At 47.7% G+C, this 67897-nt stretch overlaps 9 protein-coding genes, 3 long non-coding RNA genes and 1 pseudogene across 21 annotated transcripts in view; 5 read left to right on the forward strand and 8 right to left on the reverse strand.

Annotated features, from left to right (window-relative positions):
• Window positions 1-612: 612 nt before the first annotated feature.
• On the reverse strand, window positions 613-3436 carry LOC109764784 (uncharacterized). Of its 3 annotated transcripts, XR_012188200.1 has the most exons (4): window positions 3161-3436; window positions 2294-2954; window positions 2143-2213; window positions 613-1296 (listed from the first exon to the last, which is right to left on the reverse strand). XR_012188200.1 is itself a non-coding variant. In XM_020323562.4 (2 exons), the coding sequence occupies exons 1-2, from the start codon at window positions 3434-3436 to the stop codon at window positions 1261-1263; spliced, it is 312 nt and encodes a 103-aa protein (XP_020179151.1). In that variant the 3' UTR covers window positions 613-1260. The 3 variants fall into 3 exon arrangements, 1 of the variants encoding a protein (XP_020179151.1); XR_012188199.1 differs by having other exon boundaries at window positions 613-2213; XM_020323562.4 differs by lacking the exons at window positions 2143-2213; window positions 2294-2954.
• On the reverse strand, window positions 613-6836 carry LOC109764786 (F-box/LRR-repeat protein 14). The gene is made up of 2 exons (XM_020323566.4): window positions 6670-6836; window positions 613-6190 (listed from the first exon to the last, which is right to left on the reverse strand). Exon 2 carries the CDS (start codon window positions 6140-6142, stop codon window positions 4679-4681), a length of 1464 nt encoding a protein of 487 aa, XP_020179155.1. The 5' UTR covers window positions 6143-6190; window positions 6670-6836; the 3' UTR covers window positions 613-4678.
• A 2288-nt stretch (window positions 6837-9124) lies between these two features.
• Window positions 9125-11874, reverse strand: LOC109764787 (F-box/LRR-repeat protein 14). 2 transcript variants are annotated; one of them, XM_020323567.4, is made up of 2 exons: window positions 11733-11874; window positions 9125-11110 (listed from the first exon to the last, which is right to left on the reverse strand). In XM_020323567.4, the coding sequence occupies exon 2, from the start codon at window positions 11060-11062 to the stop codon at window positions 9611-9613; it is 1452 nt and encodes a 483-aa protein (XP_020179156.1). In that variant the 5' UTR covers window positions 11063-11110; window positions 11733-11874; the 3' UTR covers window positions 9125-9610. The 2 variants fall into 2 exon arrangements, with proteins under 2 accessions (XP_020179156.1, XP_020179157.3); XM_020323568.4 differs by having other exon boundaries at window positions 9125-11115.
• Window positions 11875-14363: 2489 nt separating this feature from the next.
• LOC109764788 (uncharacterized) lies at window positions 14364-18067 on the reverse strand. 2 transcript variants are annotated; one of them, XM_040392993.3, is made up of 3 exons: window positions 16313-18067; window positions 14980-16203; window positions 14364-14893 (listed from the first exon to the last, which is right to left on the reverse strand). In XM_040392993.3, exons 1-3 carry the CDS (start codon window positions 17422-17424, stop codon window positions 14689-14691), a joined length of 2541 nt encoding a protein of 846 aa, XP_040248927.1. In that variant the 5' UTR covers window positions 17425-18067; the 3' UTR covers window positions 14364-14688. The 2 variants fall into 2 exon arrangements, with proteins under 2 accessions (XP_040248927.1, XP_020179158.1); XM_020323569.4 differs by having other exon boundaries at window positions 14364-16203; window positions 16313-18064.
• A 7548-nt stretch (window positions 18068-25615) lies between these two features.
• LOC120966646 (uncharacterized) lies at window positions 25616-30543 on the forward strand. The gene is made up of 2 exons (XR_005760818.3): window positions 25616-26764; window positions 30047-30543. It is a non-coding gene; the product is annotated as an uncharacterized lncRNA (long non-coding RNA).
• Window positions 27006-30052, reverse strand: LOC109764789 (uncharacterized). Its single transcript, XM_020323570.4, has 2 exons — window positions 28775-30052; window positions 27006-28651 (listed from the first exon to the last, which is right to left on the reverse strand). The coding sequence occupies exons 1-2, from the start codon at window positions 29986-29988 to the stop codon at window positions 27193-27195; spliced, it is 2673 nt and encodes an 890-aa protein (XP_020179159.1). The 5' UTR covers window positions 29989-30052; the 3' UTR covers window positions 27006-27192.
• Window positions 30544-34090: 3547 nt separating the features above from the next.
• On the forward strand, window positions 34091-38306 carry LOC141026301 (uncharacterized). Its single transcript, XR_012188201.1, has 3 exons — window positions 34091-34545; window positions 35225-35437; window positions 35630-38306. It is a non-coding gene; the product is annotated as an uncharacterized lncRNA (long non-coding RNA).
• Window positions 34745-37961, reverse strand: LOC109764790 (uncharacterized). Its single transcript, XM_020323571.4, has 2 exons — window positions 36653-37961; window positions 34745-36500 (listed from the first exon to the last, which is right to left on the reverse strand). The coding sequence occupies exons 1-2, from the start codon at window positions 37906-37908 to the stop codon at window positions 34985-34987; spliced, it is 2772 nt and encodes a 923-aa protein (XP_020179160.1). The 5' UTR covers window positions 37909-37961; the 3' UTR covers window positions 34745-34984.
• A 1586-nt stretch (window positions 38307-39892) lies between the features above and the next one.
• On the reverse strand, window positions 39893-43283 carry LOC109764776 (uncharacterized). The gene is made up of 2 exons (XM_020323558.4): window positions 41810-43283; window positions 39893-41689 (listed from the first exon to the last, which is right to left on the reverse strand). The coding sequence occupies exons 1-2, from the start codon at window positions 42877-42879 to the stop codon at window positions 40177-40179; spliced, it is 2583 nt and encodes an 860-aa protein (XP_020179147.1). The 5' UTR covers window positions 42880-43283; the 3' UTR covers window positions 39893-40176.
• Window positions 43284-46269: 2986 nt separating this feature from the next.
• Window positions 46270-48401, forward strand: LOC109764796 (uncharacterized). The gene is made up of 4 exons (XR_005758931.3): window positions 46270-46555; window positions 46662-46882; window positions 47733-48038; window positions 48147-48401. It is a non-coding gene; the product is annotated as an uncharacterized lncRNA (long non-coding RNA).
• A 2268-nt stretch (window positions 48402-50669) lies between these two features.
• Window positions 50670-57151, reverse strand: LOC109764791 (uncharacterized). Of its 6 annotated transcripts, none has more exons than XM_040392997.3 (4): window positions 56717-57151; window positions 51883-52068; window positions 51157-51735; window positions 50670-51051 (listed from the first exon to the last, which is right to left on the reverse strand). In XM_040392997.3, the coding sequence occupies exons 3-4, from the start codon at window positions 51603-51605 to the stop codon at window positions 50937-50939; spliced, it is 564 nt and encodes a 187-aa protein (XP_040248931.1). In that variant the 5' UTR covers window positions 51606-51735; window positions 51883-52068; window positions 56717-57151; the 3' UTR covers window positions 50670-50936. The 6 variants fall into 6 exon arrangements, with proteins under 6 accessions (XP_040248931.1, XP_020179161.1, XP_073358630.1 ...); XM_073502529.1 differs by having other exon boundaries at window positions 50763-51051; window positions 51863-52012; window positions 56717-57134; XM_040392998.3 differs by having other exon boundaries at window positions 50763-51051; window positions 51863-52068; window positions 56717-57134.
• LOC109764777 (uncharacterized) lies at window positions 53937-56290 on the forward strand (annotated as a pseudogene).
• A 10490-nt stretch (window positions 57152-67641) lies between the features above and the next one.
• The window catches only part of LOC109764792 (uncharacterized), a 3376-nt gene continuing 3120 nt past the window's right edge, over window positions 67642-67897 (forward strand). Inside the window, exon 1 of the mRNA XM_020323574.4 lies at window positions 67642-67897. This exon is cut by the window's right edge and continues 1154 nt beyond it. The gene's annotated coding sequence lies outside the window, so the exon portion shown is untranslated.

A 67897-nucleotide genomic window follows, 5' to 3' on the forward strand; every position in this document is an offset into this window, starting at 1 on the left:
CATAAAAGACCACATGGAACATTATTTACTTAAAAAATTATAGTAAGAGCAAGTACATTGCTACAAAACAATAAATAATGTACCGAGCCAAAAGATTTCTTCTCCATATTCACCTTGCAGGAGGACTTCTTGTACTTTATATATTCCTCACTCTATCCCATAATGCGATAATAGAAAATCCTTCCGCCCACGCATTTTGCAATTGCAATGACACTCCAAATCAGTCTGTCTTCTGCAGCTCTTCGCTATTGCAACCATTAGTAATTTTACCACCATATCAAATGTTGCATCATGCTACAGAATGCTTGTCTATTTTTGAACTTTAACAATTAATAGTTTGAATAAACACTTAGAAAAAAATAACTCAATTTGTCACACTCCACGACCCATGACCTGAGTAGTAACCACAATCCACAGCCAATGACCATCGAAATAAGCTTTATGTAGCAAGAGTTCTAGGTGCAATAAGTCGAATAAATCATATTTCTTACCAGCTTGCTAGTAAAGCATGTGCAAATCCTAATTTTGAACTGTATAATTAGTAAACATTTGCACTAACTGGCACTTCCATACACAAACAAATGCAATCAGATTGGCTTGAGAAGTCTGCTATGGAAGAAGCACAAACAAATACTTGTATCATGGAACACAAATATGTTGTCTTTTAAGGCATAATAAACTGCTAATTGCACATCATCTACTGTTTTCGTAATTGCTGCTCGCGTATACACCTAGGAGGTGTTCGGTGCAAGGAACTTAACGCAAACGCAAACACAATCGAGTTATACAGTTACTGTAAAGGGAATGGAGAAAAAACAGAATTTGTTTGGTTACTCTAATGAACTGTAATAATGTAATCGGCCGTATGACCAGGCCCACCGTCCATCCCCATCGGCGACATCAGCGCCTTTGACGCCGCCGACCAGAGCTCCCAGGCCAGCACGTCAACCAACTCGTCTCCAAGCTCCTCACCATCCCCTCGCTCGGCCTCGGCGTCCAAGCCCCTACCCTCGAGCGTCGTCTCTGCCTCGCCACCGCAGACGAGAATTCTGACCTCAAGCAGCGGGATGATGTTCTGCTGAAGCCCGCAGCTGGAGCTGGCGGTGGGCGTGGTGGCGCGCACAGGCGTCAGCACGTTCTTGTTCATCCCCACCGTTGTGCCCGGTCTACAGGTCCTCACCCACGTCGGCCACTGGGTCACTGCACGCAACGAGCCAGGCCCCAGGCATGCAACACACTCATGATCGTCAGGACCTGACACTATACCAGCGTGCTACAGTCTCCATTAGCTACAGCCTGCATTTTTTGTCAGAACCACGTCCAACATTGAAATAAAACAACAATCTCATGAGTCCAAGAATAGTATACCGAATCCAGAAGAAATAAAAATCATTTCATAATTAGTAGACAATTCCAATGAAAACAAGTAAATTTCACAATTGCAGATCCTCTCCCACTCCTCACTTTTGTTCACAAAAGAAATTCAGAATATACAGCACCAATCCAAGAATTTGAGTCTAAAAGAATTGGTTCGTCCAACATCATTGGCCAAGTTGCCAGCTTGCTGCTGAGATATTGACTTTCTCAAAATGAAGGAATCCTCCAGAAGTAATTAAAACAGCGTGATCTTTCAACTTTAGAAGGCCAAGGCTGAAACCAACGTCCCTCTGAAAACCGACTTTTATTTCTATGAAAAGAAACACAATAAAAAAACAACCTATTTCCTCTCAAAATCTGTTAAATGCATCACTTGTATGTGTGAAAACCCCATATAATTAGTGAGTGATAAAACACATGCACTCCTGTGAATAAAACAAAACTAACTTACTTCAGCCTATAGATTGGCCTACTCTATTTTACTGGACAATCATATACCCTATATTATTATTTTTGCGGGGAATGATAAATCTAGTACGATATTAAACAGTGCCCATACAAAAGTGTGTAAAACAATTAGCTGAACATGGGTCACCGGTATTAATACAGTAGGGCGTGCCTCAGTTTCTTCACACGTTCATATGCAGGACATAGGAGTACATGCTGTATTGTTGCTACATTTCCCAAAACAGAAGCAAGTGAAAGCTAGCTACAGACATACTCTTCTTAGGATTTTATTTAGATAATGGTGCAGAGCAGGCGTACCAGTAAAAAATGAAATCCTTCTAATGCCTAGCAGAGCAGCGTAACAGTCAAAAAGAAAATCCTTCTAATGCCTGGGATCAAAATAAACCAAAGAATAAGAACAGGGTTATCATGCCCTATTAATCTGCACCTTTGAAAATCATTCACCTACTTTTTCCCAAGGAGATCCAGAATCCAGGGAATCAAGCAGCATATATGTGACACGATACTTTCTCCTCAACACCGAAATGCCATCGATGTTGGCTAGAGGAGGAGAGGATGACGGCGCGCTGAAGAAGGCATCTAAATGGCCCAACATCCTTCATCTGTGCACAGCGTGAGGAATCTCGGTGGAAAATCAAAGAATAAGCTTATATTAGATCACATCCATGCTTTTTGAAGTAAGGGTCCACATGATCAAGGGCTTGATGTTTTGCTTTATTTTGAGAATTTCTAGGTTAACAGTCCTAAGGAGACAACGATTCACAACTCAGGCTAGCATATAGGAATGAGGGTGATTGGCTTGACACCCACAGATGGGGTATATGTGGAGATGAATCTATGATACTTCTAGTGCAATTAAATCCAGGGCTATGATATCTATTTTCGAGTAACTTGGACTATGAGGAGGAAAAGCACAGCCTTGGGCATCAGGCATATCATTATACTCACGAAAAATAAAAAGCTAATTGGTATGATAAAAATATTCAAATCTGTAGGATAATCCAAATCAGGATTCAAACGTGCAAGAGAACATATATTGCCTGGCAATTTTCTGCATTTTCCTATCCCCTATTCTCCTGCCTGGTCTATAGCCAATCTCTTCATGCCTCCTGCAGTTTGGGCAGAGAAAACTGCGATGTGAGACCACAGAAAGCGCTAATACTGCGATTTGATAGATCAGGCTAAGTAAGTGCGAGGAACGACGGGCGTGAAATACATCCTAGCGAACTGATTAATGGCCGGCGGCGACGATGACGGCGATCTGAACCCCAGCTTCGTGCAGACGGTGTGGATGTCCTCAGGGAGCAGCGCGTACCTGAAGGGGGTGGTCGTGGAGCGTGTCGATGGAGAAGAGTGAGTAGCATGTGGCGCCGCCGCCGGCGAGGATGTGCAGCGCGTACCCTGCGGCGTACTTGCAGCGGACGGCATCCAAGGAGATGCGGGAGGTGGCCGGAGAAGACGGCGGGGAGAGACGGGAAAGGGGGCAGAGGAGACGAGGTCGTGGTGGTGGTGGCTGCGGCGGCAGAAGGCACCCGAAGCATTGGGGGCGGACGGCGCCGGCAGCGGCCAGCGCATGAGATCGGAACTCCATTGCTGGTTGGAGGAAAGTCGCACGGGATGGATCTGGATTGGTCTGGAATAGAGAGATGAAGGGGTTTTCTGGAAAGAATATGAAGAGAGTGGCGGGGGTCTTTGTGCAAAAGTGCCAGAGCTCGTATCAGATGCGTTAGATGCGGATCGAACGGTCGAGATTGATAGACGGCAGACACACCATCATCACCAACTCAGCTTTTTATAGGAGTAGAGATGTAGCTGCTTGAATTTGCTTCTCTTGTTATTGAGTAATTCCCAATGTGTTTGCTTGATGGTGGCTATCTGTGAAGATATCATTGCATCAGGTAAACACAGTAACCTGTTGATCTTATACAAATGAAGAAGAAGAAAACACGACACCGATTTGGTGTGCGTGATCTGAAACATCATCATCTAACTTTCCTTTTGTACGGATTGCAGGCTATAAGCATCAGCATCTTTCCGATTCCAGTGTTACAAATGTCATGCATCAGCATGTATCTGTCTGATGTCTCGCAGATCTTCTCTACCAAAGGGTTCTCTGCTGTGAATGAAATCCTGCAGATGAGAACCCAAAGGGCAATTATCCCCACGCACCAAGTTTAATCTCATGCGGGGCGCTGCCGCCATTGTAGCCAGCAGCTCACATGATGCCCTTACAACCTTAAACGAGAGAACTAGATTACATCAAGTGATAGGCTGAGATGCAATACCATATCTGTTTTCTCTGCCATTTTGCGCAGAACTATTACCATGTATGTTCAGTCTAAGAAAAAAAGCATGTGTTCCTTGTTCGTAATCTCTTTGCTTTGTTTCATATGTGCACATGTGTTGTGTCGATAAGTAATGAAATTTCCTGTCTAATGCAGAAACCACTGTAAAGAAATGGTTAGCAGATGCAATCTTCAGGTTTAATGCACTCAATGACGCCTGAAACTTAAATGTTGCACAAGCAGGCAAAAGGTATAAGAATAATAGGTTGATGTTTGGAGCAGTCAGTGAAAGGAAGTAGACTTTACAGATATGAGGACTGCAAAGAGATTACAAATCGAAGCTACTGTCATAACATACGCAAGAATTATGGCAAATTCCTAAAACAGAGCTCGCATTACCAAAACAAGTCTAGAACATCCAAAGCCAACTAAAACTTATTGCATGGAAATGGCAGGTGGACCTGTCCTCCGAATTTACTTTCATAGTTTTGCGGTTTCAAGCTTCTGCTGATATATAGCAAACACAAATTAATAGCCAAAGATTGGATTCAGGGCGACCGGCGTCTTTTCCTGTTCATGTCCCTGTCCGTGTTCATTCCTTTTAGACTGCCGTGGCTTTCAGTCTCTGCAGAGTAGTGAACTGATTTGGCAGCCCCTTGCACACCCTCCTGAGAGATCTGGCAGCAGCCTATAACGGTCAGTGACTCCAACTTCTGTGAACGTGCCAGCTCAGCCATCCCATTGTCTGTCACTTTCTTGCATTTGCGGAGGGTGAGATTGCTGAAGCAAGGAGCCAGTATAATGAAACTCATACCAGCATCGGTTATAGACCTGCAATCCACGAGCTCAAGCTTCTCCAGGAACTGTGAGGATGAGAGGCACTTCAACCCCTCGTCATACAAAATGCTGGCACCATTTAGCAAAAGAGTGCGGACTGGACAAGATTGGACGAGCGACACAATACCCTCTTGTGTGAAACCTATTTCTGTTGGATACATGGGTTCGCAAAATGTGAATGTGAGCTCTACAACCTGAAGCATAGGGCAGCTGAGAGCTAGAGCCTTAAGGCTAACATCAGTCAATGGCGTCCTAAACTCATAATCTTCACACCGCAGAGGCATGAACCGAAGTGAGATGGTTTTAAGGTTGCTGCACCTCTGGAATAGCGCAATCGTCTCATTCTCTTTTAGACCAATCACATACTCTAGGTAAAGCGTCTCCAATGCTTTGCACTTCCCCAGGAGAAAACGAAGTCCAGTTTCTGGCTCGGTTATAATATGAGCTAACCTAAGATCCTTCAAGCTATCACAGCAGATGTCATACCTATATGGGTAGCCAGACACGTAGGAGGGGTCAGACGCCCCTGACATCCAGTAGTTTCCATTAATCTCAAACACAAATTTTTGGAGATTCTCCCAGCCTGGGCCAAACTTTAAGAGGTCATACTGGCTGATTCCATCGCAATCCTTTACAACAAGTTCTACCAATGATCCATATCTCCCAAGGTACTCCAGCCACTCCCTGCTGTCTACTGCCATACAGTCAACAAGGTGAAGAACCGAAAGATGCCTGCAACCAACCGCCACACGAAAAATCCCAGTAGAAGTTACTGCTGGTGCACAGTTCAGCCTGAGCGACCTCAATTTTTTGCAATCAGCTAGATAACCAAGACCAGAGTCACCAATGTAAGAGCAGAAGCTTAAAGAAAGATCGGACAGTGAGGGGCAGTGAGATGATAGAACACAGAGGCCTTGGTTGTTCAACTGGTTCCCGTTACTGGGCCACCATCCGGAATAGTTTATCTCTACTTTCGCCAAATTGGGGAACCGGGAGAACAACGATACCAAGGCTTCTGTAGAAGGGTTGAGTCCACAGCCAACACGGATAGCATCCCTGTGCTCCGCCTCAACGGTGCAGAGCTGCTTCGACACGAGGGAAAGAGAATTAAGATCACTTGTCTTGGTAATCCTCTTGACGATCTCTGCAAGCAGTGGCTCTGGGAGATCCTCCATTCACTATCTCAGCTGCACAACTTGGGCAGTCTCAAGACCCGGCAGGCGCTGCAGTAAAGATTCTATTATCAGAATGGAACATAACAAGATAACCAAATAATAGCTGTCCTCAAGAACTAATGTAAAAGGAAACATCAGTGAAACATTGAACATTTTTATATCTGTTGAAAGATTTATGTGCTAATCTTGGAACAGTCACTTAATTACATTTTTTAGGGGAACAGTCACTTAATTACATGCTTATCTTGGAGCAATCACCTAATGTAAAAGCCCTAATCACAGTGTACAAATATACCAATTAAACATCCACCTGCTGAACTGAACTCGGATCTGGAAGGACAAATTCTAGGCACTAAAGAACATGTTTTACTAGAATTAAACCAGGACATTTCCTCTGGAATTTCAGTTATTACATAGTGGGCCAAGTGCATCAACAGATCTAGGTACATGGTGCAAGAATCGACATCGCCGCGGCTGGCTCAACCAATGTTGCTTGAGAAGGGAAGGGAACGGACCCAAATCCGTACCTCGGAGGAGCCGACGAACCAGGAAGGGCGGCGCCAGCCGGAAGGGGGGAAGCTGGGCGGGAACGACGGTGACCAAGGGGGGAGGATTGGGCGGCGAGGTCGACGGCAAAACCCTCGCGGCGAGAGCGTCGGCTGGCTTCGGGAGCTCGGATGGATTTGTTTTTTTCAGCAGTAGGAGCTCGAATGGATTAGTAGTACTCGTACGCAGCAGCAACGAAGGTGGCTTGGGCTTCGGCCCGACTTGATGATGCGGCCCATATTCGACCCAAACTAACTGAATCTCGTGTTCTTAAAAGACAAACTATTTTTCCCCTCCCCCTAAAAAAAAGACAAACTGTTTTCCCCCAATTTTTTTTATTTTTGGACTAAAAAAACTAACCTACTCTAATGAACAAGGAAAGAGAAGCATCACATGTAGTACGTGTGATCGGAATGTGTGCCTAAGTGAATTTGTTGTTGCCTTATTTTAACTTTTAAGAATCGACAAAGCTCAAGTGGAAGAATCGACATCGCGACGGCTGGCTCAACCAATGTTGCTCGAGAAGGAAAGGTAATAGACCCAAACCCGTACCTCGGAGGAGCTAACGAACCAGGAGAGGAGGCGCCGCCCCGAAGGTTGGGCGTCAACGACGATGACCAAGGGTTGGAAGGAATGGTTGGGGAAACCTCCGCGTCGAGGTCAAGTGGTCGACAACAAAACCCTCGCCTTCCTTGCGGCGTGAGTAATTCGTAGCAGCAACAACGCTAGCTTGAGCTTGACCTGACTTGATGATGAGGCCCATATTCAATTGGGGAGTTAGTAATCGGAATGTGTGCCGGTAAGTCAATTTGTTGGGAGCCTGTATGTCCCGCATCTAACAAAATAGATGGACGACTAGCCTCAGATGACACTATTGCAGGTCAGACCATTTTGGTTTTTCCATTTAATTTCACCTTTTTATGTTTTGAAATATTATATATATATATATATATATATATATATATATATATATTATAAAAATGAATTACTTAGATTTTTATAAAATCACCGCACATTAAAAGAATTTTGTGTGATTTTAAAAACTCTTCATACCATAGAAAAAATGTTTTGTCGTTTAAAATTTTTCACTTGTTTAAAAATTTGTAATGAAAATGTTTTAAAATGGAATAATTTTTTAAAATACATACCATTCAAAATGTGTTCATGACATTCAAAAAATGTTGTCACGTTAAAAAATATGTTTCATGAAATAAAAAAACATGAAATGAAAAAAAAATCTCGCAATTTTAGAAAATATTCATAACATATAAAAATGTTCCTTCCATTTAAGAAAGAAATGTTCTAACACGTCACAGATTTTTGAATTGAAAAATGTTCAACAGGTGTTCCAAAATGATCACTTTGTAGTGTTCATGACATTCAAAAAATGTTGGCACATGTAGAAATGTGTTTCACAAAATTTAAAAAAACATGAAATGAAAAAAATATGCTCACAATTTTAGAAAAATGTCCATAACATATAAAAATGGTCCTTCCATTTAGGAAAGAAATGTTCTAACACTTAACAAATGTTTGCACGTTTCCAAAATTGTTCATGAAATTGTTGAAAAAGTTTCAACGGGTTTCAAAATGATCACTTTGTACATTTATTTAAAAAACTGGTCAATGTGCATTTTACAAATGTTTAACACGTATTCAGATAAATATTCAACATGTATTTAAAAAATGTTCAATGTGTATCAAAAAATGTTCAACCTATATACAAAAATGTTCAACATGTATTCAATATAAAAAGTCGGCATGTATTTAAGAAAAAAATATTCATACATTTCAGTATACCTTTCCCTGCACGGCCATTCACACCTAGCCGGCAGCTCACTGGTTCTGTTTAACGCCTGATGTGTCAGGTTCGGAGTTAACTGACCATCTCACACCTGTTCGCTAGTGATTTTTGGACAGGAAAATTGTGACTCTAGCTAGGGGTTTTTCGGCTTTCAGACACGCATAAGAGGGCCAGCCGGAACATGGCCTCTAGGGTTTTAACCCAGTACAAGACCGGATGCATCTAGCAACCTGAAGTCTTGGCTCTTGTAGCCACTACATCACTAATAAAGCAGAAAGCTAGCTGTAAAGGAAATTCAAATAGCGACCCGTTGAGCAGTTTCAGCCATCCGATGACAGATCGATGTCGACAGCAGCATCGTCTTGGCTGAGATGCAACAATGTACTGTATATGTTTTCTCTGCCATTTTACATAGATCTTGCCTTCTTTAGTGTAACGACGGAATATTACCATGAATGTTCAGTGTAGTAAAAGGGCATTTGTTTCATGTGTGCACATGTGTTGAGTTGATAAGTTCAGAAAATTCCTATCTGTAGCATAAACTGCTTTAAAACAACGGTTAGTAGATCTCATCTCCAGGTTTAATGTGCTCAATTACGCCTGAACCTTAAATATTGCACAAGCAGCCAAAAGAAGCTGATAATTATTTTGGAATTTAGAACACCGAGAATATAAAAATAAAAGGGTACCATGTTTGGAGATCTCAAACAGATGAAGGACACCTTTCAGATAGCTACAATAAAAGGATTAAAAAACTCTTCCTTGGTGGATGTGATGAACAATGCATCATACCAGGATTGAGCTGAGGTGTACTTAGAAAAACAACATGATATGCTCAGGCGCTGCACATGGAGAATCAATGGAGAAGATGCCGCACAACGAACACACGAAAGACCAGAACCAGCACAAATGACTGTCAAGCCATAATACACGCGAATTCTGGCAAATTTCTAAAACGAATCTCACACTGCCAAAACAAGTCTAGAACATCTGAAGCCAATTGGAACTTGCCAGAAGGAAATGGCAGGTGCAACTGTCCTCCGAGTTACTTTCATACTGTTGTGGTTTCGAAGTTCTGCCCACATATAGCAACACAAATTAACAGCCAAAGACTGAATTCAGGGTGACTGGCGTATTTTCCTGTACACGTTCATTCCTTTTAGGCTGTTGTGGCTTTCAGTCTCCGATGAGTAGCAAACTGATTTGGCAGCACCCTGCACACCCTCCTGAGAGATCCGGCGGCAGCCTATAACGGTCAGTGACTCCAACTTCTGTGAACGTGCCAATGCAGCCAACCCATCATCTGTCACGCTACTACATTTCCGGAGTGTGAGGTGACTCAAACAAGGAGCCTGAGCAATGAGGTACATCCCAGCATCAGATACAGAGCAGCAATCCACGAGATCGAGCTTCTCCAGGAACTGTGTGGATGACAGGCCCTTCATCCCCTCATCATCAAATATGCTGGCACCATTTAGCACAAGAGCACGAATCGGACATGATTGGATAAGCGTCAGAATACCCTTCTGTGTGAAGCCTATTTCAGTAGGATAAGAGGGTTCACAAAATGTGAAAGTGAGCTCAACAACCTGAAGCATAGGGCAGCTTAGAGCTAGGGCCTCTAGGCTGTCATCAGTCAATGCCGTCCTAAACCAATGATCTTCACAGCGCAGAGGCATGAGCCGAAGTGAGATGGTTTTAAGGTTGCAGCACCTCTGGAATAGTGAAATCACTTCATCCTCATTTAGACCAATAACATACTCCAGGTAAAGTGTCTCCAATGCTTTGCACTTCCCCAGGAGAAAACGGAGTCCAATTTCCGGCTTAGTTACAATATGAGCCAACCTAAGATCCTTCAAATTATCACAACAAATGTCATAGCTAGATGGGTAGCCAACCACGTATGAGGGATCAGGGCGCTCACTCAGCCAGTAAGTTCCATTAATCTCAAACTCAAACCTTTGGAGCTTCCTCCATCCTGGACCAAACTTTAGGAGGTCATACTGACTGATTCCATCACAATCCTTTAGAACAAGTTCCCCTAATGATCCATACCTCCCAAGGTACTCCAGCCACTCCACGCTCTCTATTGCTATACAGTCAACAAGGTGGAGAACAGAGAGATAGCAGCAACTAACGGCCACCCGGAAAATCCCAGTTGAAGTTATTGCTGGTGCAAAGCTCAGCTCGAGGGACCTCAACTTTCTGCAGTAAGCTAGATAACTAAGACCAGCATCATCAATGTGTGCACAGAAGCTTAAGGTGAGATCAGACAGCAAGGGGCAATGATGCGATAGAACAAGGATTCCTTGGTTGTTCACCTGGTCCCCATGACTGGGCGTCCAACCAGAGTAATTGATCTCCACTTTCCATAAATTGGAGAACCGGGAGAACAGTGATGTCAAGGCTTCCGTTGTAGGGTCAACGCCACAGCCAACACGGATAGTACCCCTATGCTCCGCCTCGACAGCGCACAACTGCTTTGACACGAGGCAAAGAGAATTGAGATCACTCGACACGGTAATCCTCTTGATGATATCTGCAAGCAGTGGCTCCGGGAGATCCTCCATCGAGTACCGCAGCTGCACAACTTGGGCAACCTCAAGGCTCGGCAGGCACTGGACTAAAAAAAATTATGATCAGGGTACAAGATAAGCAGATAACATCTGTAACGAAATAATATAGAAGGAAACAGTGATGAAACTTTGAAGGTTTTTATACATTTCGAAGGTTTTATGTGCTTATCTTCACAATAAACGGTAAATTAGTGCAGCAGCATCCTATTTGCATCCATTCCGTAGAACAAAGAAGTGATATAAAGAATTTCAAATTAAAATAACACCCTAACTGTATAAATTTCTGCTGGGTGGGGGGATAATCTATAAATATACCAATTTGAACAATAAGCCCACATGATATCTGAACATTCCCCTTCTGAACTGAACTCGTATATGGAAATACAGCCCAACAAATCAGACGAATGTAACAATTTCTGCACACTCCAGAGCAGGTTTTACTGACTAGACCAAGCTATTTCCTCTAGCATTTCACAGAGGTTCCAGCCTTCCAGGTCCATAGACAACAGCGGCCTAATTCCCTTAGTCGACCCAGGTGCAAAACCCAGGCCATGCGGACATTACAGAGCCGAATCGACCAAGTTCAGATGGAAGAATCGACATCGCATCGGCTGGCTCGACCAAGGTCGCTCGAGAAGGGAAAGGAATGGACCCAAATCCGTACCTCGGGCTCGGAGGATCCGACTACCCAGGAAGGGCGGCGGCGGCCGGGGATGGGAGAGCTGGGAGGAAACGGCGGTGATTGAGGGGGTGGATTGGGCGGAGAAACCACCGCGGCGAGGTCGACGGCGAAACCCTCGCCTCCTTCGTGGCTTCGCAGTAATGCGCAGCAGCAGCAAAGCTGGTTTGGGCTTTGGGCCTGACTCGATGATGCGGCCCATATTTGACCGAAGGGCCGGGGCCCACTACCGACCAGGCCTAATGTTAATAATTAACCTCGTTTATGCACAAATTGCCTCTTCTCGAGAAAAATATATGAATAAATGACCTTATAAAAAGTTCATGATAAATGTTATGAATTTATTGACTTAAAGAACACAGTATAATTATTATTATTATTTGCCGGAAATAAATATATTTTTTGTGTCGAGCATGATCACTTTTAAGATCTCAACACTCATGATAAAAAATAATGATATCAAGATTCTTTTTTTTTTGCGAATAATAGGAAATCTGATAGGAGCACCACATGTTGAGTTTATACATTAGATGTGTCTCCTAGGTAGCAGATTAGCCGCACATTGTTGAAAGATTTGACTGCTTCACCCATTAGATCCCTTGAAAGAAATTGAGCGGTGTATGATTTTGATGACTCTTTGGAGGATTTGGCATAACAGGTATGTTGGCTACAAGTGTGTAGTTTTTCATGAATTTTGGTGGCTTCTTCTCATGAGTGTCATTTTTTTTGAAAAAAATACACATGTACATAGGGATGTTGGCTACAAGTGTGTAGTTTTCATGATGAAATGCGTTATGATGTGAGCTACGCAAATAGAAATAGTTTTTTCACACTTGTATTGTACATCCCAATGTAGTACATGTGTTTTTTAAAGAATATTTTGAAACTTTAAATTTTGATGTTACGATGAATCTAGTGAAACCCGTTTGGTGTTATAGATGTTGGTATATTTTTACATAGACTTGGTCAAATGTGCGGAAGTTTGACTTACAACAAATCTAGAAGTTCAAAAAATTTGAAACGAAGGGAGTGTATGGTACATCTAATCTTCCACAATTCCCTTCCTTAAAAAAAACAATTCTCTGAAGTTTTTTTTGAGGGTAAATATTGCCGCATTTATTTAAAATTCAAACACCGGAATGTCATCCGCGATTACAGAAAGAACGAAGTCTGGAGGGCCCCCAACCACACCTTACACAGTTCATCACCAACACCAACTCTAGCTAATTTATGCGCGGCAATATTAGCAGAACGACGAACCCAAGAGATTTTGTACTCGATGAAGGACCCAAGAAGAACTTTAACCTCCTCAATCCAAGGACCATTAGCAGATAGATTCCTCGCTGATTGTTGCAACATATTCACCACTGCTTGAGCATCCAGTTTCAAGTGAACCCTTGCAGTGACGTAGCCAGCCCAATAAGCCAGGGTGGTCCATCAAAAAGAAATATTTACATAAGTTTATTTATTTTCAAAGAAATATTTTTTTACTACATTATATACAAGCTATAGGAAATTCCAGGGTGGTCCATGGACCACCCTGGCCACCCCCTAGCTACGCCACTGAAACCCTTGTTGCGTTAATATCTGCAGCCAGATGCAAAGCACGTCTGCAAGCCAAGACCTCTGTAGCTTCCGGATTCACATGTTTAGGAAGTAATGACAGGTTGCTGCCAGAAAAGCACCATTGTGGTCTCTAAGCACTGCTCCTCCTCCTCCTTTCACAATTCTCTGAAGTTTGCCAACGCGCCTGTAGCTCACTTTTCTGAACTAGGAAATCAGACCCCTCAAAAAAGAAAGAAAAACTATGAAGTCAGATTTTTTCTTTTTTGAACTTAGGAATCAGGAAGTTTGTTGCTCTAGCCGGTTTGCACGGTTTGTTTTTTGAAAACCCCAACTACCGCCCGTCCACCCCTCACGATACAGAGCCGCGCGGGAGCCAGGAGCCAAGGCGCCGCTCCTTCTCTCCGGCGATCGTCGGCGACGCCTCGCCCCGCCCCGACCTGTACCTGGGAAGCGCGGCGCTGCGCGTGGCCATTCTCCCTCCTGCGGAAGATCGCGCGGAGCGACCTCTTAAACCACCTGGATACGCGCAGCACCTGCATTCACGCCTCGAGCAACTGCTTCCGATGGACGCGGCTGACGCTCGTGGAATCCTCTCCGACCAAAAATCGTGCCAACCTCTGACGCCAGCGCACGTCTCTATGGATCCACGGCAACGAGGGCACTCACGACGGCGGCCTGCTCGGCTCGGTTGCCTCCATCTGCACGCGGGGATCGGGCGCCCTGCAGGTGTTCGGTGAATTGCCCCGCTGGGGAGATCGAGTTGCTGGCGTCCGATGGTCGGGCCCCGCGTTCAAGGTATGCTTCCTCTCGATCAGTGATTACTAATTGTCAGGATTGCACAATACTTGAGATTGTACCTAGTGACACAGTATGTTTCAGTAGTAACAAAATGCTCAGTATCCGGAATGCAAATGTTAGTTGCAATTCATGCACTTCCCATTCAAGTTCTTATGAGTCAGAGTGCATATAGGATCTGGAAAACGTCACCTACCACGCATGTTCATTGGATTAAGACACACGCCCGCACGCCCAGTGAGTCGAGAGACAATGCCAGCATGCTCCAATTGGGATGCAGCTTATTCATCAGATTACATCAACTAGACCAGGAACCTAAAAACAGGGCGAGCTAGCTAGAGCAGGGAGAGAGCAGGGAGATTGGACAGAGCTAAGCTGATTACAGATCTAGAGCCAGGGAGAAATAGGTAGATGACCAATCGCGCTGAATTTGGGATTACTTTGTGGACTGCCCTCACGTTTGTGGAGCTACACCACTGATCACACTGATAATGAATCACACTGTGCTGGAGGATTCTGGTTGCCGCTCTGTTGCGTCATGGCAACATGCTGTAAGCTTGCAGATGTGCCTCGGGTCTTCTTACCTTGACAAACGGTACATGATAGTATCATATGGATTGCAAAGTAGCTCAGCACGGCAATGATGAGCACGACCACAATCACAGACGTCTTCCACCCCCTGTTGGAGCCGGCTGCATAGGCCACCAGGAGAGCAAACAGATCCAGTCTGATCGTCCGGTTCATCACCTTCAGCGACCATTCCTTCCATTCTTCTTCCCTCTCGTCTGGCAGCCAATGCGGCAGCAACATGATGATGACAACGATGGAAGCCACAAAGGAAATGGAGTTGCTGTAGAAGAAAACAAGGTACCGGGGCCTCATGTTGTTGTGCATCACCGGGTCACCCGCCTCGTACCCGTTCCCACTGCTCTGCCACGCTCCGCTGGGTGGTTCCAGGCCGGCCTGGTAGGCTACGCTCGCCACCAAGATACCTAGCAGCATCAGGTATTTGCGCCTCGCGTGGTTCTTCTTTTTTTCCTTCTTTGCTTTTTCTTCTTCTTCTTCTTCCTTCTTTACCTTTTCTTCTTCTTTCTTCTTTGCTTTTTCTTCTTGTTCCTTCTTTGCCTTTTCTTCTTCTTTCTCCTGTTCAATGGGTATGGATGGCTCAGCAGCTGCCGAGATGCCATTTTTGTTTTCTCCTCCGTCGTCCCCCTGTCCAGTCAGTTCCCTCAACAAAAATACTAGCAGCAGTCCGGCTGCAACGAGGAGGACCACGACCACCAACACGAAAATGTAGATGGATGTCTTGATGTGTTGCGTGCTTCCGGCGGCATACGCCCCCATCAAACAAAGCAAACCCACCGCCGTACAAACAGATAGCGCATTGCTTCGTATTGCTGGCCTGTACAAATTGGGGTTCACCAGGAGGATGATGAGGGCGATGGACAACATGAAGCTCACCGAGTTGCAATAGAAGAAGGCATGGTAGCGGCGTGGGTAGTTGTACAAGAGGACCGGGTCACCGGCATGGTGGCCGAGCTTGTCGTCCTGGAGCAGGAAGCCACCAGGAGGGGTAAGGCCGGCTTGGTAGGTGATGGTCACGGTCAAGATCGCGAAGAGGAGCAACCGTTTGCGCTTCTTCTCCAGCAACTGATCTTCTTGGTCGTTGTTGTTCTGGTCCAGTGTGAAGAAGACAACATGGATCACCACATAGATCAAGACAGCCCCTGCCAAAGCCATGGCGTAAATGGAGGTGTTCACGTTTCGGCAGCTCCCAGCGGCATATGCACCGATGAGGCCAAACAGGTCAAGTATCATGGCTGCCTCCAGCACATGGTGCTTGACTAGCTTCTCCATCTGGACCAAGACGATGGCCACCAATGAGGCCACAAACGCAACCGAGTTGCAGTAGTAGAAGGCCTTGTACCTCCTAGCGTTTGTCGCGAGGAGGATGGGGTCACCAGCCATGTGCCCGTCACCGTTGTCCTGCCAAACGCCACCCGGCGGGTCCAACCCCGCTGTGTAGGTGATGGTGGCGGCAAGAGTGGCGAGCAGTAGAACAAGAGAGCGAGCCTTGTCCAGAGCCTCCCTACCACTGCATTAATACATTGCAGAGAAAGAAGAAACATAGTTCAGTTTAGTTGCAGAGAAATAAAGAAGAAAGCAGTGTAACTGCAGTCGTATGTGTTGTTTTTCATCAGTACCTGTCACCAGTCTGCTGATTTTCATCAGTTTGTAGGGCTGAATTGGAGTAATACCAAGTGTAGAAGCCGTGGAGCAGGATGTATGCCAGAACAGCACCAACCAGGCTGACCACGTAGGCGGTGGTGTCGGTCTTCCTGCAGCTGCCAGCGGCGTATACGCCAATGAGGCCGACAAGCGCTACGAAGATGCACACGTAGAGCACGTGAAACCGAGCCGTCTTGTCGCGGAGCTTCTTGCCGTCGATGATGAGCAGCACGGCGATTAGCAGGGACGCCACGAACGCCGTGGTGTTAAAGAGTAAAAACACCGTCAGGCGCGTGCTGTGGTGGTCCCTGAGAATCACGTCGCCTGGGCGGTGGCTGCCCCCGGTGCTGTCCCAGAAGCCACCAGGCGTGCTCAGTCCGGCGACGTATGTGATGCTCACGGCGAACGTCGCGAGAAGCATCAGGACCTTGCAGAGCCTTTCTTCGGTTTTCAGCCTCTTCCGGGACTCCTTTTCTTCGACCTTGCGGTCAGATTCAGGGTCAGCGGCGGGAATTACGCTGGCGGCGGGTACGGTGCCGTTGTTGGTTTCAGAGTTGGGCATGCCGACGCTGGAGCTAGAGCCGGAGTTCTTCTCTGGAAAACACCGGTCCAGCAACTTGAGAACCACGATGTAGGCGAAGACAGCGGCCACCAGAACCGCGGTGTAGACGATGGAAGTCCTATCCCGGCAGGTTCCGGCGGCGTAGGCACCCACGAGGCTGAGCAGGTCCAGCACCATGAAGGCCCGCAGCGGCTTGATGACCTGAACGGCGTCCTTCTTCTCCTTCTCCTTCTCCTTGTCGTGCCGAACGGCGAGGATGAGGATGAGCATGATGACCACGAGTGAGGCGGCGAAGGCGGTGGCGTTGCAGTAGAAGAAGGCGAGGTAGCGGCGGTAGTGGATGTCGCGGATGATGGGGTCGCCAGCGAGTCGTTGGCCGTCGTTGTGGGGGTCCTCCTGCCAGACGCCCCCCGGCGGGTTGAAGCCCGCGGCGTACGTCACGTTGACCACCAGGGTGGCCAGCAGCAGGAGGTACTTCCGCAGGGTGTACTCCCATGGCTGCTTGCTCTGCTCCGGCTGAGCCATTGACGGCTGCACTCTCAGAGCAGGTGTGCTTCCTCTTAAATTATTGTGATGCTGTAGAATGGAGAATGGCAGCCATAGAAGAGTCAGCAAGGTAAGCTGCGTGGTTATAAAACGACTTGCCTGGCGCGTCGTTGTCAGGAGGGAGGAAGGTGCTCTGCATATTCAAAGTTCGATAGACGGAAGTCAGTCGTCGGAGAATGGAAGCAGCAATCAACTCTTGTTTGGTCACATAAACTAGGAAAGCAATTCTAGTTTAAAAAAGAAAAGCATTTGGAAACATCGTGAGGGGCACACATTTTTGGATGTATATGTGTGTTTTTTCGGCCGTGGCATGTTTTTCTTTGTTCTTTACTGCCAAATTATAGAGCTGGGCCAAGCCTCACTATAAAAAAAGTACAAGTAGCTGCTAATAGACACATGGATGAATTGTAGTGGGAGAGTAGTAGCTGTTAGGGAAAGCAAAACAGAGAATTAACAAATTATTAGTGTTTGATTCTTGCGTTTTCACCACTTTATTTGGTAAACAGTGCCAAATCGTTTTACAACTTTGAATTGTTCTTTTGAAGACTTGTTGTGGAAACTAAATGAATCAATCCAACCAACTGCATTCCATCAATGATCATAAAGGGGAATAGACGTGATGAAAAGATGCATCCGATCATGGGGGCGTGGAAAGCGTTAGGACCGTGGCGCTTTACAAGGAAGGATTATCCTTTAATTATAAGATTAAACAAATCCTAAACACCCCCTAATCATTAACTGTCCTTGCGACCGATCATACTTGAATCATCTTTAAAAACCTTGTGGGAGAAATTAAGGAGGAATATACGGTATTGCCATGAAAAACTTCTAAAAATCCAGTGGGAAAATAAGGAGAAAATGCATACGTCGTCCATGCTTGCACTGATATTGTCTCGTAAAAACTTTACATGAGAAATCATTAGAAAAAACTCACAAAAGAAAAGAGTGCAATATTGATGATCTTAACAGGTTAGAGGATCCCCCCCTCCCCCCCTGAATTTTGGAAGTCACAAAGTCACATCATACCAATTTCATTTACATATTTATGAAACAAAGAACTTGGTAAAGACTTGGGTAAATAAATCAGTGTCTTCGTTAGCAAACTATTTATTTCCCCATTCTTTTGCAATTCATGGGGAGAAAACAGCTTAGGAGCAATATGCTTTGTGATATAGCTTTTAATATAAAGTGTGTGCATTTGTAAAATATAAGTAGGATTATCTTCATAGATAATAGCTGGCGATTGCAGCGTGAACCAATCCCATTTGAACCTTGGACACAGTTCATCATTGTGCGAAGCTGTACACATTCCCGAGTTGGTTTGTATAAAGCAATTATCTCAGAGTGATTGGTGGAGGTAGCCACTAAGGTTTGCTTTGTTGACTTTCAAGAGAAGGTTGTACCTCCATGTAAGAAGACACAACCAGTTTGCGATCTAGCATTATGGGGATCTGATAAGTATCCAACATCGTATTAACATACCATGGCTCTCTCTTGTTTTTTTCAATAGAAGAAACCAATATCATTGGTGCTCGGAACATATATGAGAAATATTCTTCACATGGGAAATATTTGTCACCAAATGCTTAGGAGTTGTACACTTCCTTGCATGATGAGTAGTACAACCGCACTTGTAGCAAATTTGAGAGGTGCTACCCTGATCATTTTCCTTAAAATGATCCTTGCCCTTTTGAACTCCATTGTTATTCCGGTTCTCATTATGTATCCACTTTTCTTTAGGCTTCCTATGGTTCTTTTTAGAACCATGAAACTTTTGAGTATTCTGAGAATTGAAATGCGCTTCAGTCAATGGCAACGTTCCCATTGGACAAGATAGATTATTCCTGTCAAGAATTTGACTGTGCTTTTCCGCGTGAAGAAGTGCATATACCAACTCAAAATGCTTGTATTTCCGATGATGATGTTGTTCAACAAGTATCCTCATATCAGGATGAAAAGCGGAGATCGTCTTTTCATGAGATCTGCATCCGAAACTACACTGTTGCGGAATATCAACTTATAGTTGATTTGATGCACAATAGAACTGTATGCTATAACATACCTAAATCCCCAAAGCGGACAAGTGCTCGATCTCTTTGCGCTTTGGACAACATCACCGACCTCTATTGATCCTAGCGCTCCTTTAACAAGTTCTAGAGTGATAGAGGACTTTCGTCCATCACGTCTTCTTCTTTCAGAGCAGGATCAAGGTAGTGTCAAATGAAGTGCAAAGCAGCATACTTTGCCATATATGTGATAGCAGGAGCTCCCCGAGCAGGCGTGGTTATAGTGCAGATCAGATAAAAAAATTGGTCGCCATGTTAATCTAGACATCCATGGGCCAGGTCAAATAGTTTCTGTCATCAATGGCAAACTCAACAAATTCCTTGAGGATATGTCAACCATACCCTGCATGAAGATATCATGTGCATTAATTTACCCTCATGTAAATTAATTGTGTGTAAAATAAGATGCTTGATTCAAATATAAAGGTCTAGAAAAAGCCTAAACGTCCCAAAAAGTGACTTTCTGCACACACAAAAAGATAATCAGCATAAGATGACATAGATTTTTGTTTTGTAGAACACATAGAGGTCGTTTGTAATCACCACCAAGTGGCCTAGACCTTATTCTTATGGCTATCTTAGAGCATCTCCAATAGACAGTCCAAATGTAAAAATACCTAACTTTTGGACCGTCTGGGGCACAAAACGCTGCTCCAACAGACGGTCCATATATAAAAAAAAATTAGACCATGGCCTCCCGGTGATGTAAAATACAACACCTCGCGGTGCAAATTTACATCACGAGATACAACTGGTCCAACTTCGGCGACCGCCCGCCAACGCCCAACCACCCTTCATTTCATTTCACAGTCGCGCCCGTCCGCCCGCCCGAACACCAATCGGCCGGAATCCGCCGCCGCCGCCGCCCAAATCCCCGTCGCCGTCGCCGCCACCGCCCCAAATCGCCAGCGCCGCCCTCCGCCGCCCTCGCCCCCGTCGCCTCCCTCGCCAGAAGCCGTCTCGCAGCCGCCCGGGTGCCGCCAAATCGGCAGGCAGCCGCAGTGGGAATCGGCGCCTCCGGCGGTCTGGCTGCCCATGTAGGCCTCCGCCGGGTCCTTAGGCCGCCGCCCACCGCTGCTTGCTGGCCCGCCCCGTTGCCACCGCCTCCCGCCCCCCCCCCCCCCCCCCCGCCGCCCCGCACTGACCCTGTCCAGCCGAGCTGCCGTCGCTGCTGGCCCGTGCAGCGTGCCTGTGCTGCTGCTCGTGGTGTTCGCCTCGGCTGCTGGCCGGCAAAGGAGCACATACAGGGGAGGTCGGGCTCCGGCCATGGCGACCACGGACGAGCACGGAAGCGGTGGCAAAGGACACCGATCGAAGGGGAAAAATAGGGGGAGTGAGAGAGGAGCTCATCACAGGGAGGATGGTGCGCTCGGGGAGGTCGGGGAGAGCTTGATGGCGACGGATTTGACGAAGGTGGCCGACCTCCTGAGGTTGAAGAAGACGATCAAGGCGATTTTACATCTTCGTTTTGGACCATTTGTTGGAGTTGCTCTTTTACATCTCTGATTTGGACCATATGTTGGAGTTGAGCATTTTTTGAAGCTCCAAAACGCATTTTTTGGCGGTCCATATTTTACATCTTCGGTTTTGGACCGCCAAAATTTGGACCATCTATTGGAGATGCTCTTAATGCCATAATTTGCGTGCATTCATTTTTGCATTAATCACATGTAGGTAATCACTTCTAAGTAGTGTAGACCTTACTTTTATGTTACTTCGCACAATCTTGTGTCAATTTTAAACATTTTTGAAGATAATCACTACATGGTGATGTAGACCTCGCACTTGTGAACAAAGTTATACATTGTGATAAATGCAATCCATAAGTTGCGTGTAATTTTTTTAAAGTAGTCATATCATGTTTTCAAGCATAATCAACATATAGCAACTAAAATTGCATCCATACATATGTTGATATAAAATGTGCAGACATCACACAGTGATATGCTATAAAAACTGAAAAACCTAGAATCTAATTAGAAAAGAAATACGAAAATAGCAATAGTCTAAAACAGGTAGCCTAGTACCGTGGCTCAGGCAACCCTTATTTTTGTTTTGATCAAAAAAAATCGGATGCTCGTACAGAGCATGGGCTAGTGCCCAACCGGCCTTTTGTCCAAGTGTGGCTAACTTTAGCCCAACCGCACGATCGGATAACGGAGGTGGCGAGATAATTTTTTCACCCCCATCGACTAACCGCTCCCAATCCCGGTTCGAGGGACGATAGTGGCCACCTCTCGGCCATCTGCCGTCGTCGCCCCAACAACGAGGGACAAAGAGCACTGGCTCGCCCTACTCCTCCTCCGAAGAACCACCAGGGAGCGCGTCCCGCGTGAGACTCCATCAAAGTGCCCATTCATGAGTCCAAGACTCGCTAGCCTCCACTCCCCTGGCTAACGACCGTCGCCAACCGCCTACACGACGTGTGACACGATTAAGCAGTCGTGGTGTGGCAACTACGATGGGGTAGCCGAGCTGCTTGCTCCATTGTTGAAGGCGTCCCACGCACAACAGCCCGGGGCTAACACTTGATCAGTCTGGTGTCCACCTCCTCATGTGCTGAAGTTGGAGACGGCATGTCCGGGATTTCGATGGTCCTAGTGCCATGGGCTCAGCCTCCTCCTCGGCGCCGTAGGCTTGTGGTGGAGATGGTAGTGGAGTTGGACACGGGCCCTAGTCGTGCAGTCGGTGCCATCGCAGTAAAGGAGCTACGAGTTTTGGCTCGATGTCGGCGACGTCGATGTCCATCGTGTCATCTGGGCTCCATCACTTCGTCCCTATGAAGCATTGGAGCGGCTGGTCCTGCCAGAATCCATGTTGGAAGTGGTGTTGCCACCAGCATGGCCGTATCGGGTTGAGCATCAGAAGGTCTGACATGGTGGTGAGCGCTCATTCCTCGGGCACCATGTCCTCAATGAAGGCTGCAGGGACGCTTTACAAATGACGAAAACCATGTTGATGGCCTCTGAACGGACGAAGGTCGCCTGCATTGCGGTGGTGGTGATGAAGCTTGCCAATACAACGATGGTGACGTGCAATCAGGCAATGTCGATGACCATCTTCCCGAAGTAGATGAAGGAAGAATCTAGTAATCATCTGGGCATCGTTGCCTATCTTTACTATCTTCCCTTTGTTGTTGTTTTTCCAGCAAGTTCGATGGTGAGTTCTGCCAATTTCTCTTTCTTAGTTCGAGACAAAGTGCTGATAATGTGTTGTTGTGAAAACTGTATGAAACAATCCAATCAGTTGTATTACATCGATGATCATAGAATATATACAAGGGGAACACATGCGATGAAGAGATTCGTCGGTTCGTGGGACGTGGAGAGCGTCGGGACGCTTGCCATATGATAAACCGCATGAGGCACTTTACGAAGGATTATCCTTTAATTACAAAATTAAATAATTATATTCTATGATCATTGATGGAAAACAGTTGGTTTGATTGATTCATTCACTCAGTTTTCACCACAACACGTTAACAACACTTTGTCTCAAACCGAGAGACGCTGGAAAAACAACAACAAAGGGAAGAAAGAAAAGGCAGGCAACAATGCCTAGAGGATTAATGGCATTCTTCCTTCATTTGCTTCTGGGAGATGGTCGTTGAAGTCGCCTAATTGAACGTTGTTGTCGTGGTATTGGCGGGCTTCATTGCCACCACGGCAATGCACACGATCTTTGTCATTCGGAGGTTGTCGGCATGGTTTCCATCATTTCAGAGAGCGTCGTTGTATCTTTCATTGAGGATATGGTGTCCGAGGAATCAACGGGCGCCACCATGCCAAACTCTCCGGTGCTCAGCCTGGACCGACCATCCTAGTGGCAGCACCACTGCCGGCCAGGATTCTGGCAGGGCCAACCGCTCCAATGCTTCACACAGATTAAGTGATGGAGCCTATGAACGAGACGATGGACGTCAACATCAAATCGGAACTCGCAACTCCTCCTTCATTGTGACCGTGCCCGCTGCACAGTTGGGGTATGTGCCCAACTTCGTCGTCGTTTCCACCACCAGACTATGATGCTGAGGAGGCCAAGCCCGCAGCACCAGTACCACCGAGATCCTTGGACATGTCATCTCTAACTCCCGAGCATGAGGAGGTGGACTCCGCGACTACTTCGTCAAGCGTCGACCCTGGATGGCGCCTCCCTATGTCGGCTATTGCGTGTGGGGATGTCTTCAACAATGGAGAAACAGCTTTGCCGCCCCATTGCAGTCGCCATGTCGTGACCGCTTCATCGTGCTGGCAAGGGCTGGTGCTGCTCGCCGACCGGGGGAGTCAGAACCCAGGAGGTCGATCTTGGATTCGAGGCTCCATGGTGATTCTTCTTTAGAGGACGAGGACGGCAACACCGTGGCTCTCTATCCCTTGTCATTGAGGTCACGACGGTGGATGTCTGAGAGGTGGTTGTTGCCGCCGCTTGGATCAGGATTGGGGACGGTTAATCGATGGGGACAGAAACCGTCATGTCGCCCCCCTCACCTGATCGTGCAGTTCGACTGGTGAAAAGCCACCCATGTTCAGCCAAAAGGGCGGTTGGGCACTTGCTGATGCTCTATACGAGCAGCAAAAAAGAATCATAAAGAGAAAAAAAGGAGGCATGAGCCACGGTAGTAGGCTGCCAAGTTTTGGCCTATTGCCATTTTTTTCCATATTTCTTTCCTGCTTAGCTTCTAGTTTTTTCAGTTTTTGTACACATGTGTTGTTAGTAATTTGTACCATATTACTATGTGATGTCTGCACATTTTATGTCAACATATGTTACGCAATTTATATTGCTACGTGTTGATTATGCTTGAAAAATGATACGACTACTTTCAGGAAAAAAATGCACACAACTTATGGATTGCATTTATCGCAACGTATAATTTTGTTCACAATTGTGAGGTCTGCACCACCATATAGTAATTACCTTCAAAGTGTTTTAGTTAACACAAGATTGTGTGAAGTACCATAAAAATAAGGTCTACACTACTTAGGATTGATTGCCTACATGTGATTAAAGAAAAAATGAAGGCACAAAGACTTTAGCATGAAAATAACCATAATAATAAGGTATATGCCACTAGGTGGTGATTACCTTTATGTGTTCTACAAAATAAAGATTTACGCCATGTTATGGTGATTCTCTTTTTGTAGAAAGACATATTTTGGGTCGTGTAGGATTTCCTACACTTCTATATTTGAATCAAGCATCTTATTTTACACACAATTAATTTACATGAGAGTAAATTAATGTGCATGATACCTTCATGCAGGGTATGGCTGACATATCCAAGAAGAAATTTGTTGAGCTTGCCATTGATGGCAGAAACTACCTAGTCAGGAATCTGATTAGCAATACAAACACAACTGCTCAGAGAGCTCCTTCTATCACAGATATGGCAAAGTATGCTGCTTTGCACTTCATTTGACGCCACCTTGATCGTGCTCTGAGAGTGTACATAATGGGGAAAAGCCATGTATCACTCTGAAACTCCTTAAATGAGCGTTATGATCAACAAAGGTCAGCAATGTTGCCTAAAGCTCAAAAAGAATGGGAAAATAAATATTTTGCAAACAAAGTCATGTTATAGTCTTGCTGATTTATTTATCAATCGCTTACCAGGTTCTTAGTTTCATAAATATGTAAATGGAACTAGTGTGAGGCGACTTGGTGACTTGCAAAATTCGAGGTGGGGGGGGGGGGGGGGGGGGGGAGATCATTAGATTTTTAGTATTGCACTCTTTTCCTTTGTGAGTTTTTCCTAATAATTTCTCACGTAAGGTTTTTTATGAGGCAATATCAATACAAGCATGAACTGCATACGTCATTTTCTCTTTATTTTCACATTGGGCTTGTGTGAGTTTTCATGGCATTTTCTCCTTATTTTCACATTGGATTTGTAAGAGTTTTTCATGGCATGATGTATATATATTTCTCCTCAATTTTCCCCAGGGGTTTTTGTAAGGAGACGATCGTCGCAAGGAGAAGCTCAGATGATTAGGTTTCTTGTGGTGGAACCAACCCACTAGGTTCAAGTCCTAAACTTAGCATTGGTGGTTGCATTTTTTGAATTTAACAGCAATGTGTGTTCGGTGGAAGGAGATGTTCCCGTCGACTACCAAGGCTGCGGCGACTTCGTCAATGTCAAGATGTTGTGCCGGTTCAGTCTCTCGAAGTTGCTCATAGAGCTAGGGTGTGCGTGTGTGCGTTCATGAGGGTCGTCATCTTTGTCAAAAAGGTACTCCATCCGTCCCATATTAATTGATGTTAAAATGAGTGTATCCAGTATTAAAATCCGTCTAGATACATCCATTTCAGTTTTAATTAATATAGGACAGAGAGGCGAACCAACATGTGGTTGAGTTAGGAGGACAGTGGTATTCTCAGCCCATCAGGGTTCAAGTTCTAAACTTGATATTGGTGCTTGCATTATTTCTGGCGATGTTCGTTCAGTGGGAAGAAATGATCCTGTCGATTGCGAGGCGTCTGTGGTGAGTTCGTAAGATCTCAAGATGCTATGTCGGCTCAGTCTACCAGAGGTGCTCATACGGGTATGCTGTGCATGTGTGTGTTAATAGGAATGAGTGTATGCGTGTATATATAATTATATATGAGCGTTTGCGGCTGTACTGTGTTAAAAAAATACAAATTGTATGTACATGATATTTTTTAAACTATGTATGTACATGATTTGATTTGACGGCAGAAACAAGTTTTTTTTTACTATCTATAGAAAACCAACCGGCCGCGTGTACCCGCACCGTATCGATCCGGTTAAGCCAACCCGAGTCTGCTCGCTTGGCCCATCCTACCGCTCGGCCACACGAGACAAAGCCGCGCAGGAGGCCTTAGGCGCTGTTCCTTTCCCGGCGATCGCCGGCGACGGCCCGTCCCGACCTGACCCGGGCAGCGCGGCTGTGTGTCCTTGGCGTGGAAGATCGTAGGGACAGAGCGGCCGAGCGGGGCTGGTTCGGAGCTGGATTCGCGCGCTCGTCTGAACTCAGCGCCTGCATTCGCGCACCATCCACTCGTCGGCTCCAACAACTGCTTCCGATCGAGGCGACCCACGCCCGTGGAATCCTCTCCAGCCAAAATGGCGCCAGGCTCGGATGCTCCACAGTAACCACGCTACTCGCGACGGCGGCCTGCTCAGCTCAGCTCAGTTGCCTGCATCTGCATTCGGGGTCGGGCGCCCTGCAGGTGTTCGGTGAATTGCCACGCTAGGGAGATTGCGCCGTTAAGAGTTGGGTAACGGATCCAGGGTATGTTTCCTCTCGACCTGACCAGTGATTACTATTAGGATTACACCATACTTCTAAAGCATGTTTCAGTTGCAACAAATGATTCACTTTCCTGAATACAAATGCAATTGCAGTTCATGCACTTCCCATTCAAGTTCTTATGAGATAGAAAGTACACATACAGTCAGGAAAATGTCACCTACCATACATATCCATTGGGTTAAGATACAGAAAGACCGGCCCAGTGAGTCGACAAACAATGTTAGCATGCTCCAATTGGGATTCAGGTTAATCCGATTATCCGATTACATCAACTAGACTAGGAATCTAAAAACAGAGAAGCTTTTCGATCGTAGGGACAGAGCTAGCTAGAGTAGGGCGTGCTGATTAGAGATCTACACTACAGAGCTCAGACGAGGGCCATAGTAGAGCTACACTACATAGTAGAACTACACTACAGAGCTGCTTTGGCGCCTCTCACGGCGACAAACGGTACATGCCAGCACCGTATGGATTGCAAAGTAGCCCAGCACAGCAAAGATGAGTGCGACGACATAAAGGGATGTCTTCAACCCCCTGTTGGAGCCGGCTGCATAGGCCACTAGGAGAGCAAACAGATCCAGTCGGATCATCCAGTTCATCACCCTCAGCGACCATTTCTCCCATTCTCCTTCTTTCTTCTTTGGCAGCCATTGCGGTAGCAACATGATGATGACAACGATGGAAGCCACAAAGGAAATGGAGTTGCTGTAGAAGAAGGCGAGGTACCGGGGCCTCCTGTTGTCGTGCATCACCGGGTTGCCCGCCTCGTGCCCGTTGTCGTTGTTCTGCCACGCCCCGCCAGGCGGTTCCAGGCCGGCCTGGTAGGCTACGCTCGCCACCAAGATGCCTAACAGCATCAGGTACTTGCGCCTCGCATGCTTCTTCGCTTCTTCTTCATCCTCATTCTTTTCTTCTGCCTCCTTCTTCCTTTCTTCTTCGTTCTGTTCCCTGGGTTGCGCAACTACCGCATTGCTGAGCTTTCTCTTCAGCAAAAATACCAGCAGCAGCCCGGCTGCAACGAGCAGGACCACAGCCACCAACACGAAGATGTAGATGGATGTCTTGCGGTGTTGCGTGCTTCCGGCGGCGTAGGCCCCCATCAAACAAAACAAGCCCACGGCCGTGCAAACGGATAGTGCATTGCTTCGTATGGCTGGCCTGTACAGATTGGGGTTCACCAGGAGGATGATGAGGGCGATGGACAGCATGAAGCTCACTGAGTTGCAGTAGAAGAAGGCATGGTAGCGGACTGGGTAGTTGTGCAAGAGGATCGGGTCACCGGCATGGTGCCCGAGCGTGTCGTCCTGGAGAAGAAACCCGCCAGGAGGGGTGAGGCCGGCTTGATAGGTGATGGTTGCAGCCAAGATCGTAAACAGGAGCAACCGTTTGCGTCTCTTCTCCAGCAACTCATCTTCTTGCTCGTCGGCTTTCTTGTCCTTGTGGTCCAGCTCCAGCGTGAAAAAGACAATATGGATCACCACATAGATCAGGGCTGCGCCTGCCAAAGCCATGACGTAAATGGAGGAACTCACGTCCCGACAGCTCCCGGCGGCATATGCACCGATGAGGCCAAACAGGTCGAGTATCATGGCTGCCTCCAGCACGTGGTGCTTGATCAGCCTCTCTGTCTGGACAAGGACGATGACCAGCAAGGAGGCCACGAACGCGACCGAGTTGCAGTAGTAGAAGGCCCTGTATCTCCTAATGTTCGTTGTGATTAGAATCGGGTCGCCGGCCATGTACCCATCGCCCTTGTCCTGCCAAACGCCACCTGGCGGGTCCAACCCCGCTGTGTAGGTGATGGTGGCGGCAAGAGTGGCGAGCAGTAGAACAAGAGAGCGAGCCTTGTCCAGACCCTTTCTAGCACTGCGGCGAAAGAAGAAACAGAGTTCAGTTCAGTCGCGAAGAAAGAAGAAACACAGTTCAGTTCAGTTGCGGAGAATGAAGAAACAGAGTTCAGTTCAGTTGCAGAGTAACTGCAAACAGTACCTGATATTATCATTAGTCTGCTGAAGTGCATCCGTTTGTTGCGCTGGACTGGAACGAGAAGACTTTAAAGTGTAGAAAGCATAGAGTACGATGTATGCCATTGCCAGAATGCCGCCGGCCAGGGAGACCACGTAGATGGTGGTTTTTGTCTCCCTGCAGCTGCCAGCGGTGTAAGCGCCGACGAGGCTGACCAGCGCAACAACGATGAACCCGTAGAGCACGAGCGACCGAGCCTTCTTCTCGCGGAGCTTCTTGCCGTCGATGATGAGCAGCATGATGATGAGCAGGGACGCGACGAACGCCGTGGTGTTGCAGAGCAGGAACACCGTCAGGCGCGGGCGGTGGCGGTCCTTGAGGATTGCATCGCCCGGGCGGTAGCTGGTCCCGGTGCTGTCCCAGAAGCCGCCTGGCGTGCTCAGCCCGGCGACGTACGTGATGCTCACCGCGAACGTCGCCAGGAGCATCAGGACCTTGCGGAGCCGTTCGTCGGCTTTCAGCTTCTTCAGGGCCTCACGTTTGCGGTCCTCTTCTTCTCTGATATTCGGGTCAGAGTCACGGACGGGGGAGGGGATCGTGACGGTGTCGGAGTCGGGATTAGGACTGGACATCACGCCGCCGGAGTTGGAGTTGCTGTTGGGGGCGGAGGACATTGTGCCGCTGCAGCCGGGGCCGGATTTGTTGTCTGGGCACCACCAGTCCATCATCTTAAGAACGGCGACGTAGAGGAAGACGGCGGCCACCATCACCGCGGAGTAGACGATGGATATCTTGTCCTGGCAGGTGCCGGCGCCGTACGCGCCCATGAGGCTGAGCAGGTCCAGCACCATGACCAGCCGCAGCGGCACGACGACCCAGCGGCTGTCCTTCCCCTTCTTGTCGTGGCGGACGGCGAGGATGAGGATGAGGACGATGACCACAAGCGACGCGGCGAAGGCGGTGGCGTTGCAGTAGAAAAAGGCGAGGTAGCGGCGGTAGTGGGTTCCGCGGATGATGGGGTCGCCGGCGGGCTGGCCGTCTTGGGCGGTCTGCCAGACGCCTCCCGGCGGGCTGAAGCCCGCGGCGTACGTGACGGTGACCACCAGGGCGGCCAGCAGCAGGAGGTACTTCCGCAGGCTGTACTCCCACGGCTGCACCGGCGGCTTTGCCGGCTGGCCGGGCTGATCCGTTGGCGCTGCCGGCTGCACCTGCACGGCGGAGACGCCACCACACTCCATTCTCTCACTCAACGGCTGTGGTACGCTTCCTGTTCTTACTCTAATTATTGTGATGCAGACTGCCGACTGGCGAATGGTTTCGTGGTGATTATATAACAACGACTTGACTCGGCGCGTGGGCGTCGTCGGGACGAAGGTGCCTAGCCTGAGCCTCTGCGGACCGACGTACGTCAGCGGTCATCGGAGATCGAAAGTGAAGCAAGGAACCAAGTCTTCCCCGGTCAATAAACTAAGCTATTCTAGCCTTGCTTTTTAAGATGAAGCCGATCGGAAACATCGTGAGGAGCACGCGTCTTCGTGTAGATCATCGTTGGACTTGGAGACATGCTGTTCGGCCCGGTCATGATTCTCTTCTGTTGTCTTTACCACTACGACAGCCTTCCTTCCGTCCTAGGTGTTACTTGGATATTTTCTCCGTACGTGTGTTCTTTGGATCCTCCATCTCCTTTCTCCTTATTATAGGTATATATATATATATATATACAAACCAGGTCTTTTTTTTCTTAATCATTGTGATGCAGAATGGCGAATGCCATGGCAGCGACAGGTGAAAAATCTAGAGTGGTGCGATTGTATACTACTCCTCCGTCCGGAAATACTTGTTCTTGAAATGGTTGTATCTAGACTTATTTTAGTTATAGATACATTTATTTACAACCATTCTGAGGACAAGTATTTTCGAACGGAGGGAGTACGAAGTACAGTACTACCTCCGTCTCGGTGAACAAGTCATTCGCGTAGTTCTAGGTCATCGATTTGAGAAATTAAATATGTGTTATATGTCATGAAAAATATATCACTAGATTTTTAAACGGATGTAGTTTTTAAATATTTTTTTATCACATATAATACATATTAAGATAGTTAAATTGTCGACCTAGAACTACGCGAATGATTTATTCACCCAGACGGAGGTAGTATACGAAAAAGACTTGGCTCGGCGCGAGTCGTCGGGACAAGCTGCCGAAGCCTATGGGGGCTGCATGTTCTATCATCAAAGTCTGACAGAGTCGTCGAGGAAGGGAAGAAGCAACAAGCCAACGAGCAAGTCTTCCTCCGGTCAACGAGCAAGTCTTCCTCCGGTCAACTAGGGGCGCCGCAGTTGAATGCTCCAGGTTTTATATCCAGGAAAAAAAAACCATTTGCATTCGACAGAGCCGGCTCTGACGTGGTGTGTGGTCATGGTGAGTACGTCAGTGCAATTCGTCATGAAATTGCGTCGGACTGAGCATCCTATGCACACAATCTTCCTCGACCACTCGATCAATCTAAAAGAACACGGTTTGGCCCACTTGTCATACTATCATGTGGCACTAGGACATAAGGGCATTTCTAACCGGTCCCTTGTAACCGGTTAGAAAAGAACACGGTGTGCGCAGACTCACCTGCACACAGTCAGAAAATAATTCGGATGCATGGTAGATAATTTATTGCGTGAGGTTTCTGAGTTGCTTTATGCAAAAAAGACCAATCGGATCAGAATATTACATGAACAATAAACTTTTTTATAAACCCTAAATTTCTTTTTTCTTGCCAAGAGTTGCTCAGATGTCAAAATGATCTGAAAATTGGAGCGGGCCTCACGCATCAAAATCTCTACCATGGAAAACAACTTGGAATTTTTAAAATATTTATAGTATTTTTTTGTTGCTTTTTTTCTTCAGCGCAGGTGCGGATGAGACTGGGCTCAGAAATGGATATTTGCACAGTCTGGCCCTGTTGTAATCTTTTGAGGGGTAAAACCAGGTTTTATTCATCAAACACCACAGAGTATGGAATAAAGTTTGGTTCATGGGACTAGCCAAACAAGGCATGATGTCCCAAACCTAACAAAAGTGAGAACCTGGCTAGACTATGTGCTTCAATATTGATAGCACGACTTTCAAAAGAAAATTTTCAATTAAATAAGGACGCTTGTAACTTAATCTCGCTAATTATGGCTCCATTGCTTCCTCGGCTCCCGCTATGAATGTCTCGTACCACCTGTTTGGCGTCAGTAGCAATGGTAAAACGATGGAGTTGAAGACCTTCTGCGAGAGCCAATCCCTCCATGCATGCAATAGTCTCCAAGACAACTACATCGTCCACCCCGCCAATTAGACCTGCTACCTAGAAAAATTCCATTCATGTCTCTGCATAGTAGCAGCCGTTCCTCCAACCCCCCTTCGCACACCAGCATCCACATGTATCTTGGCATAGGCAATAGGCGGGGGGCTTCGTGGCCCTGTTGTTGTACTTCACATGCCACGAGGCCCACTACGTTGACATCCACAGAAATGGTCACTTCTTGTCCGGCCCAACAAAATCAAAGCATGCGTGCTGCGCAGTCTAGTGGGTCAAGTGAGTGAGCATTCTTCTACTAAAAAAACAAGAGTGGCAATTAAATCCCACACACTGATCGGCATCCTTCTCCTCCGCCACTTACATTCCGATTCTTCTTAACCTCTCCATCCCGGTTGTTTTCTCATTGTTGCGCCAATGAGGATTCATTCCTGGACAATATTGGCACATGAGAGAGGTCGGAGTCTGAGCATCGTCGGCCACTGGCGATGAGGAGGGGAAATATGTGCTCGCATTGAGGAGTGGTGTTGATGTCCTTTTGGTGTGGCGGCACAGTTGGGGACTTGCGTGCGGTGGAGCAGGTGGGACAAACTGGCGGCCACTAAGGTGAGTTTTTTTACCTCTCAGCACAGGGGATGGTTTAACAGATCATGTCAGCTAGTAGTTCATATAACGCACCACAAACACATGGCATCTCTAACATGGATCATCAAAATACTCGCAAATGTTTTGGACCGGACAGTCCAAGCACTTTTGGGCGAACAACTCCCTAACTATAGAGAGGGAACGAGAATGCAGGAAATGATAATCTGTGAGGGGATTGAATGCAGGAGTTTAGAGCCTAAGTCACACCATTTCATCTCTAAACAGGCTTTTGCCCTGCTTTATATATAAAGCACCACAACCAAGTTAGCTAGCCCTCTTACAAAGTAGAATCCGAGATAACCAGACAACACAAACGCATGCCACTATGATGCCAACAGAAAACATAGAACGGCTAGATTACAACACCACGAGATGCCCTAGGACACCTAAGCTCCATGACAAAGGCCTCAGGAGGGGATACAGCGGCCCAACTAGCCCAGTAGGACGGCGACGTCAGGCCGTGTTTATCACTTGGAAATAGATGTTATATTTTATCACTTGGAAAAGATAAAAAAATCAATAACCTTTCTTAAAAAAGCGGCCCAACTGGCCAAGTGCAACGGCGACATCTGGCGCCTTCGTGGGCTCGCCCGAATTGGCCCAGTTGCGCCTACGGGTCCGCACAGCGCCCACGGCAGAAGCGGCACTGCAAATTTAGTCTCACATCGCCTAGCGAGGGGTGCCCGCACCAGCTTAAATAGCTCGGTCCGCCTACCTTGCCGAACACCTCTAAATATCCTATCGTCGCCGCCCTGATGGGCTTCTGGGTCGTGTTTGGCCAAAAAGCTCTCTCTCTTTCGCCGTTGGGCTTGATCGGGATGGGCCTAGTACGCCCTCCTCGGCTCAGCGGCCGGTTCTTTCTTTTAATTTTACCTCTTCTTTCATTTTTTGTTTCTATGATGATTTTCATTTCATTTATTTCATATTTCATTTGTAATATCCAAATTTGGATAATTACGTTTATCTTATATATCCAATATAAAAATGTGTATCCTATTTATTTTATCTTAATTATTTCAATTCATAATAATTCTATACATTTGTTTAAAAAAATATTTTATTTTTCGAACTTTTTTCTTTTACTTTTTACCTTTTCTTCTTTATTTCATTTTCTTCCGGATTTTTTCTTTACTTTGACAATTTTTAAATTCATACTTGTTTTCCTTCTTTAATTTCTTGTTGTTCTTTTTTCGAAAACTTTAAACACAAATTTACCGAATTTCATTCAAAACAAAGTTTAAACATTAAACTTGTTCATTTCATTCAACTCGGATAGCCGTCATGTAGCCCGGCATGTCCTCCGGGTCGCTGGTCTGACAGGACGGGCCGCATGTTATCACCCGCACCGTATCGATCAGGTTAAGCCAGCCCAGAGTCCGCTCGCTCGGCCCATCCTACCGCTCGTCCACACGAGACGCAACCGCGCGGGAGGCAGGGGCTTTGGGGCTGTTCCTTTTCCCCGGGGATCGCCGGAGACAGCCCATGCCCCGACCTGCACCCGGGCAGCGCGGCTCTGCTCCTGGCCTTCCGCTTTACCGTGTCCCTCGTGTGGAAGATCGCAGGGAGCGACTGAGGCGGGGCTGGTTCGGCTAAACCTGCAGGATTCGCGCACTCTTCTGAATCACAGCGCCTGCACTCGCGCACCCTCTGCTCGTCGGCTCCAGCAACTGATTCCGATCGAGGCGCCAACCTCTGATGATATCAGTTCGTATTGATGCAGGACGACGACGTTACACACGACAGTGGCCTGCGGCCCCGCCCAGCTCAGCTCAGGTGCCTGCACCCTGCAGTTGTTCGGCGAATTGCCCCACAGGGGAGACTGCGCCGCTGAAGTCGGGTCACGGATTCAAGGTATGTTTCCTCTCGACAAGACCAGTGGATCCTATTAGAATTACACAATCATTACTTCAGACCGCACCTGGTGACATACTGGCATGTTTCAGTAGCAACAAATGCTTCAGTTTCCTGAATACACTGGAACTGCAATTCGTGCACTTCCCATTCAAGTTTTTGTGAGACAGAGATTGCACATAGGACCAGGAAATTTCACCTACAATGCGTATTTGGGTTAAGGTACACGCACTTCCCCGGTGAATCGACAAACAATGTCAGCTTGCTCCAACCTCCACTCGGGATACAGGTTTATCAGATTACATCAGCTAGACTAGGAATCTAAAAACAGAGAGAGCTATCTAGAGCAGAGAGATTGAACAGAGCTAATTAAGCTGACTAGAAATCTAGAGACGGAGAAATAGATAGATCGCGGATCAGACGCCCTCACATAGTAGAGCTACACTTCAGAGCTGCTTTGGGGGCTCTTGGGGCGACACACAGTACATGACAGCGTCATATGGATTGCAAAGTAGACCAGCACAGCAAAGATGAGTGCGACGACATAAACCGACGTCTTCCACTGCCTGTTGGAGCCGGCTGCATAGGACACCAGGAGAGTGAACAAATCCAGTAGGATCGTCCAGTTCATCACCCTCAGCGACCATTTTTCCCATTCTTCTTTATTCTTGTTTGGCAGCCAGTGCGGCAGCAACATCATGATGACAACAATGGAAGCCATGAAGGAAAAGGAGTTGCTGTAGAAGAAGATGAGGTACCGGGGTCTCCTGTTATCATGCATCACCGGGTCGCCCGCCTCATACCCATTCTCACTGCTCTGCCACGCTCCGCCGGGCGGTTTCAGGCCGGCCTGGTAGGCTACGCTTGCCACCAAGATGCCTAGCAGCATCAGGTACTTCCGCCTCTCGTGCTTCTTCCTTTCTTCTTTATTTTCTTCTACCTCCTTCTTCCTTAGTTCTTTATCCCCATTCTTTTCTTCTGCCTCCTCTCTTTCCTCTTTATCCCCATTCCTCACTTCTAACTCCTTCATTTCTTGGTTCTGTTCAGTGTGTTGCGCTGCTGAATCGCTGTCATTTTTCTTCAGCAAAAATACTAGCAGGAGTCCGGCTGCAACGAGAAGGGCCGCACCGACCAACAGAAAGATGTAGATGGATGTCTTGAGGTGTTGGGTGCTTCCGGCGGCGTAGGCCACCATCAAACACAACAAGCCCACGACCATACAAACAAATAGCGCATTGCTTCGTATGGCTGGCCTGTACAGATTGTGGTTCACAAGGAGGATGGTGAGGGAGATGGACAGCATGAAGCTCACCGAGTTGCAGTAGAAGAAGACCTTGTAACGGAGTGGGTAGTTGAACAAGAGGACCGGGTCGCCAGCGTGGTGTCCGAGCTTGTCATCCTGGAGCAGGAAGCCGCCAGGAGGGGTGAGGCCGGCTTGGTAGGTAATGGTCGCGGCCAAGATCGCAAAGAGGAGCAACCGTTTGCGCCTCTTCTCCAACAACTGATTTGCCTTGTCGTCGTCCTTTTTGTCCTCGTGGTCCAGCGTGAAGAAGACAATATGGATCACCACATAGACCAGGACGGCGCCTGCCAAAGCTATGGCATAAATGGAGGTTTTCACATCCCGGCAGCTCCCGGCGGCATAGGCGCCGATGAGGCCAAACAGATCGAGTATCATGGCTGCCTCCAGCACGTGGTGCCTGACCAGAATATCTGTCTGGACTAGGACGATGGCTACCAAGGAGGCCACAAAGGCAACCGAGTTGCAGTAGAAGAAGGCCTTGTATCGCCTAGCATTGGTCGTGAGAAGGATTGGGTCACCGGCCATGTGCCCGTTGCTATTGTCCTGCCAAAGGCCACCCGGCGGGTCCAACCCCGCTGTGTAGGTGATGGCGGCGGCAAGAGTAGCGAGCAGTAGAACAAGAGAGCGAGCCTTGTCCAGAGCCTTCCTACCACTGCAGAGAAGAAGAAACAGAGTTTAGTTCAGTTTGCAGAGTGAACAGTGAAACTGCAAACAGAGGAAACAAACTTCAGCAGCAGAGAAAGAAACAGAGATTTCAGTTGCAAACAGAGGAAAGGAAGAAGATGTTATGTATGTGATCCTTACCTGACATTATCAACAGTCTGCTGAACTTCTCCAGTTTGTTGCACTGGACTGGAACGAGAAGAAGCGTAGATACCATAGAGTAGGATGATGTGTGCCATTGCCAGAACGGCGCCAACTAGGCTGAACACGTAGGCGGTGGTATCGATCTCCCTGCAGCTGCCGGCGATGTACGCCGCAACGAGACCGACCAGGGCAACGACGATGCACCCGTAGAGCATGCGAGACCGAGCCGTCTTCTTCTTGCGGAGCTTCTTGCCGTCGATGATGAGCAGCATGGTAATGAGCAGGGACGCCACGAATGCCGTGGTGTTGCAGAGCAGGAACACCGTCAGGCGCGGGCCATGGTTGTCCTTGAGAACCGCGTCACCCGGGTGGTGGCTGCCCTGGGTGCTGTCCCAGAAGCCGCCCGGCGTGCTCAGCCCGGCGACGTACGTGATGCTCACCGCAAACGTAGCCAGGAGCATCAGGACCTTGCGGAGCCGTTCTTCGGCTTTCAGCTTTTTGTGGGCCTTGTGGTGGCGGAGCCGCTCCTTGTCTTCTCCGACCGTGGGGTCAGAGCCGAGGATGGGGGGTGGAATCGTGCCGGCGTCGGAGTCGGGATCAGGAGTGCACATGACGCCGCCAGAGCTGGTGTTGCCGTTGGAGATGGGCATCCCGCCGTCGGAGCCGGCGATGGAGGTGGAAATCGTGCCGGTGCCAGAGTCAGGATTGGGCCTCGCGCTGCCAGAGCCGGAGCCGGTGTTGCCATTGGCGACAGGCATCCCGCGGCCGGAGCCGGCGCCGGGGTCGGAGTTCTTGTCCCAGCAGTCCATCGACTTGAGAACGAGGATGTAGAGGAAGACGATGGCCACCAGCACCGCGGAATAGACGGTTGAAATCTTGTCCCGGCAGGTGCCGGCGCCGTACGCGCCCATGAGGCTGAGCAGGTCCAGCACCATGACGAGCCGCAGGGGCACGACGACCCAGCGGCTGTCCTTCCCCTTCTTGTCGTGGCGGATGGCGAGGACGAGGATGAGGACGATGACCACGAGCGACGCGGCGAAGGCTGTGGCGTTGCAGTAGAAAAAGGCGAGGTAGCGGTGGTAGTTGGTGTCGCGGATGATGGGGTCGCCGGCGAGTCGGCCGCCGAGGGCGTTCTGCCAGACTCCCCCCGGCGGGTTGAAGCCGGCGGCGTACGTGACGGTGACCACCAGGGTGGCCAGCAGCAGCAGGTACTTCCGCAGGCTGTACTCCCATGGCTGCACGGGCTGATCCATTGGCACTGACGGCTGCACCTGCTCTCCACAGCTGTGATTCCCTTCCTCTTGTGTTTATTATAGAAGAGAGAGATGGTTTCGTCGTCATTTTAAAACGACTTGACTCGGCGGGACGAAGGTGCCCAGTCTCTGCGCCCTGCACAGCAATTTCCACATGCGGACGGACGGGCGTCAGGCTCCTCCGAGAAAGTGAAGCAAAACAACCAAGTCTTCTCCGGTCAAATAAAGCCTAGCTTTTTAGATCGGAAACATCCTGATGAGCACGCGTTTGCGTTTTTGGATATCTTACTGTAGAATATGGTTGGGCAGGTGCTTTTCGGCCTGGTCATGATTCTCTTTGTTCATGTACTCCGTACCTAAACAAATATAAAACGTTCTAACTTTGTTTAATTCGAATAATATAGATGGACACATTTTAGTCAAAAATCCATCTCTGCGTCCGAGCTCATCTGCACCCGCGCTGATGAAAAAAAAAATCAAAACAAATACTAGAAAAATTCAAAAAATTACATTTTTTTTGTGCGGTAGAGAATTTGTCAAGTTAATATAAAGTTGAGACATTTATTTTTGAGACGGAGGGAGTAATAGTGTACATTGTATTTTTGTGCCACTGATCGATGTAGAGTCCGTTCTTATCTTAAAAAAAACTGTTTGGATAATTAATTGATGAAGAAAGAAGACAAACTACCGAGTGAGAATCTTTGGAGGCCGAGCTCCATGGACCCCTTTTTTTCAAAAAATTGAAAATCATATTTAAAAGTTTCACACAAATTCGAAAATTTTCATGAAAATTTATGTGCATTCTGCATGAACATGTAAAGAGTCGTTGAAAATATTATGATTTGTTGCTGTACAAAAAAGACAAAATTCTGGCCCAACCAAGAAAAAGTCGGCCCATTTTTGAAACACATATCTGTCTTTTTTTTACACAACGTGTGAAAGTATAATGTTATGAAACTTTTGCAAACGGGCGCCTGCAGCACTCCAAGCTGGGTCGGCCCATTCTCTATGTCTCTGAGCTCTAAACCATCGCCCTTCTTGTGTGCTAAGTTCATTCGCTCCTTAATCTTATTTCGTTTCTTCTGGTTCGCAAAAGCTTAGTTTACAGATGGTTTTATTCGGTTTTTCCTTTTTTTAATGCATGATTTTTTAAAAGAATTTTGTGTTTTTAAAAACCGATAAACTTTTTTCAGATTCGATGATTTTTTTCATATTAGATGAACGATCTTTCAAATTCGATGAACCCCGCCTATTATAGTACACACAAAAAAAAACTACCGACCAGGTTGCCGGTTTCCACGGTTTGTTTCTGAATGCCACGAGACGGCAGCAGCGCGGGAGGCGAGCCAGGAGCCAAGGCGCCGCTCCTTCTCTCAGGGGATCGCCGGCGACCGCCCGCCCCGACCTGCACCTGGGCAGTCCGCCCATAGTGCAGAAGATCGCAAGGAGCGACTGATGCTAAACCAGCTGGATTCGAGCCTCACCTGCATTCACGCCTCGAGCAACTGCTTCGGATCGAGGCGACCCACGCTCGAGGAATCCTCTCCGAGCAGAATGGCTCCAGCCTCTGATGCTATGCTAGCGTACGTATCTATCGACCCACGGTAATGGCGGCTTGGTCGTCTCAGTTGCCATCTGCATGCGTGGATCGGGGGCCCTGCAGGTGCTCGGTGAAGTGCCCCACTAGGGAGATCACGCCGCTGGCGTCCGATGGCCCCCTTGCTTCAAGGTATGTTTCCTCTCGATCAGTGATTATAAATTATCAGGATTCCACAGTACTCCAGACTATACCTAGTGACATACTAGCTAGACAAAGCTAGCAGGATTGCACACAACTTCTGACTATACCAAGTGACATATGTTTCATAAGTAGTAACAAATGATTCAGTTTCCGGAATACAAATGTTATTGCAATTCATGCACGCCCCATTCAAGTTCTTATGAGACAGAGAGGCGCACATAGGGTCAGGAAAACGTCACCTGTCATGCATATTCATTCGATTAAGATGCACACACTTCCTCAGTAAGTCGACAAACAATGCAAGCATGCTCAGAGTGGACGCAGGTTATTCATCCAATTACATCAACTAGAGTAGGAATCTAAAAAGAGGGAAGCTTTTTGTGAAGCCCTTGGCAAGGAAGCAGAGCTAGCTAGGGTAAGCTGATTAGAGATCTAAAGACAGGATGAAAAATAGGTCACAGCTCAGATGAGCAATCGCTCTCACATAGTATAGCACTATAGCGACGCTGCAGATATGCCTTGGGGCTTCACACTGCAGGTCTCTCTTTGGATTTCTTAAGCTGACAAACAATACGTGCCAGCGTCATATGGATTGCAAAGTAGCCCAGCACAGCAATGATGAGCATGGCGACATAAACAGACGTCTTCCACCCCCTGTTGGAGCCGGCTGCATAGGCTACTAGGAGAGCAATCAAATCCAGTCGGATCGTCCAGTTCATCACCCTGAGCGACTGTTCCTCCCATTCTCCTTTCGCCTTCTTTTGCAGCCATTGCCATAGCAAAATGATGATGACAACTATGGAAGACATGAAGGAAATGGAGTTGCTGTAGAAGAATGCGAGGTACCGGGGCCTCCTGTTGTTGCGCATCACTGGGTCGCCTGCTTCGTACCCGTTGCCACTGCTCTGCCATGCTCCACCTGGCGGTTTCAGGCCGGCCTGGTATGCTACGCTCGCCACCAGAATGCCTAGCAGCATCAGGTACTTGCGCATCTCGTGCTTCTTCCTTTCTTCACCCCCCTTCCTTTCTTCTACCTTCTTCCCTTTTTCTTCCTTCTTCCCTTCTTCCTCGTCCTGTTCTTTGGGTGCCGAATTGTTGCCATCTTCCTTCCCTTCTTCGTCCTTTGTTTTGGGCGCCGAATTGTTGCTATTTATGTTCGGCCCCTTCAGTAAAAATACTAGCAGCACTACGACTGCAACGAAGAGGACCACGACCACCAACGCGAAGATGTAGATGGATGTCTTGAGGTGTTGCGTGCTTCCCGCGGCGTAGGCTCCCATCAAACAAAACAACCCCACAGCCGTACAAACAGATAGCGCATTGCTCCGTATGGCTGGCCTGTACAGATTAGGGTTCACCAGGAGGATGATGAGGGCGATGGACAGCATAAAGCTCACCGAGTTGGAGTAGAAAAAGGCGTTGTAGCGGCCTGGGTAGTTGTACAAGAGGACCGGGTCACCAGCGCGGTGCCCGAGCTCGTCGTCCTGGAGCAAGAAGCCGCCAGGAGGGGTGAGGCCGGCTTGGTAGGTGATGGTTGCGGTCAAAATCGCGAAGAGGAGCAACCGTTTGCGCCTCTTCTCTAGCAAACGATCTTTTTGGTCGTTGTTTTCCGTAACCTTGTAGTCTAGCGTGAAGAAGACGACATGGATCACCACATAGACCAGGACAGCACCTGCCAAGGCCATGGCATAGATGGAGGTGCTCACGTCCCGGCAGCTCCCGGCAGCATACGCGCCAATGAGGCCAAATAGGTCGAGTATCATGGCTGCCTCTAGCACGTGGTGCTTGACCAGATTCTCCTCCTGGACCAGGATGATGGCCACCAAGGAGGTCACGAACGCAACCGAGTTGCAGTAGAAGAAGGCCTTGTACCTCCTAGCGTTGGTCGTGAGGAGGATGGGGTCGCCGGCCATGTGCCCATCGCCGTTTTCCTGCCAAAGGCCACCTGGCGGGTCCAACCCTGCCGTGTAGGTGATGGTGGCGGCAAGAGTCGCGAGGAGTAGAACAAGAGAGCGAGCTTTGTCCAGAAGCTCCTTAGAACTGCATTCATACATTGCAGAGAAAAAGAAACAGAGCTCAGTTGAGTTGCAGAGAAAGAAAGAAACAGTGTATCTGCTAACAGGGGAAAGGAAGACGAGGATTTTCAGTTCAGTTTCGTACCTGTGCTGAGTTGCATCAGTTTTTCTTGTTCTACAGGAACAACAAGACAAGGATTCTGACGGTAAAGTGCGGAGTAGGATGCATGCCAATGCCAGCACGGCGCCGGCCAGGCTGACCACTATGGCGGTGGTACCAGTGTCCCTGCAGCTGCCAGCCGCATATGCGCCGACGAGGCCGACAAGCGCGACGACGATGCACACGTAGAGCACGAAAGATCGAGCAGGGAGCTTCTTGCTGTCGACAATGAGCAGCATGGTGATGAGCAGGGACGCCACGAACGCCGTGGTATTGCAGTGTAAAAACACCCTCATGCGCAGGTTGTGGTGGTCGTTGAGAATTGCATCGCCCGGGCGGTGGTTGCCGCCGGTGCTGTCCCAGAAGCCACCCGGAGCGTTCAGCCCAGCGACGTAGGTGATGCTCGCAGCGAAAGTCGCCAGGAGCATCAGGATCTTGCGGAGCCGTTCTTGATCTTTCTCTTTCAGTTCCTTGAGGGCCATCTCGTTCTGGGACTCCACGCTGGAGCCGGACGAGTCGGAGTGCTTGCCGGTAAGCCACGAGTCCAGCAACTTGACGACGACGATGTAGAGGAAGACGGCGGCCACCAGCACCGCGAAGTAGACAGTGGAGCTCTTGTCCCGGCAGGTGCCGGCGCCGTAGGCGCCCATGAGGCTGAGCACGTCCAGAATCATGAAGCCCCGCTGCGGCAGGACGACCTGGACGGCGTCCTTCTTCTTCTTCTCCTTCTCCTTGTCGTGCTGGACGGCGAGGATGAGGATGAGGACGATGACCACGAGGGACGCGGCAAATGCCGCGGCGTTGCAGTAGAAGAAGGCGAGGTAGCGGCGGTAGTGGATTTGGCGGATGATAGGATCGCCGGCGAGTTTGCCCTCGTGGATGACCTGCCAGACGCCTCCGGGCGGGTTGAAGCCGGCGGCGTACGTGACGGTGATCACCAGGGTGGCCAGCAGCAGGAGGTACTTCCGCAGGCTGTACTCCCATGGCTGCACGAGCGGCGCGTTTGCCTCTGTATCCGTTGGCATCGCCGTCTGCACTGGAGGGACGTCGGCCATTCCGATCTCTCAACTCTCAAGTCTCAACAAGTGAGCTTGCTCTTTCTTAATACTGTGATGCAGAGATCATGTGGGGGTAATAAGACGACTTACTTGACTCGGCGCGCGTCGTCGGGGGAGGAGGTGCCAGCCTGTGCGCCCTGCATACTCAAAGCCTGACGGAGCGCCAGTATTTTACTACCACTGTTCTATTTTTAACAGCGACTCCGGCGCGTGTGAACGTGCGGAGTCAGGGTCGTCGGTGAAGGGAAGCAGCCAGGTCTTCTTCTGGCCGTCGCCGGGCTGCAGCGTTGCCGGCTGGCCGATGTAGTCCGAGCGCCATCGCCGGACACTCGGCAAGTGCATTTCCCTCTTCTTTTCTGGCTATTGTGATGGTGCAGAATGGCGAATGTCATGGCAGCGACAGGTTAGGAAGGGAGAGTGATTACTAGTATTATGTTATGGAAAGACTTAACTTGGCGTGAGTCGTTGTCTGGAGGAAGCTGCCGAGTCTCTCTGCACCCTGCATATCCTATCTTTAAGGTCTGACAGAGTGGAGTATTGTACTGCTTGCTCTCCCCGATGTCCATGTGATCAGAGTCAGGTCATCGGAGAAGGGAAGCAGCAACAAGCCAACGAGCAAGTCTTCCTCCGGTCAAGTAAACTAGTGAAGCAGTTTTAGTTCTTCCAAAACATCGTGAGGGGCGCCGTAGTTAAATGCAGTTTTTTTTATCTACCAGGACTAGGAAAAACTACTGTATTTGCAACGGACAGAGGCGAACATCCCAACCCTTGGAACCACCTACAGCTCCAGGTGGCGAAGAGCCGACATCGAGGTGCCAAACCTTCCCGTCGATGTGGACTCTTGGGAAAGATCAGCCCCAGCTGTGACGTGATGTTTGCTCATGTTGCATACGTCAGTGAAATTCGTCATGAAATTGCGTCGGGTGAGCGCCCTCTGCAAACAATGTCCTGGACCGATCGATTCTCAATCTAAAACAACATTGTTTGGGCCTGTTGTGATGTTTTCATGTGGCACGAGGCCCGCTACGTCGACATCGGCAGAAATGGCTGCTTCTGGTCCCGGCCGCGTGCGTGTTGTGCTGTCTAGTGGCATAGAGGGTCGAGTGAGAGCGAAAATTCTAAACGCACGGACTGGACTGGGTTTTACGGGCATATTCCAAACTAAACCCCCCCCCCCCCCCCCATTTTCAGTGGGGTGGGCCCCTCGGCATAATTCTATCCAATCAAACCATGCCAATCAAGCTAGTCCGTTGATCCCGTAAAAAAAAGCCCGTGCGTGTAGCGTTGCTCGAGTGAGAGTGAGCACACGGCACACAACCAAAAAAAGCCATCGCCTCCTTCGTTCTCGTCGGGGTCCTTCCCCTCTGCCGCCTATCGTTCCGATTCTGCTCTCAACCTCTCCTTCCCTATTGTTTCCTCGTTGTTGCGCCATTGAGGATTCATTCCAGGCCAGTATTGGCCAGTATTGAGGAAATTCCACCATTGGTCCTTCCCATTGGCTAACCATGCAAAGAATGGTGATCGATGGAGCACATTGGTATCGTTGCAAGATTCAGGCATGCATCCTAAAATAGGCATGCCAAAATATCTTTGCAAATTGCTCCACACACTTGATGGAAGTGCTTTCTCCCATTTCCAAGTGACAATCCATTAGCACATTGATGTCGCCGAGTCTCCTAAGCATTGGGTGCTCTCAAATGCTCTGGCTCGAACACTTCAACCACTATCTTTGCAAATTTCTCCACACACTTGATGGAAGTGCTCTCTCCCATTGCCAAGAGATCACCAACCAAATCGGCGCCATCATGCGCAATGCTGAAATCACCTTCTGTTTAGTGCTGTGACCAAGATCTCTAGTACAAATCCTCTCTGCATGATGAATCGATCATGCTCCTTCACGTAGTTGGCAATACGGAAGAACGAATCCGTGGACATCTTGAACATATGTCAAATGTATCACTCTGGATACACCGGATTTGGCAATACGGAAGACGCGCAGGGTGAGCAGGGGGGATGAGGATGCTCAGCCTCGCTAATTAAAAGTTTATGTTACAGGAATAATCCGATCGAGCCCTTTGGCGCCGGCTCTAGCCCATAATTTCGCCTCCTGCTTGATGTCGTCGAGGAGGGTGTGGAGGTTGGGTGATGCGTTGTCAAAGAGGACGGCGTTGCGATGCTTCCATATGGCCCAGGAGGTGAGGACAACCAGGGAGTTGATGTCCTTGCGTAGGCATGTCGCGACATTGGTAGTTGTTCACCACTCAAAGAAGCCGGTGGTGCCGTCGGGGGGGGGGGGGGGGATGCTGGCGTGCGGCACCAAGCCAAGATGTCGTGGCAAGCAATGCACGAGAAGACGCATCGAACAAGGAGGTGGTGAAGGGTCTCATCGTCCTGACCACATAGCATGCAGACGGGGTCGTGCAGCAGGTCGTGCCGTGCTCGGCGGTCCAGCAGCGGGTGAGGGAGGCAAGCCAGAGGAATATCTTTGCGTTGGAGGGGGCCCAGGTTTTCCAGATGAGCTACTTGCCCCAACTTATTACATTGAAGATCGAGGAGTGCAAGTGTGTTCTAATTTGAACACGAAATGCACAAATGAAAAACCAAGCACTACGAATTCACTTTAGCCTATTGGGATAAGTCTATTCTTATGGTCATGGACTCATGGGAAATGGGTCCGACCACTTCGAGTCTATTGTACACAGCCTTTTCCTGCATTTCTGCAAGAGGCTGTTTCCAGGACTTGAACCCGTGACCTCATGGTCACAAGGCAACAGCTTTACCGCTGCCCAAGGCTCCCCTTCCAGGTTTGTCCAAAGTTTATACCAAAAAATATTAACGTTCAGAATACAACAACGACATCATTAGATCCATCATAAAATATAATTTCATCATATTTATTAGGTATTGTAGATGTTGATATTATGTAATACTCCCTCCGTTCCTAAATATAGGGTGTATAGTTTTTGGCACGGAAATTAAAAAACGCACATGAAGGAAAAATTTCACAAGTTTTGGGCGAGATTACACCTGACTAATTGACATGAGAAAATAGAGGACTTGCCTAATATAGGGAAATGTAATCAAATCCTTAAAAAAAATATCCAAACGAGTGGTGCAACACAATATACCTTATATTTTGGATTTTTTCTCAAAAATCTATACACCTCATATCAAGGAACGGAGGGAGTATAACTTTGCAAATTTGATTTCATGCAAATCTAATACGCGAAGTAAAACGAAGCGAAGGCAGTATTTCATACAAGAAATGCCATCGTAAAAGAGAATCACGTAGGGATCTGAGCCGAGATGTTTTTCGTGGGAATACGGGAGATAAAAAATGCGTTGGCGTGTCAGATACGTACGCGGCAGGACCTGATCTGTGGGCCAGGAAAGCGGCCTCCGTCGGTTGTGTGTGCCGGCGACAGGGACGGCGGTCGCTGAGTCTTCCTGATCCGTGGATCAGATCGTTCTCCAGAAAGTTTGTCCGTGGACCATGAAGTTTGCTTTCCACCGCAGGTTGGTATGGAGATTTATTATGCGCACGGTGGTCTTGATGTATGATTCCACTTCGTCTCAGGGGTGAAGGGGTGAGCGACTGCCTGCGGAGAAGAATTCGTGCACAGTGGGGCGACTTGATTTCCTGGCGCATTGGAGTTTCTAATGCAGCCAGCAGGTAAACATCTTGATCTGTGTGGGTTAGGGGTGGAGTTTCAGGTTAATATTTTTTGCGATTCGTTGATTTTCTCCCCGCTCTTCTGTGCGTATATGCCGGGATCCAGATTCCAATTCGTTGAGGAAGTTGACGAGAGCACAACCCAAATGGATCTGGTGTACACACACACCGGGCGGCTGCGGCCGAGGTCGCAGCACCGGCGGTAAAAGTGGACGCTGAAATCTGCGCGGGGGTAAGGGCCAGGGAGATCAGACGGGAAACATCACAGCAGGAATCCGAGCATTAGACCGGCAAGATGAACCCACGGCCCCCTGGTTGGGCAAAGAGGTGCGTACCGGTACCGGAGACAAATAAGCTATTGTGTATCTCTGTTTTGTTACGAAAAGAGGCTAGAATGTCTCTATGGAAATGGATTAGTTGCCAGTGTTCGTACGGGCTAGCCTCTGTGAAGGGAAATTGGTACTTGCTGGTGATGAAACATTCAGTCTTCGGTCGTTGTTACGAAAACGTTCCAGTATAAATCACTGCAACACCTCACTGAAGGCCCAGATTTAATGAGCTAATAGGCTAGCTCCAATCCATTTGACAACTTAATTGATATGAAGGCAGCCGTGGAACACCTGCTTGTGATAGCTCATTTTGGCGGCTCCACTTCGTAAATGCAGTTGTATTGTCTACAACAGGTTTCTATTCTTTCAATGAGCATTCTGGTTCTATGGTAGTGTACTAATGCACATACTATTATACACTGATGATCCATGGTTAGCAAAAAAAAGTCTAGGTACCTGCGGAAGCCGACTCACGAAGGCCAGTTAGAACTGGACTTTTATAGCTTAAACATTCGAAGTCCCCATTCTATTTTAGCTCTTCAGTTATTTGTAGAACCTTTTCATTGAGATTTTTTAGAAATGAAACTATGCAGTTTTCAGTACATATGTCACCTTGTGGATTTATTGTCTCTCGATATATTTCAGTTCAATTATGTCGCCTATATATTGATATGTGAATGAAAAGTCAGCGATGAATGATACAGATCAATGTATTGTAAAATCTGGAAGTGCAATGTTCTTGTGTGCTGAAGTACTTCTATTTGTGTTGGTACTTCATCTTTGTTTGATTCTTGTACATATTAAAATATGCATCGTATCCCCTCACTTCATTTAATTTCGTCTAACAGGTGTTCTGCTATGCCTTCTTATGGCAATTGGAATATCTGCACTAATTCTGCAGTTTCACTGTTAATAAGCACATTAATACGCGTCGAAATACTCATATTATGCATCCTCTTTTTCTCGAAGGTAGAACCAAAATGGTTGGACCTGCAGTAAAGCTTCTACTTCTTATTGCTGCCAGTGATCTTTATCTTATGGTCGATATTTGTCATCCCGGAAAGTGCTTTTGCTGGATTATTATATGGCTTTTCTATTACCAATAATGGCCACATTCGGTGCAGTTGGAGAAGCCACTTGTTTATTGCTTTGTGGTACATTTTTCTCTTGTTCAAGCTCAAGCGTGCTATTTGTTTGTGTTTATGCCATTCCTGCTTTGTTAGAACATATTTTACATTTCTCATTCCATCTCAAAACTGCAGGATGGAAGTGGAACATGGAGTACTATTATTGGAATTTCTACAGTGGCCAGGGATTGGAAAAAAAAATTATTTTCCACTCCTATTTATCAGTTATGGATGACCCCGTCTTCGGACACTTCCTGGTTGAAAGGCATATGAGATATGGTTTGCTTCTTGTTTGTGTTTGGTAGCTCTTTACCATTGTGCCTCAAAATCAGATAACTTTTCTGTGTTACCTTTCCACTTTGGTCCTTTTAACATATATGACCTTCATCACATATGCAAACTAGCACCTTTTATGCCTGACCTCAGAGCTGAGAGAACCGAGCCCTAGATGCAATGCTCTGTAAGTCCGTATTTAGGCAGCAGGCAGCACATTTCTCTTCCTTTGAAGAATTATAAATTGTAAATGTTGAGGACAAATATCTATCTGGAGATTGCGTCATATTCCCGCGACATTGTTAACTGCTGCTTGTGGACAATTCGCCGATGTGTTATACTGTTATTTGCCTGATGAAAACTTGAGCTTACCAGGTCTTGGTAAGAACTCAATTTATGATGTCAGTGCTAGTAGTGCACAGACGTAATTTAGACACCCAGGGCGGTGTTCATTATTAGTTGTGTGCTCGGAGGGTCATGTACTAAGTTTTTATTGAATTCTGCAATGTCATGTTGCCACTGATTTCTTAAGACGTTTTTTTTTGTCTGTGTGTACAACTCTGCAGTTCGCTATTGGATTTCGTAACGTATGAGTTGTGAAATATTTCCACAAATCGATTAATTTTGATCGAGTAGCTGACTGTTGTAGCGGCCTGGCTGGCCACCTTGGGACGTACTTAAACAAACTTGCATCTATTTCGAGTAGTAAGAAAAGGTGTCAAAAATTAGCTACCCCTGCATTTATACCATGCTAAGCTTCTTTACCGGGTGTTCCGGAAGGAACGATAGTAGCAGCAGCTCGCGAGTTATAAACAGGTCCTGCTCTACCTCGCTAGCCGATGCGGGACTAAAAAGAACGAACCTTTTGTCCCTCCCTGGCCAGAGGAGAGGAGGTGGAGCGGTCATCTCCCTCCTTCCCCTACACCGACGATCAGCTGAGTCAGCGCCGTATCACCGTGCACGCCCCTGATGTGGACGTCACAGCCGAGTCCGTGGCGGCGTGGCCCTCCTCCCCGGGTCACCGGATCACGCCGAGATCCATCCTGGACGCACCTTCGGCGTCTGCTAGCCTCGATGCCTCTCTCCGCTGCCCTCGACGCCTCCGCGGCGTCTCTCTCCGTGGCCCAGCCGCTGCCCCCCCTCAAATTCTCTCCGCGGAATCACAGGCTGAGCCGTACGTTGTTGTTGGATTTTATTTCTGTCAGGTCGATCGGACGCGCGCGCTGCCGCCGCACCTGGTCAGCATCCAATTTCAGAAGAAGGTGCTGTTGCTGCTGCAGGTAAGCACGACGAGTCACCGATCTGCTGCTACTTCCACTCAGTTTTGTTTGGACGGTGAGTAATTCCTTTCATCGATTCTTGAATACACCAGAGAGTTACGTACGGAGTAGTTAATTAAGAGCTTAATCAGGCATAATTTCTGTGCATCGAGTCTTCAATAAACCAGATCAGTTTGTACATGCAAGACGTACCGAATAGTACGTAGTATTTGGCTATTTGCTAAATACTCCCTTGAATACATAGGTGACTCGATCGATTTGCAAGCAGATCGATCGAATTTAATCCTACACAGTGGCGCTTGTTCCATGGTTGCCCTAGCTAGTTGGCATGCCAATAATGCACTTTAGCGAGCTGAGGGCATCCATTTCATCCACTGCCCTAATTAATTTTCTAATGCATGATCCTTTTTCGCTTCTAAATTTTTTTGGGGCCCTCCTGGTGCTTGTTGTACTCTACTCTCTACATGGGTTTCAAGCTAGACTAGAGCTATACGCCGAGCAAGATTTCCATCCGGGCCGGCGCCGGATTCCACAATCTCAAGTAACTGATCGTAGCAGCGAGGTGCCCACTGAGAGCACGCGCATATCTTTGAATTATAAGTTATGATATTTTGTCGAACAATACTCGGGTTGGTGTGGTGTAGTTCTTGCATGTATTGACATCTCAGCTTACCAAGGGCCTTATTTTGTTAGTAGTACTTACTGTATGCATGTCTGCATATATGTTTGAATTGAACACCTGCTTCTGTTTTGTAGGTGAGGGGCTGAAAAGATGAAATGGAGAAAAATCGTACAATATGTATATGGTAATGAATCATATTTCCTGATAATATATATATATATATCAGGATTATGCAATATAACTATATTAAATCGAGCTAAAATCAAGTGAGCTAGTGTTCGCTCAAGATCATCTCATTTCTCGATTGATCTACATAAAGTGCTCCTATTCAGCTCATTTCTTTTCAAGTCGAGCAAAAAGACGAGTCAATCCCAAACGACTCCCAAGCCTCGGATTTTTCTTGCAGCCCTATAGTTGGCATGCAATGCACCTGAGCCAACTCTTGTTTACTTTTCTTGCCAATGTTAACCAACTCATGGGCAATCAAAATCTGCGAAACTTTTAGCAAGTAGACTCGCCGAATTTAGTTCTTTCAAGCTAGTAGACTATGTAAGTGTTATCGCTCGCCAAGAAAGCTCTAAAAAAACAAATCTTCCAAGCTTACATACACATATTTACAGACGGTGCATTATTCACTGTCGTAGCAAATGGAAAAGCAAGCACTGAGAATTCACTTTAGCCTGTTGGGATCAGTCTACTCCTGTGGTCATGGACTCATGGGAAATCACTAATTAAGCAGTCACGCTTCTTTCACGTCCTGCTAGACCGGTGTCGTCTGTCCGGCTGCCTGTTCCCCGGGCTATTGGTTACTGCTTGTAGCACACTTCGACTCTGTGATGGGTCATTCTCATTCGCCTCCTTAACCCTGCGTTGCAAATTAAATTAGCATGATGCTATCAGAGGCATGATTAAATCAGTTTTGTAGAATGTCGGAATTAAATCAATGTGTATCTCAAGTTCATGCACGTACCCGTACGTAGTAGCATCTGACGGGGGACGATGAGTCGCCGGCTGTAGCAGGAGATGCGCGTTGACGTAGAGCAGGAGCCCGCAGTAGGAGTCGACGACGTCCTGCATGTCCCGGAGCTGGGCGGCCATGCCCTTGCCCCTCCGGACGCGGTGCCAGAGCGTGCTCTTCTTGTAGGAGGCGACGAGTCCGGCCGCGTCGACCAGCGACTTTAGAACGGGGCCTCCCATCTCCGAGCACAGCACCGCGGCCCCGCAGCCCGTCGGCCACTGCAGCAGCGCGTGGAGCCTGCGGCTGCACCGCTCGAGCTTGGCGCACTCCCGCGTGCTCTGCGGGATGCGCAAGAGGCTCATGCCCACGGCGACCAGCATGGCGGCGTGCAGGCCGGACATCTGCGCCACATTGGCGGCCTTCGCCAGGATGTCCCAGAGCGCCGCCATCACCACTCCCATCGTCAGGTCGTGTAGATCGATCACCCTATAGCGTGGTCGCGCGTGTCTGCTCAGCCTTGGGAAAGAAATCACGCGCCCGCACAGGATTTATACATGCGGCAGAATGGCGATCGTGGCCCCTGATGTCACACTGCAGAAAAGCATTGGTGCAAGTGTGGCCGGTATGTGATAATACGGCAGCCACGGGCGTGTTAGACACAAATAATAGGGCTTAATGCAAGTGATTATAGAGGTTAGGACACCTAATAAATCATTACCAGAGGCGATTAGGCATTACCAAAGATGGGCGTGGCCAGGAAATCTAGCCAGAAGTCTCGTGCCTGCTCGATGCAGACATCCACACATAGATGAAGAGAAAGGTGCCGCCTGATGCAGACATCCACACATGATGAAGAGAAAGGTGCCGCCTGGTGCAGACATCCACACATGATGAAGAGAAAGGTGTGATAGCTCTTGGGTGTCCCTACACTCCGCATGAACAGAAAAATATGAAACATTGCGACATCAAATATGCTCAAACGTTTTAGGTGATTGCAAATTTTAATCAAGAAATATCATGTAGAGATAGGTGTACACATGAGAAACAAAAATCAGTGATTGTAAGTGCTCAACACTTTGAGCACTGAGATCTTTTTCTTTAGTAGAGCTCCTCGAATGTTTTTTAGGCATGAAATCTTGCAAGCATCTATAAAGTTTGATCATATTTGATGTCGCAAAGTTTCAGTTTCTTTTTTTGGAATTTACTGTTCATTTGAGGGTGTAGGCAACCGGGAATTGAAAAACCACTCTCCATGATGAACGTGACAATGAAGCGAAATTGACGGGAAGGAACTATCTTGGAATGTTGAACACTTGAGAAAAACACTGGTGCAATCAGCAGCCATGAACCGTATAGGAAATGTTGCCGCTCAGCACATAAAAGGGGCCCAGGGTAGTGTCATCTTCCTCTGGGGTTGGAAAGATCCTGGAGGCGTCCATCTCTTTCTGTCGTCGTCAAGCAGCTTTCTATGGTTGCTTTATGGGAGCATCGGCCCGGGTGATACCCCTAAGCAATCAATACTGGGTATTTTTACTATTGAAAGTCCAATGATCTCTTCTACTCCCTCTGTAAACTAATATAAGAGCGTTTAGATCACTACTTTAGTATTCTAAACGTTCTTATATTAGGTTACGGAGGGAGTACGTCGTTTCCAGATTAATTTAAATCTAGCTTTGCTAGGTCAAACTTCCCTACATTATTCTCGTAAAAAAAAGCCTTTTCTACGTTAGACAAACATATATAAAATATGTTAATTACTTTTGCTATTAAACCGTTATTGTAGGGACTATATGCCTATGTACACTCAGTAACATATTAATATATTAATTGGTTCGATTTTTATAACTAAAGTAACTCTTTTTTGTGAACAAACAAAAGTAAACTTAATTGTGAAATAAACACAATCACTGAAAATGATTTATAAATTAATTTATCCTAACATACTTCAAACTTGTGCACCTGTCAAACTTATGTGCCAATGAAACCTAATGATAGCACCTATAATGTACTCCCTCCGTTTTTATTTACTCCGCATATTAGATTTGACTGAAGTCAAACTTTATAAATTCGACCAAGTTTGTAGAAAAGAATATGAACATTTATATTAACAAATTTATATGATGTGAAAATATATGCAATGATGAATCTAAGGGTATTGATTTGGTGGTGTAGATGTTAATATATTTTTCTACAAACTTGTTGAAAGTATATAAAGTTTGACTTTAGACAAATCTATAATATGCGAAGTAAGTAAAAACGGAGGGAGTAAATAACCTCTTTAGAAGGAAACAAATGATAATTAGTGAACCTCATTACGACAATGCAAGAGACTGCTAAAAGAAACAACTGGATTTACGAGAGAACAGTTGAAATTAGCGAAATGCATTATCTTTTGAGGTTGAAGTACCATGTCAGTATATTTATAAACAAGGTATATAAAAGTACCTTAGTCGGGACTCCGGAGTGAAGCATTTTGAAGCTCCAATGTCTATAGGGGGCGGAGGAGGCGACGGCAGTGTGCTCGCTCCAACTGTGCTACACTTACGCTCAATTCATACGGGGTTGTTGTTACGGGAAGGTGTGTCAATATTTGGTTGGAAGCTGGAATAAGGAGGACCCCACAGTGAAAATCAGGGGGCAAAGAAATTGGTGGGGAGAGAGTCCGTAGGTGCAAACCGTGCAATGCTACCCGTAAGTGTAGCATTTTTGGTGCTCGCTCGGTCGCTCTCACTCGACCCACTGTACATCAAGGCTCGTACACCCGCTTCTGTTGGGCCGGACCAGCAGGGCCCATTTCTGCCAATGTCCACGTAGTAGCAGGCCTCGTACCACGTATAAAATATCAATCCGCTAAAAAAACGTATAATAAAATATCACAATAGGCCCAAACTGTGTGTTCTTTTAGATTGAAATCGATGGGTGGTCGATCGAGGAGATATTTGCTCGCATTATCATGACGAATTCCGGTCACAGCCGGCTCTGTCAGATGCAAATTGTTTTTTTTCTTGGATAAAAAACCTGCGTTCAACTAGGGCGCTCCCTCACGATGTTTTGGAAGAACTAGAATTGCTTACTTGTTACAGAATTACTGTACCCTAGTTTACTTGACCGGAGAAAGACTTGCTCGTTGACTTGTTGCTGGCCTTCCCCGACGATCTGACTCCCTGCACATCGGGGAGGGCAGTACAATACTCCACCATGTCAGTCTTAAAGGATAGAATATGCAGCTGCAGTGAGGCCGGCAATGGAGCCCGGCCACGGCTAGAAGAAGACTTGGCTGCTCCCAGGACCCCGAGTCCGTCGTTTACACGCGCCCGAGTTGCTGTAAAAATATAGAGCAGTGGCAGTAAAATACTGGCGCTCCGTCAGGCTTTGAATACCTTCCCTCCGGACGACGCGCCGAGTCAAGTCGTCTTACTACCACGCAGCTCCCTCTCTTTCCCATCGTCCGACTCCCACATGATCTCTGCATCACAGTATTAAGAAAGAGCCACACTTGCTGAGAGCTTGAGATTTGAGAGAGTGGAATCGCCGCCGCCCCTGCAGTGCAGCCGGCAATGCCAACGGATCAGTCCGGCCAGCAGGCAACGGCGCCCGGGCAGGGCCAGCAGCCATGGGAGTACAGCCTGCGGAAGTACCTCCTGCTGCTGGCCACCCTGGTGGTCACCGTCACGTACGGCAACACGCCGGGGGGCGTCTGGCAGGTCACCCACGACGGCCAACTCGCCGGCGACCCTATCATCCGCCAAACCAACTACCACCGCTACCTCGCCTTCTTCTACTGCAACGCCACCGCCTTCGCCGCCTCGCTCGTGGTCATCGTCCTCATCCTCATCCTCGCCATCCGGCATGACAAGGACAAGGACAAGGGGAAGAAGGACGCCGTCCGGGTCGTCCTGCCGCTGCGGGGCTTCATGGTGCTGGACCTCCTCAGCCTCCTGGGTGCCTACGGCGCAGGAACCTGCCGGGACAAGATCTCCATCATCTACTCCGCGGTGCTGGTGGCCATCGTCTTTGTCTGCATCATGGTTCTCAAGTTGATGGATTGCTGGTGCCCCAGCTCCGGTGGCGCGATGCCCCTCAAGAAGCCCAAAGCCGAAGAACGGCTCTGCAAGGTCCTGATGCTCCTGGCGACGTTCGCGGTGACGTCGCCGGGCTGAGCACGCCGGGTGGCTTCTGGGACAGCACTGGGACCACCTACCGCCCAGGCGATGCAATCCTCAAGGATCACCACAGCCTGCGCCTGACGGTGTTCCTGCTCTGCAACACCACGGCGTTCTTGGCGTCCCTGCTCATCACCATGCTGCTCATCATTGACGGCAAGAAGCTCCGAGAGAAGACGGCTCGCTCTCGCGTGCTCTATGGGTGCATCGTCGTCGCGCTTGTCAGCCTCGTTGGTGCATACACCGCTGGCAGCTGCAGGAAGACCGACACCACCGCCAAATTGGTCGGCCTGGTCGGCGCCGTTCTGGCAATGGCATACATCCTACTCTATGGTGGTTTCTATACGCCAGCGCCAAAAATTTCGTGTTCTTGTTTCAGTCCAGCAAAACGACCTGATGATGATGTCAGGTAACGGAGCACATACACATCCTCTGTTTGCAGTTAAACTGTTTCTTTCTTTCTCTGCAACTCAACTGAACTCTGTTTCTTTTTCTCTGCAATGCATGAATGCAGTGCTAAGGAGCTTCTGGAGAAGGCTCGCTCTCTTGTTCTACTGCTCGCCACTCTTGCCGCCACCATCACCTACACAGCAGGGCTGGACCCGCCAGGCGGCTTTTGGCAGGACAACGGCGATGGGCACATCGCCGGCGACCCGATCCTCCTCACCACAAACGCTAGGAGGTATAAGGCCTTCTTCTACTGCAACTCCATTGCGTTCGTGGCCTCTTTGGTGGCCATCGTCCTGGTGCAATGGGTATGAGGCGGGCGACCCTGTGATGCAAGTTAACAGGAGGCCCCGGTACCTCGTCTTCTTCTACAGCAACTCCATTTCCCTTATGGCTTCCATCGTTGTCATCATGATGCTGCTACCGCACTGGCTGCCAAACGAGAAGGACAAAGATTGGGGGAAATGGTCGCTGAGGGTGATGAACTGGACGATCCTACTGGATTTGGTCACCCTCCTAGTGGCCTATGCAGCCGGCTCCAGCAGGGGGTGGAAGACGTCTGTGTATGTCGGCATGCTCATACTTGCCGTTCTGGGCTACTTTGCAATCCATATGACGCTGTCAATATGGTCTGATTGTCACCGAGCAGCCAAGAAAAAACGAGAGTGTGATTCTTTACCGGTGCACTCAGTGGTATGCTCTAGCTAGCTGTCCCTGTTTTTAGAGTCCTAGTCTAGTTGATGTAATGGGATAAAGCTGCATCCCAATTGGATCATGCTGACATTGTGTATCTTAATCCACTGATTATGCATGATAAGTGATTCTTTTCGATCCTATTTGTATGCTGTGTCTCATAAGAACTTGAATGGGAAGTGCATATTTAGGAAACTGAAGCAATTGTTACTAGTGAAACATACTATCCTAATCCTAATAAATGATAATCACTGACAGAGGGAACATACCCTGAATCCGACGCCAGCGGCACAATCTTCCCAGTGGGGAAATTTACCGAACACCTGCAGGGCGCCTGATCCCCGCATGCGGATGAAGGCAATAGAGCTGAGCAGTGCGCCGTCGTGCATGCCGCCGTTAGTCGATAGATGCGTACGCTAGGATCAGAGGCTGGCGCCATTTTAGTTGGAGAGGATTCTCGAGCGTGGGGCGCCTCGATCGGAAGCAGCTGCTCGAGCACGCGAATGCAGGTGTTGCGCCTGCACGAATCTAGGTGGCTTGGCCGAATCTCCTTGCGATCTGCCGCACGAGGGACACCGTGTAACGGGCCTAGATCGAGAGAGGAAGGAGGAGGAAGAGAGCAGGCAGGGGAAGGAGGAAAAGGGGATCGATTAGGTAGGAGAGTCCAGGATAGCAGCTCCGGTTCAAGTCATATTACATTGCATAACCCACCACACACGTCACTAGCTAGTATATAAAGGCTGTCTCGTTGCACTGGCTGATCTGGACCAATCGCCGGCTTGCATCGCGTCATTCGCCTGCTGACTTGTCCTCCTCATGGTCGTCTGGCCTGGCCGTGGAGTTGACTAACTCTTGGGACCCCTCTGTCAGGCATTGGAGTGGCACGGTCCTAACATTCTCCCCCTCTTGGGACATGGCTTGTCCCCAAGCCAGTGTAAACGGAAAGCGCTTGCTGAACTGCGTACCTTCCTCCCAAGTGGCCATGGAATTTGGTAAATCACCCCAACGCACCAGCACCTGCATTTTGTCACCCTGCGCTGTCTTGATCGTCTTCTCGGCAAGGATGGTTGTCGGCAGTTGTTCCATGCGAAGGATTTCTGCAGCCGGGGGAAGTTCAGCTTCGACCAGAATGTTGTCGCCCACTGCCTTCTTCAACGGTGACACATGAACCACTGGGTGAATCTTGCTCTCTGACGGCAACTGCAGCTTGTATGCAACCTTTCCCACTCGCTCCATAACTTTGTATGGCCCGTAGTACCGGAATGCCAGCTTCTGGAATGGACGTTGTGCCACTGAGGTCTGAATAAATGGTTGCAGTTTGAGGAACACAACATCCCCCACGGCGAACTCGCGGTCCGTGCGTTTCTTGTCCGCTTGCTTTTTCATCCTGTCCTGGGCTTGTTTGAGCTGTTGCTGGAGTAGTTCCAACATAACTTCTCTCTCCTTGAGCCATGATGCCAGATCTGGAACAGTGCACTCATCCACTTGATTCACTCCAAACTCTCTCGGCATGGTGCCATAGATCACTTCAAATGGAGTTCTTCCCAAGGCTGAATGGAACGTTGTGTTGTACCAGTATTCAACAAGGAATAACCACTTGAACCCGTTTCTGGGGCAGGCATGCACCGAGCAACGCAGATACGTCTCTAAACACTGATTGACCCGTTCCGTTTGCCCGTCAGTCTGGGGATGGTAGGAAGAGCTCATGCGGAGTTGCGTTTGAGCCAACTTGAAGAGCTCTTGCCACAAGGCACTTGTGAAGATTCGATCCCGGTCAGAGATGATCGCCATTGGGAGCCCGTGCAGCTCGAAGATGTTTTGCATGAATGTAGTGGCCACTGAGAGGGCTGTGTATGGGTGCTTCATGGCTAAGAAGTGGCCATATTTGGAGAATTTATCCACGACCACTAGGATAACATCGTAGCCCCCTGATCGCGGCAACCCTTCGATGAAGTCCAAGGAAATCACTGCCCACGGCCGTTTGGGAATTGGCAAGGGTTGTAATAGCCCAGCCAGAGCCACCCTTTCTGTCTTCGCTTGCTGGCAAATTTGGCACTTTCTAACGAAGGCACACACCATCTCCTTCAGGCCTTTCCATGCAAACAACCGTCGCACTCGATGATACGTCGCATGAAACCCAGAGTGCCCCCCTGCTGCGCTGTCATGAAGTGCTGATATCAGGGCCGTTTGAGTTTCCGTGTCCTTGCCAATCCAGATGCGCCCCAGAAATTTTATGACCCCTTCACTCAATTCAAAGCCAAGATCACTCTTACTGTCCAAAGCCAATCTGATCATCAGTTGCTGAGTCGCTGCGTCTTGCTGGTAACTTGATTGAATCGCGTCCATCCAAGCTGGTCGTGCAAGAGTGACGGCCGCCAGTTCGTGGGTCTCTGTATGCGTTCGTCTCGAGAGGGCATCAACCGCTCGATTCGTCACCCCTGCCTTGTACTGTATTTGGAAGCGAAGCCCGACTAACTTGGTGAAGGCACGCTGCTGAATAGGTGTATTGAGGCGCTGGTCCGTTAGGTTGAGCAGACTGCGTTGGTCCGTCCTAATGACAAACTCCGAGTGTTGCAGATACGGTCGCCAATGATCGACAGCTAGCAGCAGGGCCAAGCACTCCTCGTATGCCGACAGTCCCAGGTTGCGGGGAGCCAGGCTCTTGCTCAAGTAAGCGACAGGGTGTCCCGCCTGCATCAGCACCGCGCCAATCCCTGTTGCACTGGCATCCGTTTCCACTACGAATTGCTTCGAGAAATCTGGCAGCGCGAGAACAGGCGCAGTGACCAACGCTTTTTTGAGAGCCTGAAATGACGCTTCGGCTGTTGGAGTCCACACGAACACTGAATTCTTTTTGAGCAGGTCGGTGAGCGGTTGGCTGATCAACCCAAAATTTCTGACAAACTTCCTGTAATAGCCTGACAGTCCTAAGAACCCCCGTAGCTCTTTGACATTTGCAGGCTGCTTCCAATCCTGCACCGTCTGAACATGCTCCGTCATAGTGGCCACTCCTTGTTCACTGATTTGGTGGCCCAAGTAGGTGATTTGCTTTTGTGCGAACGAGCATTTGGAGCGTTTTGCCACTAGTTCATTATCTCTCAAGAGTTGTAACACTTGGCGCAGCAGCTGTATGTGTTTCCTTAGTGTCGCGGAGTGCACCAGTATGTCATCCATGAAGACGAGGACGCCGTGGCGAAGTAGAGGGGACAACACAATCGTCACCATCGATTGAAATGTGCTAGGGCCTCCGGTGACACCATACGGCAACACCCTGAACTGAAAATGCCCCTGATGAGTTGTGAAGGCTGTCTTTTCTTCATCTTGTTCCACTAATCTTATTTGATGATACCCAGCGCGTAGGTCTAGCTTCGAGAACCATTTGGATCCTGCCAATTCGTCCAGGAGCTCATCAACAATCGGCAGAGGGAAGTTTGGCTTGATTGTGATGGCATTCAAATGACGAAAGTCCACACAAAATCGCCAAGTTTGATCTTTCTTCTTGACCAGTAGCACCGGAGAAGAGAATGGACTGGTGCTTGGTACAATCAGGCCTTGTTTCAACATCTCCTTGACCTGCTTCTCAATCTCTGTTTTCTGCTCCGGAGTGTAGCGGTATGGCCTGATATTCACCGGCTTCGTACCTTCCAATAACTGAATTTTATGATCCCACGGTTTGTGTTTGGGCAGTGTAGTTGGTTTAGCGAATACCATGTCGAATTCTTCCAGTAATGCTGCAATCTCTGGATGCTCCACCTCTGATGCCTGACACTTGGGGTCTGTCTCGACTCTGCAAAGGAGCACCATGTGTGCTATTGCATGCTGATCCTCCAGTTCTTGCAACTGCACTGCTGAAATCTGCGGAACAATAGCTAGCTCCGGTTGAACTCCGACCAGCTCGATCCACTGCCCATCATGCTGGAATTGGAGTCGCTTATGCTCCCAGTCAACCCACATAGGCCCACAACTCTGAAGCCAATCCATTCCGACGACCATATCATAATAGCCGAGAGGAAGTACTCGGAGGTCAGTTGCAAATTCTTGCTCTTGCGTATGCCATAAGCATTGGGGAATCATACTATCACATTTCAGTATTCCTCCATCAGCAATTTTCACCGACGAACTCGCAGTTTTCTGAACTTTGTCTGCCATTGTCATTGCGACTGCCTCACTGACGAAACAGTGAGAACTGCCCGAGTCCACCAGGATTAAAACTTCTTTAGAGTCAATCTTGCCCACCAAGCGCACTGTATGAGGCGTTGTTTGTCCTGTAGTAGCTAGCTTTGAAATAGACATGAGCACCTCATCATCTGACTCATCAGCCTGTTGATCTTGCAGCTGATCGCCTGCTTGAAGGAGATCGAGCAGCTCCTCGACCACATGGAGTTGGACCGTGGCAGCACACTGGTGGCCTTGACCCCAGCGTTCCCCACACTTGAAGCAGAGTCCTCGCGCTCGCCTGTAATTTCGGAGCGCGGCGACACGGTCATCCCCTGCTCGTGGTCGCTCAGGCGCATTTGCCGCCTCGACACCGCGCCGATCTTCAGCCACGACTGGAATTCCAGGGGCTGCCGCACGAACGGGTGGCACGCCCACCGCCAGTAAAGGCCGCGCGGCTGCTCATGGCAGAGGCGCTTCCTGTCATCGATACTCTCGCCGGGGTAGCGCGTCCAAGAGCTCCTCCTGCATGGAAGCCAAGGAGAAGGCGGAGTCCAAGTCTTTTGGTTGGTGTAAAACAACACTTGCACGAATCTCATGCCGCAATCCTTCTAAGAACTGTGTGGGTGAAAAAATGGGATCGAAAGAAGGATTGTGCGCTAACAACTGATGCATAAGCTCTTCGAATTGTAACATGTAGTTATGGACGGTGCTAGTCTGACGGAGAGTACGGAACTGACGAAGATGAGTTTGATATTGTTCCCGACCAAACTTCCCACACAGGGCCGCGCACAGCTCATCCCACGACATGGATTCACTCTGAGTCTCATGCAATTGCAACCAGCGCGCCGCATTGCCTGTGAAATGCAGGGTTGCTACTCTGACCCACAGCTCAGACTGAACCCCATATACCGAAAAGTACTTTTCACACCGCATTTTCCAGAACTGTGGATTATCGCCGTCGAACGACGGAAAATCCAACTTCGGCAGCGACCAACTATGGGAATTGATGTGTGGTGTGTGCGGATCGGAAACTACCAGATGCTGTGATGGGGAATCGGTCAGGGACGTACCCTTGACCGGAGGAGGCACATGGGTGGTGACCACTCCATATGCCGGCCCTCCGGTGTCGTCGATCTTGCCGTGGCCTCTCGGCCCGTGGTGCTCGGGGGCGTCGTGGTTCGAGCTCGACGCCGGTCGCACCACCGTGTCGCCCTCCGGGGTCGGATCCGGAGGCACCGCCAGTACGGGGTGGAGAGCGATGCGCCCCACCTGCGCGCGCAGGTCGTCCACCTACTTCTGGATGTGGGTGACGGCGGGGCGCCACAGCTCCAGGGACGTCTGGATCGCATCCAGCCTCGCCTCGTTGGCGATCCGCCCGTCGTTGACGGCCTTTGCGAGCGCGGCGATCTGCTCCTCCATTTCCGCCGTCTGTCTTGCCTGCTTCGTCTGGTAGCGGGGCTTGGGGTAGGCGGTCTCCAGGTCGCAGGATCGATGGACCTCTGATACCAGATGCAACGGGCCTGGATCGAGAGAGGAAGGAGGAGGACGAGAGCAGGTAGGGGAAGGAGGAAAAGGGGATCGATTAGGTAGGAGAGTCCAGGAGAGCAGCTCCGGTTCAAGTCATATTACATTGCATAACCCACCACACACGCCACTAGCTAGTATATAAAGGCCGTCTCGTTGCGCTGGCTGATCTGGACCAATCGCCGGCTTGCATCGCGTCATTCGCCTGCTGATTTGTCCTCCTCATGATCGTCTGGCCTGGCCGTGGAGTTGACTAACTCTTGGAATCCCTCTGTCAGGCATTGGAGTGGCACGGTTCTAACACACCGGGAAGCGGAAGGCCAGGCGCGGTGCTGCGCTGGCCAGGTGCAGGTCGGGGCGGGCCGTCCCCGGCGATTCCCGTCGAGAAGGAGCGGCGCCTTGGCTCCTGGCTCTGGCTTGAGTGGACAGTGAGATTCAAAAACAATCCGTGGAGACCGGCAAACTGGGCGGGTAGTTCACTTTTCACTATTTAATTAATCTCAACTGGAGCAACCTTTTTTTTTCTTAGAACAACTAGGCATCAGACAACTTATAACCTGCTTTTATCAGACTAATAACCAGCTGTACGATTGGTTTAATTGGATAGGTCCAATTCACCCGATAAAATAAGAGAGAATCGAGACATTTATGCTCAAAGTCATGGCTAGAACCTTTAGGCCAACTCTAACAGATCCTCTATCCGGCCGTAAGTGATGATAAATTCGGTTTTTCTCCTTTACGCCGCACCTAGCCGATCCCCTAAACCGAATAGAGGAGGAAATTTTATCCTCCCCACTGAAAATCCCTCCAATCTGCCTAAATATCCCCACTCTCGCCGCGGCTGAGTAAAAGTGGCACCCTCTTTCTGCCGCCCTCGAGCCTACTCCATTCCCGCCGCATACTATGATCCAAGCAACCCTACCAATTATTGCAGGAAACGATAGATACTATGGCCAATGTGTAGCCTACCCAAATTTTGATGATGGCCCAAAATGATTTTGTTTAGATGGTTGCCAACTTGTTGGCATTAGGGCTGCGAGAGAGTCAATTTCGAGCGACTTGGACTAGACATAGCTTAACTTATTAAATCCAAGCAAGCTCAAACTAAGGCCCGGTTCTTTTGGCCGATTCTCCCAGAATCTTGAGAATCGGGTCTCCCCCCAGCTTCTCTCAGAATCTTTTACCCATATTTGTTTTACAATCCTAGCTAGTTAGGATGTAAACAACTAGGATTGTAAAAAAGAATGGGTTCAAGATTCTGGGAGAAGCTGGGTGAAGGGTCGATTTCCAAGATTCTGGAAGAATCGGTCAAAAGAACTAGGCCTAAGTGAAGCTCGAGATCAAGTTGTAGAAAGTGGCTCTTACTCAGCTTATAACGATACTGAGTCGATCTTGAGCCAGTTTCAAGCTAAATAAGATATGAAAAATATAATTTGAGGCAATTTTGAACAAGATAGGGCACAACACAATATAAGAAACAACTAAAACATATTCTTCCAATCAAAACGATGATAATATAAGAAAAGTTCAAGATAGTTTGACTTATTCTATCTCAATTGAAGATAATTATTAGCAAGAGAGCATGAATGAACTAGCAAGAGACAAAATGAAGGTGCATATGCTCTGAAATTTTAGCAAAATATAACGGGATATTTAACACACGACTGACCACATACCATATTGAGGCCTAAATTTCTCGCGCTTCATTAAACTTCCATGTTTGCTAGTAGATGAAATGGAGAAAATTCGTACACAATATATATGGTAATGAATCATCCTATTTCCTTTTAATATATATCGGGATTATTTAGTATAACTCTATATATTATATCGAGCTATTGAGCTAAAATCGTGAGAGCCAGTGTTCGCTCAAGATCAGATCGTTTCTCGATCGAGCTACATAAAGTGCTCCAATTCAGCTCATTGCTTTTTGAGTCGAGCAAAACGACGAGTCAATCTTGAGCGACTCCCAAGCCTCAAGCTTTTCCTGTAGCCCTAGTTGGCATGCCAATGCACTTTAGTCAACTCTAGTTTACTTTTCTTGCCAATGTTAACCAACACATGGGCAATCAAAACCTCAGCCAAAATTTTGGCGAGAAGACTCTCCGAATTCAGCAGCCATGGTCATGGTAAAGGAAACACCCCCTCTCAGCACATATAAGGGGGCCACGGTAGTGTCATCTTCCTTTGGTGTTGGATAGCTCCTGGAGCGTGGATGCGTCCATCCCTTTTGGTCGTCAACCAAACTTTCTACCATTGCTTTATGGAAGCATCGACGCGGGTGATACCCCTAAGCAATCGATCGTGGGTATTTTTACTAATATTCAAGATCCAATTATCCCTTCTACTTTGTCTCCAGATTAATTTAAATCTAGCTTTGCTAGGCCGAACTTCTCCACATTATTCTCGCAAAAAAAAGTCTTCTCTACATCAGACAAACATACATAAAATAAGTTAATATCTTACATAATTGATTTTGCTATAAAACCATTACTGTAGGGACTATATGCCTACATACACTCAATAACACATTACTCCCTCCATCTCGTAATATAAGACTGTTTTGCAAACTAAAACAACTTGCAAAGTGATCTTATATTATGGGACGAAGTGAGTAATATCTTAATTGGTTCGCTATTGATCATCAAAACCCGCTAGGAAGACCTAGATGCACTTCTATAACTAAAGTATCTTTTTTTGTGAACAAACTAAAGCAACTTTAACAGTAAAATAAACACAATTATAGTGGAAATGATTTATAAATTAAACTTATCCTCACATCCTTCATACTTGTGCATATTTCAAACGTATGTGCCAATGAAACCTAAGCATAGCACTTATAGTGTATATAACCTCTTTATTAGAAGGAAACAAATGATAATTAGTGAACCTCATTACTGCAAGAGAGTAAAAAAACTGAATTTATGAGAGAACAACTGAAATAGCTAAAATTATTATTGAGGTCAAAGTACTATATCGGTATATTTATATTTATATACAAATTACAAAGGTACTTAAGTCCACAGTGAAGCATTTTGAAGCTATGGTGTCTCTAGGAATGTATCTGGTGCACTGGTGTTTGTGGTGCTACTACCGGTGCACTGGACGACGTATCGCATCTTAAAATGTTTCAAAATATCTTGAAAAAAAGAGTCTTGCACTTTGACACAACATCAACGTGCCTTGTCACAAAATTTCATATCAAAATTCGAAATACTGCATGAGATACAAAAATGAAAATCTTGACATCAATGTGAAAATGAGCCAAATCTAAAGCCCAACTTATGTTATGTACTACTATTTAGTGTTGAATTTGTTATTTCTGTACCTTGGGCAATGCTTTGGACTTTGATTTAAAATTTTACGAGAACATAGACCGATGTTGTTTGAATGTGCTGTTTTTTTAGGAAAAGATCAAACATTTTAAAATGCGCTACCGTCATTGCACCGGAAGCACCGGTGTACCAGATACATTCCGGTGGTGTCTAGCTAGCTTTAAAAAAATGATGAGGGGATGGTGTCTAGCTAGAGCTAGGAGGGGAGGAGGCGATGGCAGTGTGCTCGCTCTCACTCGAGCGCAGCAGTGTGCTCGCCTCCTTGTGTTGGGCTGGACCAGAAGCGGCCATTTCTACCAATGTCCACGTACCAGGCCTTCGTACCACGTACAAAGCTAGGCCCAAACTGTGCTCTTTTAGATTGAATCGGTCTGTCGAGGGGATTGTTTGCATAGGGTGCTCCCACCCGACGCAACTGCATGACGAATTCCGCTGACGTACTCAACATGACGAGGCATCACGTCACAGCCGGCTCTGTCGGATGCAAATGGTTTTTTCCTAGATAAAAAAAAACTGCATTCAACTACGGCACCCCTCACAATGTTTTGGAGGCTCGTCAGCTTCTCCCGACGACTCGCGCCGAGCCAAGTCTTTTTCACAATATAATCACGCAACTCTAGGTTTTTCACCAATCGCTGCCATGACATTCGCCATTCTGCATCACAATGATTAAGAATGGGAAACACACTTGCTGAGGATTCAGAGAACACACAGATCTATCAGGGCATCGCATCACAACTGGGTGATGTTGGAGTGGAGATGAAAATGCCGAATCCACTACGGTCAATCGCAGTGGCGGTGCTAGGAATCCAAATATGTGCGGTCAACTGAATGTTGTGTAATCAGATGTATGCATTCATAAGATTTTTTTGGCATGATTTCTACTTGATGTATGTTGTTTTTGCAAAACGTTGTGTAGTCAATTGACTACGCACCTCAAGTGTGGCTTCGCCATTGGTCAATCGGTAACTTGTGTCAAAAAAAAATGTTGCTCATGAGTTCTGTGATTTCGCTCAGTTGAAAGCTTGACAAAATGAACTGACACTGATTACCAGCTAAATGTAATGAAAACACAGGAATCAAACATTGAGAACATGTTAATCCACTATTTTGTTTGTACCTAACAGCTACTACTCTCCCATTACAATTCATTCATAAGTACTCCCTCCGTCCCAAAATCCTTGTCTTAGATTTGTCTAGATACGGATGTATCTAATACTAAAACATGACTTGATACATCCATATTTAGACAAATCTAAAACAAGAATTTTGGGATGGAGGGAGTACTAGGTATGTTTACCATGATGAGCTATGGAAATAATCTTTGTTAATGGAAGTGCAACTCATAGAATGCGACGCCGTGAAGCACAGAGACAGCAGTCCAGCTCATTTTATTTATGAAAAAACGATGAAAGCTATGACATGCGTCCGTTCATCCTTATGCATCACCTATGTCTTTTAGCAACTACTCCCTCGTTTCTAAATATAAGTCATTTTAGATACTTCAATACAGACTACATATAGATATATATAGTCATATTTTAGAGTGTATACTATAGATTCACTCATTTTGCTCCGTATGTACTCCATACTGGAATATCTAAAAGGGCTTATATTTTAGAGTAGATTTTTTTTTAGAATAAAGCTTGCCATTTTGCCACAAATACTCGCCGGCTGCCACGATTCCATAATTTGGTCCAAACCAACCAAGCCGAGCAAGGCACTGCCTTACCGTCGACTTCCATGGAGAAAATATCTTCATCCGAATATGGCTAAGGAGTAAGGACATCAAAGGAACTGTACTAACACCTCCTGAATCAGTGAAAATTATGAGATCCTACTGGGGTAAAAATCTCTAGCGAAATATGTCAAGAACCCTATAAAAATAACATGCGAACACATGCGGAAACAGCAGTAAAAAGCGCAGATAATTTCGCCAAGACCGAAAAAATTCTCTCCAACGAAAAACTACATAAAGACATCCAAGAAATGAGTGCTCCTCATGATGTTTTTCAATTTTTCGTTCTAACAATGCTGTTTTCAAATGTTTATCTTAAAAACGAGAATTGATTAATTTATTTGACCGGAGAAGACTTGGTTGCTTCCATGATTCCGTCCGTTTTCACATGTGGGACTAGCTGTAACAAATAGAGAAGTGTACAATACTGGCACTGTCAGACTTTGAATATGCAGGACGCCTTCCCCCGGCGACGACCCGCCAAGTCAACTCGTTCTACATTCACGCAGCTCCCTCTTATCTCTCGTCGTCCCATTTGATCTTTGGATCACAGTAGCCAAGAAGAGGAACCACACCTGCTGAGACTTGAGAAAGTGGAGTGGCCGGCGTCCCTGCAGCCGGCAATGGAGCCGGGCCACGTCCAGCAAGCATCTCCGCAGCCGGCAACGGAGCCCAGCCACTCCCAGCAAGCTTCT

Source organism: Aegilops tauschii, chromosome 6 (assembly GCF_002575655.3).
Source record: "Aegilops tauschii subsp. strangulata cultivar AL8/78 chromosome 6, Aet v6.0, whole genome shotgun sequence".
NCBI lineage: Eukaryota > Viridiplantae > Streptophyta > Magnoliopsida > Poales > Poaceae > Aegilops > Aegilops tauschii.

Excerpts from the sequence above, each read along its gene's own strand:
- LOC109764784 (XM_020323562.4), bottom strand. The coding sequence starts at position 3,436 with ATGGAGTTCCGATCTCATGCGCTGGCCGCTGCCGGCGCCGTCCGCCCC. Across the intron at positions 1,297-3,160 it reads TCCACGACCACCCCCTTCAG|GCTGTAGCTAATGGAGACTG; the intron begins GTACGCGCTGCT and ends CAAAAAATGCAG.
- LOC109764786 (XM_020323566.4), bottom strand. The coding sequence starts at position 6,142 with ATGGAGGATCTCCCAGAGCCACTGCTTGCAGAGATCGTCAAGAGGATT.
- LOC109764787 (XM_020323567.4), bottom strand. The coding sequence starts at position 11,062 with ATGGAGGATCTCCCGGAGCCACTGCTTGCAGATATCATCAAGAGGATT.
- LOC109764788 (XM_020323569.4), bottom strand. The coding sequence starts at position 17,424 with ATGGCTCAGCCGGAGCAGAGCAAGCAGCCATGGGAGTACACCCTGCGG. Across the intron at positions 16,204-16,312 it reads AATCAGCAGACTGGTGACAG|TGGTAGGGAGGCTCTGGACA; the intron begins GTACTGATGAAA and ends GTATTAATGCAG.
- LOC109764789 (XM_020323570.4), bottom strand. The coding sequence starts at position 29,988 with ATGGAGTGTGGTGGCGTCTCCGCCGTGCAGGTGCAGCCGGCAGCGCCA. Across the intron at positions 28,652-28,774 it reads CAGACTAATGATAATATCAG|TGCTAGAAAGGGTCTGGACA; the intron begins GTACTGTTTGCA and ends CTTTCGCCGCAG.
- LOC109764790 (XM_020323571.4), bottom strand. The coding sequence starts at position 37,908 with ATGGATCAGCCCGTGCAGCCATGGGAGTACAGCCTGCGGAAGTACCTG. Across the intron at positions 36,501-36,652 it reads CAGACTGTTGATAATGTCAG|TGGTAGGAAGGCTCTGGACA; the intron begins GTAAGGATCACA and ends TCTTCTCTGCAG.
- LOC109764776 (XM_020323558.4), bottom strand. The coding sequence starts at position 42,879 with ATGGCCGACGTCCCTCCAGTGCAGACGGCGATGCCAACGGATACAGAG. Across the intron at positions 41,690-41,809 it reads ACTGATGCAACTCAGCACAG|TTCTAAGGAGCTTCTGGACA; the intron begins GTACGAAACTGA and ends GTATGAATGCAG.
- LOC109764791 (XM_040392997.3), bottom strand. The coding sequence starts at position 51,605 with ATGGGAGTGGTGATGGCGGCGCTCTGGGACATCCTGGCGAAGGCCGCC. Across the intron at positions 51,052-51,156 it reads TCAGATGCTACTACGTACGG|GGTTAAGGAGGCGAATGAGA; the intron begins GTACGTGCATGA and ends TTTGCAACGCAG.